The sequence below is a fragment of the Jaculus jaculus genome, chromosome 1, assembly GCF_020740685.1.
Source record: "Jaculus jaculus isolate mJacJac1 chromosome 1, mJacJac1.mat.Y.cur, whole genome shotgun sequence".
NCBI classification, from domain to species: domain Eukaryota; kingdom Metazoa; phylum Chordata; class Mammalia; order Rodentia; family Dipodidae; genus Jaculus; species Jaculus jaculus.
The window spans coordinates 131,064,099-131,136,187 of record NC_059102.1 but is presented as its reverse complement, the minus strand read 5'-3'; the positions used below and the strand labels follow the sequence as shown (position 1 = coordinate 131,136,187).

Below are 72,089 nucleotides of genomic sequence, written 5' to 3'. Positions count from 1 at the left end.
CCTCAATTTTGACAATTACTTTAGTTCTTTGATTCCTTGTTTTCATCTATGTTTTCTTTATGAATTCAAGAAATTACCAAATGATGTAACAATAGGCAGTGATATCTTCAGTCTTTTTTTTTAATTTTTTATATATTTATTTGAGAGCGATAGACACAGAGAGAAAGACAGATAGAGGGAGAGAGAGAGAATGGGCACGCCAGGGCTTCCAGCCTCTGCAAACGAACTCCAGACGCGTGTGCCCCCTTGTGCATCTGGCTAACGTGGGACCTGGGGAACTGAGCCTCGAACCGGGGTCCTTAGGCTTCACAGGCAAGCACTTAACTGCTAAGCCATCTATCCAGCCCATATCTTCAGTCTTTGCACATCAAAAATATTTTCATTTTACTTAAACTCAAACCTGACTAAAAAGCATTGCTTCTGCATCTGAACAATAAACAGAAATCTGTTGCTAGTCTGACTCCTATTCCTTTTCTTGATTTCTTCCTGGTAATTTCTTAGAATCTTTATGCCTGTCATCCATAAACATGTTTTTGGTTTGTAGAGGTAGGATCTCATTTTAGCCCAGGCTGACTTGGAACTCACTCTGTAGTCTCAGGCTGGCCTTGAGCTCACAGTGATCCTTCTACCTCTGATTCTCAAATGCTGGGATTAAAGGCATGGACCACCAAACCTGGACCATCCTTACATTTTATGAAATGTTGCTGAATTAGTTCTGTAATGGAAGAATTTAGGAGAATTTTTTTTAAATCTGAAGATGTGTCCCACTATTCAGTTCTGAGAAATTTTCTCTTATAGTCTCTTTAACTTGATAATTGGAAATTAAACCTCTTTGATTGTTTTCCTCAAGTCCTGTATTTAATTTTCTTTCTAGTATGTGTGATAGACTAATCCCATGATTTCACAGTTGATATCTTTTACTCTTCAATATTCTTGTCATATTATTTGACTTTCTAGTATTTTATTCATTCCTAAAAATCCTATTCTTGTATGGATGCAATTCTTTGAGAATCTACATTTTATATTATCTCTTATATCTCTAAAGGTTTCCTCTTGAGTCAGATATTCTTCAGTATTAGCTTCTCTGTCATGTTACAGATTTGTCATTTTTCAGTGGCTTCCTGGTGCTTCTTCAAGTCATTATGTATCAATTTCTAGTGCTACTATATTTGCCTATATGAGTTCACACCACTCTCTCAGGAATAGAAAAGCTTACTACCTGATCATACAAGGAGCTTGTCTTTATGTTACTTGTCCCAAATAAAAAAATGAAGACTCTGGGCTGGAGGGATGGCTTAGCAGTTAAGGCATTTGCCTGCAAAGCCAAAGGACCCAGGTTTGATTCCCCAGGACCCACGTTCACCAGATGCACAGTGGCTGGAGGCCCATTATCTCTCTCCCTCTTTCTCTGTCAAATAAATAAATCTATAAAAAGAAAATATACAAAAATATTAATTTATTAAAAAAATGAAGACTTTCCTCTTAGATGTGACATCCAAATAAAGAGACCCTAACTTTTTCTCATTCAAAGGAAGAATTTTCCAGTCCTTTTTTTTTTTTTTTGAGGTGGGCTCTTGTTCTATGATCTGAGTTTTAAGGTAGGGAGAAGAGCATGTGTGTGCATCCCCTTTAGTCAGCACCCCTATTCTCTGTCTTTACACTTTCCCCATACTCTCTCTCTTTTTTTTTTTTAGCCTTATACCTTTTTTTCCCTTTATTTATTTATTTATTTATTTAATTTTTTTGATGGGAGAAAAGGGTTTATTTCAGGCTTACAGATTCTATGGGGAAAAAGCTTGCTCACATCATCATATATCCATAGCAGAGGTGGAATGAACAGCTAGGGAACAAGGTGGCTCAGGTGCTGGACTCAAGATCTACCCCCGGTGGTACAACTTGTCCAGCAGGGCTCTGCAGAAGGCTTAATCTTTTTTTTTTTTTTTTTTTACTTTTTATTTGTTTATTTTTTTTATTTAATTTAATTTATTAGTTTTCTTTTCAGTAAATACAGGCAGTTTGGTACCATTATTTAGGCTCATCTGTGAGCTACCCCCTCCCATTAGACCCTCCTTGTTAATGAAAATGGGTTGTGCATTGTGGAGTTAGCCCCCAGTTATTGATATGATAAATGTCTCTGCAAATCATGACCCAACATGTGACTCTGACATTCTTTCCGCCCCCTCTTCCGCAAAATTTCCCTGAGCCATGTTGGGTTCATTTTTGGTCTGCTTCAGTGCTGAGGTGTTCATACACCCCTTCTAAATTATCTCTCTGGTGTAGGGTCTTTTCCAAGAAAGCAAACACTTTTCTCCATTGCAATTTCTTTCTGGTATTCTAAGGGTGTTTTATCCCATTGATGCATTAGTTTTTCAAAATTCACTGTAAAGGCAGCAGTGGTGGCGCATGCCTTTAATCCCAGCACTCAGGAGGCAGAGGTAGAAGGATTGCTATGAGTTTGAGGCTACCCTGAGACTACATAGTGAACTCCAGGTCAGCCTGGGCTAGAGTGAGACCATATCTCAAAAAACAAACAAAATCAAAACAAAACAAAAATTCTCTGTAATGTCACATCTGCTAATTATTCCTCTTTCTTCCCACTGGTTATTATACATTCACCTCTTAGTTATTACTTTGCTGAGTTCTCTAGAGAGATTGAGAACCAAAAACAAAAGATTAATACAATACAAAGCCAAAGAGTGGGGTATAGCTAGGATTATCTAAGATGTCTATTTCAACCATGGGCAGTCAGTCACAAAAGGAATTAGATATTCTAGTCCAATTGCTCCTCAAGATGTTAAAATAACAATTACCTTTACAACTCTTCAGTCGCTGACAGGACATTTGCATTGCATTTCCTCACAAAGACATTCATTTCGCTAGGTTGTAGATTTCTTTTAATCTGTCACATTTTCCTAAAACACATAATTCACTTGTTGGACTTAGGCTTCCCTAAATCTTCTCAGTCAAACATTTTCAGACCATCTTTAAAGGACCATGTTTATAAAGCAGAAGGTGAAAAAAATAAACTTACATTTTACAGTGTCTATTCTTTTGTCTTCATTTCTTCTTGTATCCTTCTATGTCCATAAATACATGATGCAATTACTCAGTCAACGTACAGCTACATCCAGATGTCAACATAGGTGTACAAATGAAGAGGAGGAATGGTAAGAGGAATACAGATGAATTAAGTCTCTTCAAGGGTGAAAGACAATGATCTTGAAGAAATAAGTGATAAAGACTGTTATTTATTCCTTAGTAAAATATATATATTGTGGTGGCTCATGCCTTTAATCCCAGCACTCGGGAAGCAGAGGTAGGAGGATCACCTTGAGTTGGAGACCCCCCTGGGACTACATAGTGAATTCTAGGTCAGTCTGAACTCGAGTGAGACCCTACATCAAAAACAAAACAAAATGAAAACAACAACAAAAAAGAATATAACATAATTCATTTTCTTTCAAACAAAGCAAAACTGTATGCTTAAACAATACAATGATATTATCTGATTCATATTCAATAAACATAGCACACAGCACTAGTACTGTTGTCTGCTCACTTCAAGGGCTCACTCTGTACCTTTCTGATTTTTCAGTTTCAACATAGGTCCTATCAGATCCTGAGCTCTGTGGATTCTGTTCAGGCAGTTTGGAGAGGTGGTTAATGCTGGTGCTAGGAAAGAAAGTTCATTAGGAGAACTATGGAAAGGCCCACGTAAACATCACTGAGCATCTCAAAGTCACTAAACTAAACTGAAATCTGGAAGAAAGGAAGTGGGTAGTCAATGAAAGCAAATACATAGACAGATGTCTCAGCTCCTAATCAGAGCTTCAGGGTCATCTAGGGTCAAGGAAGAGGGAAAATTAGTTAAGTCTTAACCTTGCTTAGTCTTCACCTTCCTATTTGATGAAAACAACAATGAACATAGTATCTTTACTGATTCATTAAAATAGAAATATTAGAACCTTGTTAATCTAACTTCTATTTCTAGTCTATTCTACCTCTTTTGCTGATGAATGACAAATCCAAGATGGAGAAATAAGATATTTTTTACCATATTAAAAATAGATCTTCCAGGGCTGGAGAGATGGGTTAGCGGTTAAGTGCTTGCCTGTGAAGCCTAAGGACCCCAGGCTCCATTCCCCAGGACCCACATTAGTCAGATGCACAAGGGGGCCCACGCATCTGGAGTTCATTTGCAGTGGCTGGAGGCCCTGGCACACCCACTCTCTCTCTCTCCTCTCTCTCTCCCTGCGTCACTCTCAAATAAATAAATAAAAATGAAAAAAAATAAAAAATAGATCTTCCAAACTAAATAAATTAGATCCTGTGTCTCATATTTCTGGGGCTTGAGAACCATGAAATGTGTCTCTGTATAGTCCCCAACTCTGATTCCAGAACTATGTATCTCATTGTTTATTCTCACTCAAAATATATTTTTGTTATAATTGACAATTTCTCCACCATATTTCTTCCTTTGACTATAACATCTGTGTCTCATTCTAATCCTTCTGGTCGTCTTGGTACCAATGCCATACTATAGTCTATAAAAAGAATATGCTTCAATGTTTTCTGTCCCCTGTCCACTTACTTAAGGACAAGGTATAACCTTGGCTTCATTTTTTCTCTGTATCTAACATCATACCAAGTTAGATGTCTGGATCTCCTTGCCAAGAGGTCCTCTTTTATCATTTTCCATAAAAGCCTTTCTGGGGCTGGAGAGAATGGCTTAATGGGTAAGCACTTGCCTGTGAAGCCTAAGGACCCCAGGCTCCATTCCCCAGGACCCATGTTAGCCAGATGCACAAGGGGGAGCACACGTCTGGAGTTCGTTTGCGGTGGCTGGAGACCCTGGCACACCCATTCTCTCTGTCTGTCTGTCTGTCTGTGTGTCTGTCTGTCTGTCTGTCTGTCTGTCTGTCTGTCTGTCTCTCTCTCTCTCTCCATCCTTCTCTCTCTGTGTGTCGCTCTCAAATAAATAAATAAATAAATAATTTTTTAAAGCCTTTCTGTAGGGTAGCCCATTGCAATGAAGCAGGCTCATATACATGCTCACTCTGGGACTTTACTAACCGCAGGAGGTTCCAAGTGCGTTCAAAGGAAATTGCACCTTCCGGTATCTAATGAGACTGTGATTCAGAAGCCTGCTTATTCTTTTTCTTAAGCCTAGATACCATAAAAGCAAAACTCATACAACTAAGAACAGTTGGGCCTGCAGGGAAGGTCTACCCTTGAGGGACACCATAGTCTTATATAAAACCAACAGTTAGGCAAAGAGAAGCCCAAGGGAAAGCTGATGCTCATGTCATCATCTGAAGAAGCCATTTTTTCCTAACCTATGCTTCCTATAATTATCTGTGCTAATACGAATAATTTAACTCAGCATAACGATTTGTGAGACAGCTCTGACCATTATCACATCTGCATACTACTCCATACTGCTCTCCAACAACGCTTCAGTTTCCGGCCCACTCCCAATTAGGCCATTTTGTCTGTTTTTAGAACCATTATCTTCAAATCCCTGATTTAAACAAGTCTTTGAGGACAAAAAAAGCAGGCGATGGAGCTATGTATTGAAAAATCCAGGATCTTACACAAATAGAGATTTTGTTAGTCTCATTTACAGATAAAATAGCATTGACATATGGCTTATTTATATAAATGGCATATCTTTTAAATAGCTGCAAGTTGGATACAAAGCAGTGTTTTTCCACCATTTATCTGCATGAAATAAATTCAATCAGTAGTAGAAAATCAAACTACTAGTTGGTAAGCATGGTCAAATTCCAGTGTAAACAAAGATATTTAAATAATTAATGTTCTCCAAAAACACATTTATCAAAATCCTTGGAATGGCACTTGTTTTTTGTTTTTGTTTTTTTTTTTACTGTTTAAGGAATTTTTATGAAAGCAAGAATTTTATAAACCAAATTATGTTTCCTTGCTCAGTTACCAATTCTGTTACTTAAAACAGAATTGATATTCTGAGCAATTCCACAGTAAAGAATTAAAAAAATTAAAGAAAATAATGCTTTAAATTTTTGTACTTTGCTGAAAAGTCTTTTTCCAGTGTCTATAAAACATCAATTTGTTACACCTTACTATTCTTTGTGTTTCTGTTGTTTTTAAATCAAGTAATCTATGTCTAGCATTATTTGCTAGACCTGGCGTTTGCTCGGTACATAAGGTTCAAAGTTTCCTTTCCTTTTTTTAAATTTATTTCATATTTTGCAATGCTTTTTCATAATAGTTAAATTTTTCAATGTTTAGATATTTTTTCTTCAGTAAAGCATGAGTTTCTTTTCATAGTCCCTGATCAATTTTAAACAGTTGGAACACCAGTGGCACAGTGAAACCAGAGGGTTTCTCATAGCAGCTTTCCCTCTTTAGTGAGGGACTCTGTCTCTCAATGAATGTCAGCTAATTTCACTGTCAGATGTTCTCTCAGCCCAGGATTTGAGGTAGAACTCAAAACTTCTGGATGTGATGCATTTCACCGATGTGACTCTAAATTGGGCAGTCCTAAATTTTATACTGTTTCTCCTCCCTCTAATCTACAATGTACTCTTCCTACACTTGTGATTTGCCTTTGATTTGTCCTGTAATGAACAGACGTGGATGTAGAAATAGCTGGTGGTTTCACAAGGAAAGTCACATAACCATTTACCTCTTACTAATGAAATAACACAGAACCACATATGAGCCCCTTCTTTGAAATGTCAAACATGAATTTTTTAAATATTTTTATTTTTATTTATTTATTTGAGAGAGAGAGAGATACAGAAATAGGCAGGAGGGAGAGAGAGAGAGAGAATGGGTGTGCCAGGGCCTCCAGCCCTGTAAACGACCTTCAGATGCATGTGGCCCCTTGTGCATGTGGCTTACATGGGTTCTGGGGAATAGAACCGAGGTCCTTTGGCTTTGTAAGCAAGCACCTTAACCTCTAAGCCATCTCTCCAACCCCTCAAACATGAATTTAATAAAACTTCCAACATATAGAAAATACAAAGCATAAAGAAATATGTTAAATTAAAATATGGTTGGCAAGGATTGCTAGTCAGCCAGTCTGACCAAAAACAGCAGTTATGGGTTTAGTGAGAGACTATCTCAAGGAAATAAGATTGAAAGAGTGATAGAGAGGAACATCTGAAGGGTACACTTATCTGTACACACTATATACAGCATACCACACATACTATACACACATGCAAAATAACAGTATGGTTTGTTCCTGAAAAAAGGAAAGTTAGAACTGCTATTTGCTTTTCTTCTGGGTTAGGAGGGAGGAAGAGAAGTATAGAAGGAACAGAATGACCTTTAAGACACAGTCATAAAGCTGTCCTATATGGTACTATAATCTAGAGTACATGTCATTATACATTTGTCCACATTGAAAAATATCACAAGAGTGAAGCTTAACATGATAGATTTGGGAAGGCAACATGTTATAAATGTAGGTTTATCAGCTGTAGCAAACATGCTATCTGATGAAGGGTATATGGAAATTCTCATCTTCTACTCAGCTTTGCTGGGAACCTAAAACTGTTCTAAAATATCCCCATAGGTCTTGTTGGATGAAGTTAATAAGCAATATGGCTAAGATTCCAAGTAAGATAAGAAAGAGTTCTCAGCCAAAGGCATAGAGAAGCTGAAAAGCAGGACTAGCTCAATGTCACTGGAGCCAGGAACGTGGATGAAGAGACTGTTACTAACAAACTGTCTCAAAACTTGCAAACTATAGAATAAGGATTGCAATTGTGTGGAAGTAATTGAGAGAATACAGAGATTGAACTTGAATGGCAAGATATCAGGCTTGAGGAAGTGCCCAAAAATGTGGTTGGAGTGTCTAAAAAGAAATATAGTATTCATATAATATAGCTAATGCAGAAAGCAAAGGATTCAGAGAGTACCAGACTTTGGCTAGATCAATGATATTGACAGTATCCCCAAGGCACATGCGACTCTCAATGTGCCTTCTAGAGTGTTCTCAGAAACTAGAAGTCATAGACACAAGCTCCTCATAACAATGTGCTTGACAGAAGCTTTATCTCAAATGAGTTGGAGGGATAAAACTTGTGCACAAAGGTAGCAATTGAGCACCATCAGAATTATCATTTTGATCTACAAAGAGAAAGGAAAATAGTGCTTCTGAGTACTATGAGGGTTAACCAGTGCCGCGGACTGACTCTTGGGGAGATCAGGACCGAGGGAGAACAAGGGCGAAGGCTCAGGGAGAACTCGGGATTCGGCGAGGAAATGACAGACAGACACACTCTAGGTAGAATATGCTGCTGCAATTTACTGAAGGTTTCATGAAGATTTTATACAGATTGAACAGAGAAACTTAGCAAGCCAACAAGTGATCTCAGAAATCATTAATCTAAACAATCTTGAGTATTGTTCTATTGTAAGCATACATGTAATGTTGATCAGGCAGGAACTGTACCCATTTTTTAAGAAGGGCGTCTTGTATCATTGACCACAACATTATACAAACAGAAACTAGGTGTAAGGTGAATAACAGGTTACTTATTTCTTATACCCCAAGGACTGTATAAACACCAAGGCTTACGCTTCCTTGTTAAGCGTTCCCATAAACGGAAGAGAATGCCATAGCCTCCTTTTTACTTCATAATTCACCCATCTATTACCGAATTCATCATATCCTCCCTCATAGGGGAGTGGAACTAAGTAGATTCCAGCTCTAGGAGTCCACCATCTGCCCTTGATCAAGTACTGAACATATCCCCCAGGAAGTTTCCTGGTGGGAATGCCTAAGTTTTGTAACTCCTTATCTGCAGAACTGTCATGTTTCTTATGAACACTACCGATCAACATTTCTACTTTCATATTCTCAGGCTCAGTATCGTTCTCAAACATCATAAGCTGTTTTTACTTTACACCATCTAAAAACTGTTCTAGAGTTAATTTTTTATTCCTAGTAGAGTTATACATTCTCTCCATTGCCCTAATCATAGGAGGGGCACATTCAATACTTAGATTGTTTCTTGTACTCTGATTGCGTGCATGATTACTAATAAGTGTTGAATTAGCTGTTCTTAGACAAACAGCTAGAAGAAAGCAGGAAAGAAACAGCATTGGCGCCAGCAATTAGGTCGTCGTGACTTCATGGGCAGCAGGAACCTTTACAGTAACTGACTGCCAAGGGGTCACCGGGGGCATCCCTCCGAGGAGTGCTGGCCCTCTGTCCTCAGCTCTCTTCCAGTGCAGAAGCATTTCTGCTTGCTACACAGGCGAGGTCGCCGTGGACGTAGCAAACCAGGAGGGAACTGGTTTCCCTCCCAGTTTCACAATGATATTCCAGTGTCCTGTGACCACAGCCTGTGCTGACTTTAGCAATAAGGGTTTTATCTTTTAGGGCTGGCAGGTAATCAAGTGATATGGCAATGGCCTGAATTGTTCTGGGGACCTCATGAGTAACCCTGGCCAACAGAGATGCCAAGTTCTAATTTTCAGAAAGCAGAGGCATTGTTCTTCATTATTGAAAGAGTTCATTGTCTTCCTTTTGTGTAGTGAAATAGTTTGGACTTTTCTATATTTTATTTATAAAATGCACATTGAAAATACATAAAATGAAGCTCAAATGTATCAGAGTAAGATACTCATAGTAGTTATAATTTTTATTTTATTTATGCTTTCTATTGCACACATGTGTGTATGTATGTATGTATGTATGTATATGGGTACACCAGGGCCTTTTGCTGCAAACTAAGACCTGCTGTTTGCACCACTTTTTGCATCTGGTTTATGTGGTTGGCATGGGAATTGAACATGAGCCAGTAGATTTTGCAAGAAAGTGGCTTTAAGTGCTGAGCCATCTTCCCAACCTAGATGCTCATATTATAAGAGGCCATGGAAATTGAGGCTGATGTATAGAATAGTAGAATTATGGCTATCATTTCATGTTCATTACTGGATGCATTTCTATTCATTGAGTAAAATAAGTAGTAGATTTACCAACCTTACTGTGGTGGTTTCGTTCAAGTGCCTCCCATAAATTTAGGTGTTCTGAATGCTAAGTCCCCAGCTGATGAATAGTTGGGAATTAACACTCCCTGGAGGCAGCATATTTTTGGGCATGGGCTTATGGGTATTATAGCCAGTTTCCCCTTGATAGTGTTTGGCATACTCTCTCATTGCTGTTGTCCACCTGATGTTGGCAAGGAGGTGATGTCCACCCTATGCTCATGCCATCATTTTCCCCTGCCATCATGGAGCTTCCCCTCAAGTCTGTAAGCCAAAATAAACCTCTTTTTCCCCCACAAACTGCCCTTGGTTGGGTGATTTCTGCCAGCAATGCAAACCTGACTGCAGCACCTATTACTCTAAATTGTTTTCTTTCACTTACTTGCCAACGTGTGCCAATACATTCCCATAAGAAAGTATGATTATGGTTAACTCCATTGTTCTTGATTTAGTTGATAATTTCACAGTCCTATCTTCATATTCCTTTAAAACACTAGAATTAAACTACTCAGGCTAATGATACACTTCTATCTACTTTAATAATTTTAGATAAATAACTTAATGCAGGATAATGCATGTAAACATGGAATGTTCACAGTTCTATCATAACATGACATTGAAAAGGAACAAATCTAAATTCAGTTCTGTAGACCATTCTTCTTTCTGATCTTCCCCCAAACCAACCAGGATTGAAATCTGCCCATGCCTTTCCTCATCTTCCCAATATAGCCCATATCTGGCTACTCAGGAGTCTACCCTCCCCAGTCTAAGCAGCCTGCGGAGTGCACCCTTGACATCTTTATTACGGAGGCTATAAACAAATGGGTTGGCCAAAGGTGTAATGGCAGTGTACATCACAGAAGCCACCATGTCCTGGTCCTGGGAGTTCTGAGAAGGTGGCTGGAAATAGACCCAAATGATTGTGCCATAGAGGAAGCCAACCATGGTGAGGTGGGAGCCACAGGTGGAGGCTGCTCTGCGGCGACCAGAAGCTGAAGGTAAACGTAAGATGGTGGCCCCAATTCGGGCGTAGGAAAGTACAATGAGGGCACAGGGGCCCAACATGAGAAAGCCACCCTCCAAGAATATGGCCAGCTCGTTGGAATGTGTGTCAGAACAAGAGGCTCGCAGAAGTGGCCGGTGATCACAAAAGAAGTGAGGGAGGTTAACGGTGCCCTCAGCATCTCCAACCCAACACAGGGGTAGTAGGAGACCCACATGCAACATGGTGTGCACTATGGACACCACCCAGCTCAGGGCCAGTAAGCAGGCACATAGTTGATGATTCATCACCAAAGCATAGTGCAGAGGGTCACAGATGGCCACATAGCGATCCAGAGCCATGACAGCAATGACAAGTGTGTCTGTGACTCCAAATGCATAGAAGAAAAAGAACTGGGTTAAGCACCGAGCAGCAGGGATGGCTGGGTAATCAGAGGTCAGATGGACCAACAACTGGGGCAGGGTGACTGTGGAGAGCCCCAAGTCTATGGTGGAGAGTCCACGAAGCAGGTAATACATAGGTGAGTGGAGCCTAGAGTCCCAGGAGATGAGCAAAATCAGAGTCACATTCCCCAGTATGGTGGCCAGGTAAATAGTCAGGAACAGGAGAAAGAGGAGACTGTGGGGGGTGCTAGCTCTGGAGAATCCAAGGAGCAAGAAGACTGGATAGTGTGAAGCATTAGAGGCACAGCTCATGATGAGAGACTATTAGCCTGTCTCAAAGATATGTTAAATCAAAATGCAAGTCATAGGACAGAGGTTAGAGATTATATCATTTCTTTTTTTTTTTTAATAGAAAACTGAAATTTTTATTCTACATGATATAAATCAGTATGCATATATTTGGTACATAATTACTTAGATTTACCTCAGGTGAAAAAAGGGTTTTGAATCTCAGTTCCTTGTATGAAACCTACTGGAACCAGTAATCATGTGCATGTACAACTGTAAGCATACGATTTATACCTAGGAATCAGAACAGCTAGATGAGCTCTGACTGCTTCTTTACAATTGCACCCTTAGATCATAGGACACCAAGAGACAATTTTGAAAAGAAACCACAGCCTCCACAACACAAGGAAAACAGAAGACCGTGTCCATAATTGTGACGCAGTAAGTCTAAAAGCTTTCATTCCGAGGCGCCTTCATCAAAGGTAACGTGATGCTCTGCTTCATCCACATGGAGATCTTCATCTCCGATGGTTCTTAAACACAAGATACAATTTGCAGGAACTTCCACCTGTTTCCTACTTCAAGACACTAATAAAAAGGTACTCTGCTGGCAAGTGTGTGGGTGAAAAACAAAAGGATGTGAATATAAAATGGTTACCAACTCTATCCTCACCCACTTACAACTTTAGATGTTGAGATCTAATAGGTGTCTTGTGCCTAACCATCATGAATAGAGCTCAACCTTCTATTGCAATCCTCAGTGCCATCTCTTCATTTCTTCTTCTGTGAACGTAAGAGGTTACTTTGTCCAACTTCAGCCATTTGCTTTTCCCAACACTGTATCTCATTAGCATAATGAATTCTGTCATCATTAGAAAGTTGAACATATACTTGTTTTTGAGAGGAAGGCAGAATTTTCCACATTTCATATACAGACCTCATCTTTTCCTGCAATGTTTCACCAGAAGCTTCTTGGAATTATTCAGACATATAAATGTTATAAGCTGAGCTAGCTCTTTTTGGTTTCCCAAGCATTGGTAATTCTCTCTTTTTTGTTAGCACATTCTTTTTTAAACATTTTTGGAGGATTTCTGACTTGGAGTTAGTGCTTTGTTACATCTGTCCAGCTCCTCCTTGGATACCACCAGACTACCTTATAAGCAGCTTCATAGACTTTTTTTTTCTGACTCAGGAAGTTCCTTCCATCTCCTCCCAATTTCTCTAACTATGTCTAATTTTTTTTTTTGCTTCTGAGTTCTGAGCTCTACATTTGGATAGCTGGTCTTGAAAAAATCGAATGTATTTAGTCATAGGCTTCTTTGGACAGTTATCAATGATGGATAAAAACCATTTTGGACCATTGATAAAAACTGCTCATAAAATAAGAAAACAGCCCGTTTGCCAATGTTTACACACACACACACACACACACACACACACACTCGCGCGCGCGCGCCATCCAAGATATCACCCTAGCTTATAGCTTCATCCTGAATGTAAATAACTTTCACCTCCAGGGTTATTTTTCCTCCCTGCAGACAAGCGAGTGGGGGGCTCCCACCGGGATGAACAGGGCCGCCCAGGGCAGGAGGGCTCCGCAGGGGCCGCGCGAGGCCCGCAGCTCACTCCTACCTGAGCGGGAGCAGACCTCCGCAGCCCGCCCAGCGCCCTCAGCGCCCCCCACGGCAGCGCCATGGCGCAGGAGCCCGCCGGATTATATCATTTCTATTTAATGTAGTTATGGCATTCAAGGTTCCTAAAAACCTAGATTAAACTATACATGTTTCTTCATCTAGGTCACTGCTTTAAATTTTATGGCTGTTTCTCCCCTTGTGTCTTCCTTTTCACCCACTATGGAAGCTCACTCCATCTAATTCACAAACCTCTAAGTCCCTTCCACAGAGTATTTTCAAGCTAACTATTATTTACTTTCTACCAATAGTAAGCATCATGAATTAATTACCTATATTGATTGCCTTCAGCTCCTTATCTTCCATTTACACTTCACTCCACTGTCATCCTCGTGGTTTTATTTTTTTTTTTCTCTCTCTCTGAACCTGTGCAGAACATAATTTATCATTAAGACACATAAGCAGTAAAGAAATGGTTCTCCCTGAGTGGTCAGCTTTTAGAAAAAAGTTATTTTAGATTGTCCTTATGTTATTTGGTTTCTCTTTTTATTCACTGTGCTTGATAATAGTTTTATCATTATTATCTGTCCGGTGTACAAACACCTAATTGAATTCCCTTATTTCTCCACATCTCTGACTCTTCTGTTTTCCCTTATATACATGGTTTTCTTTTAGCCACTTATTTAAGTTTTTGCCTCTCTAACTAAAACTAACTTCCACACCCTTAGTACTGATGTCTCTACTGATCTTCCATGGCAGGTCTTCCATGCTGATGCCAGAGTAAAACTTTTGACATGTTTAAATAGGCGAGGGTTCAGAATCAAATCCAAGAAATTCATCTGTCTTACCTGCAACTTTTATGGTTAGTACTTAATCTCTCCTCACAGGACTTTTTAGCCACCTACTTAGTATTTTTAAAGTATACATTTTTATCATTAATTTCTAAACATTATGGGTTCTCACATCCCTACATATCATTACAAGTCATTTTGAGTTCAGCATCCTGAAGTATGTGGTACTAAATATTACACAAACACACATGATGCAGATATACATTTGGAAGAAATATAATGGCAATCCTTTTAAATTTGTAACTGAACTTTCTTGTGGGTATAGAACATGGTGTGGTGTGTGGATGCGCATGCCCTTGTGCGTGCATGCATGCAGAGGCCAGAGGGCAATGCTGAATGTCCTCTCATCTCTCATCCATGTTTTTCCTTGACACCTCAGTCTTAAGGTATAGGAGCTGTCTGTCACTGAGTCCAAATGAGTCTCTGGTGTCTGCCTCCCCACCCACCCCCAACTAGGGTTACAGACATGTGTGACCACACCCAGATTTTTATGTGGCTTCTGGGGAGTCAAACTTTGCAATCTTCTGCCTGAGCAACACTCATGCTTAAGTGGCAAGTGCTCTTAATTATAAGGAGTCATCTCTCCTTATAACTGAAAGTGAGAATGTAAAGGAAGGATATCGATGCAGCTCAGCAGTAGAGCACTTGCCAAGCATACATGAGACGCTGGGTTCAATTCCCAGTACCATCAAAAAAAGAATATAAAGAAAATACAAGAATACAAAACCCAATATCTAGACTATGCTTGAAAGTGGTGGGGTGATAATTGGTTGATGGCAAGAGACACAATATTAATATTCAAAGTTTAAAGCATGAATCCTAGTATTCCATGTGTTATCTTAACATTCCATGTGTACTACATAGTTCCACAATGCTGGGATGAGCATCCAATCACACACAGTTGTATGAGAGGAAGGGATTTGTTTCAAGCTTACAGATCCAGGTAAATTTCTGTCAATGGCAGAAGAAGATGGCTCCCATTCACAAATCCAAGCAGAGAGAGAAACCAGCAGCAGCCAGCAAATTCCAAAACACAGCAATCAGCAGGGACCCCACCAGAACTCACACTGTTCTCCACAACTCTGGGCTGGAATTCAGATCTACTCTCAGTGACACCTTAAGGCTGGACTCCAGAATCTGCCCCCAGTGACACCTCCTCAGCCAGGTGGCTGGAGATCTAAATTACAAGTTTAATTTTAACACCTGAGTCAGTGAGAACATACATTCAAATGATCACACCATGTGATATGAGAAGAGAGCTTAGACCTATGTGATGCAGGGGATAGAAAACACCATATAAACTCAAGATGTTCAAAAGACAAAACCCCCAGGGAAGTACATAAAGGGTTAAGGAGATGGCTCAGTGAATAAAAGCCTTATTTATCAAGCCTAAGTACCTGAGTTGGATCTCCAGACCCTATGTAAAAGTCCAGAAGCTATGGCAGCAAGATGGGAGGTGGAAATAGGAGAATTTCCCAGAACTTCCTGTAAGTACAATAAATAACACCAGCAGAGTGAGATCCAGAGAAACCCTGCCTCCAATGAGGTGGAAGGGTAAAGACCAACCCAAAAGATGCCCTCTAATCTCCACATCATGCCATGGCACATGTGCACCCATTCTCACACACTTGCACACACACACACACACACACACACACAAAGAACAGTATCAGTATAGATAGATGACAAAGATATAGACAATATGGATAATAAAGATATTTCCACTGGCTATGAAGGATCAAGTGGGAACTCAGGCCTTTCAGACTATACTACAAGTATGGGAAAACATTCCCCATAGGAATGCCATTGTGGATCTGTACCATGCATCAGATTGGACAATACTAACTTACAAATAATGTTGAACCCTCAAACTAAGATATTCACATAAAAATCATTCTTAAAATAACATAAAAGCATTGGGACACCTAATTGAAGCAAATCTAATCCTTCTTCTCAAGGCTTACAGACTCAAGGCTCTATGAAAAGCCCACAGATAATAAGCCATCAGAACCTGTGCAGAATATAATGCATCATTGAGACACACAAGCAATAAAGGAATTGATCTTCCCAAGTGGTTAGCTTTTAGAGGGAATTGCTTTAAATTTTTCTTCTCTTACTTGGTTTCAGACTAAAACTTGTAATTCAGAAAAATATATATAGGGTTGGAGAGATGGCTTAGCAGTTAAGGCTCTTGCCTGCGAAGCCTAAGGACTCATGTTTGTCTCTCCAGATCCCATGTAAGCCAGAAACACAAAGGTGAGGCAAGTGAAAAGTCATATATGCCCACTAGGTGCTGAAAATGTCTGGAGTTCAATTGTAGTGTCTGAGGCCCTGGTATGCCAGTTCTCCTTTTCTCTCTCTCTTTTTGAGGTAGGATTTGGCTCTAGCCCACGCTGACCTGGAATTCACTCTGTAGTCTCAGGGTGGCCTTCAACTCATGGCAATCCTCCTACCTCTGCCTCCCAAGTGCTGGGACTAAAGGTGTATGCCACCATATCCAGCTTTCTTTAAAATTTAAAAAATTAAAAAATATATAATATATAAATTATATTATATGTAATTATGTATATAATTTGTGATCCTATTAGAAATATATAGAATATAAAATCTATTCATTTTGAAGACAATTATATATTAAAAATAGTAGGACTAACTGCCCATTATTATCTTTAAAGTAATTAGTGACTCTAAAAAATAAACATTATAACAATGAAAATACAATAGAAATAAAATAAAACATATTTGAAAAACAACCTGTTATGGTTTGAATATAAAAATGTCCTCTGCAGGCTCTGCTTGTTGAATGCTTGGTACTCAGCCCCTGGTGCTATTTTAGGAGATTCTGGGAACTTGAGAAGATGAGGTCTACTTAGGGGAAGCAGTTCCCTGCAAACAGGCCTTTGAAGATTACCTGTGGTCCTTGTTTGCATCCCTCTCTGCTTCCTAGTCACCATGAAGCAAAGAATCTCCCCTGCCAAAGATTGCTTGCCATGCTGGTCTGCCCAAGTGTGTGGGGCTGAGCAACCATGAACTGAAACCTCTGAAACCAAGACTAGTATAGAATTACAAAGAAAATATCAGAAGTGGTAACATATGTCTATAATCCCAGCATTTTGGAAACACAGGCAGGAAAACTGAGAGTTTAAGTCCATCTTGGGTTACATATCAAGATTCTAGTTCATCAAAAGAGAGAGAGAGAGAGAGAGAGAGAGAGAAACAGAGATGGAAACAAGAAGATTCACTATGCAGGAAGTAAGTCTAAGAAAAAACTGGATATCCAAAGACAATAATGGAATTGGGCCTTTACTTTACAGTACACTACACTATAACACACACACGTGAACCCAAATGGACTAACGACCAACATATAAGACCTGAAGCCAAAAAAGAAAACAGGAGGAATATTCCAGACATTGGCCATAGCAATGATTTTGTGCTTATCACACCAAAATTTCAGACAACAAAACAAAAATAAACAAATGGGGCATCATACTAAAGAGCTTCTGAACAACAATGGAAAATACAGCTTATAGATTAGGAGAAAATGCTTATTAGCTGTATATCTAACAAGTGGTCACACTCAAAAATATAGAACTGTGGCTGGAGAGATAGCATAGCAGGTAAGGCACTTGGCTGCAAAGCTAAAGGATCCAGGCTTGATTGCCCAGGACCCACATAAGCCAGATGCACAAGGTGGCGCGTGCATCTGGAGTTTGTTTGCAGTGGCTGGAGGTCCTGTGTACCCATTCTCTCTTTCTCTCTCCCTGCCTCTCTCTCTCTCTCTCTCTTTCTCACTCACTCAAATAAATAAATAAAAATAAAAATACTTAAAGCCAGGCATGGCGGTGCAAACCTTTATTCCCTGCACTTGGAAGGCAGAGGTAGGAGGATCACCGTGAGCTGGAGGCCACCCTGAGACTACTGAATTTCAAGTAAGCCTGCGCTAGAGCAAGACCCTACCTCAAAAACAAAAACCACAAAAAAAAAAAAAAAATAGAAGTGCACATACCATAGGAAAAAAGGTATCTGGCAAAAAAGTGGGTAAGTTCTCACCTTTGTGTAGAAAAGCCTCTCTTTGAAGACAGCTGTAACTACTGAGCAGACGCAAAATTCATCCAAGTGGTGAGACTAAGTGACTCTGGAGTGCTCAATGCTAAACATCACCCTTTCCAAGGTTCAGGGAACATTTCAGAAGAGGGGTCAGAAAAGATTTAAAAGCCAATGGATTGGGAAGACTTATAGAATGTATATGGCCCTTGCATTCATGACCTCACATTAATTGCTGTAACCTGCACAAAATCCACTTAATACTGAGTCCATCAACATTCAGTCACAGATAGTGGAGGAGGGTATGAGGCACCAACCCTTCCCTGAGGAGTTATAAACAGTTAATGGTAGTAGTGGGAGACATTTTATGTAGTGGCTTAGCTGCTATTAAGATCCATGTTTTTTGGTAAATAATCCCTACCCATGCCCATGTAGGCAATACTAATTAAAATCAGAGGGTCAAATTCACACACAAAAAGAAAAAAAGAGACCTCAAAATAGAAGAGGAACTGGTTGGAAAGAAAGGGTTAAGCAGATGTGGAATGAGGAGGGGATCAAGAGGAAGTTATGGGAGCTGGAGAGACAGCTCCTGATTAAAAGCAATGCTCACAAAGCCTACCAACTTAGTTAGATTTCCCAGTACCCATGTAAAACCAGACACACACCAAGTGGCACATGTATCTGCAGTTCATTTGCAGGGGCAGGAGGCCCTGGTGCACCTATATTTTCTCTCTGTCTCTCTCTTTCTCTCTCTCTCAAATAAATAAAATATTCTTGAAAAGAAAATGTAATGGGGGGGTATTATATTAAAATAAATTATAGATAAGTATAAACATTGTCAAAAAAATTTACATGGAAATGGCCAATGAAGATCATAGTATGATAGAATGCCACGTCTGTTAAGATTGTTATCAAAAAGGGAAGTGATAACAAATTGGGACATGAGTGTGGAGAAAAGGGAACTTCTTTTTTTTTTTTTTTTTTTTTTGGTTTTGGTTTTTCTAAGGTAGGGTCTCACTCTAGCTCAGGCTGACCTGGAATTCACTATGTATTCTCAGGGTGGCCTCGAACTCTCGGCAATCCTCCTACCTCTGCCTCCCGAGTGCTGGGATTAAAGGCATGCGCCACCACGCCTGGCAGAGAAAAGGGAACTTCTGCACACTGTTGTGGGAATGTGAATTGATGCAGCCATTACAGAAAACAATATAAAATTTGCCAAAAAAAAAAAAAATTCTTGGTTACCTGCAAGAGCTAAAAGGCAAGACCCTATAGCTGAAGACACCACAGCCTGCAGCCACAGGATATCAGGTAGTCATGGTGGAATTGAGAGGGAATTCAGTTCCCTCCTCCACCACCACTAGCCCACAAAGTGCTATAAAGTGCTGTGATTGATGCTGGAGAACAATCATTGCCAACAGAGTGAATAAGCAGGAGATCCTTCCAGACAGGAAATCAACAAGCTCAGCAAGAAGCACACACTTGTGCAATAGCAGCACACAAATCATGTGGGTAATCAACTGCTCAAGGATTGGACATGATATCCACTCATTGGGGAAGAATTCATATCTGGCTCTGGGAACCAAGCTGGATTCCCTAGGTCAGGAAACCAATAGACTCCAGAAAAACCTCCACTGCTCTTTAACTAAGAAGAGTTGGCATGCACATCAATAAGGCTTTCTGATAACTAGACTTATTCCCTTTTATTCAAAATATTCTCACTTTTGGGTGGAGAATATGTTCCATGTTATAGATGATGAAGAACACTGGGGAGAAACATGATACATCAATATACCAAAAATAGTGGGGGGTAGAGAGATGGCTTAGCGGTTGGAGCACTTTTCTGCAAAGCCAAAAGACCCAAGTTCAATTCCCCAGGACCCATATAAGCAAGACGCACATGGAGGCACATGCATCTGGAGTTCATTTGCAGTGGCTAGAAGCCTTGGAGCACCCATTCTCTCTCTATTCTTTCTCAAACAAATAAAAATCGTTTATACATATATATAGTCAACTATCTATTTTGACACGGGGCACCTCTGCCTCATCTGTCCAGACCCAGAAGTTGCTGCAGAGGAAGCTGTGACAGAAGTACTGCTCTCACTGCTAGCCTGAAAACCGTTTCCAGGGTGGTGGTAACACACACTGTGGTCACTCAAACCTAAAAAAAAAAAAAGCAAAACAGAGACCCAGAGGCTATAGAAAACTCAACTCTAAGTCATGCCCACAAAGGCTCAGGGAAGGGTGCAGAAAGATTCTATAGCCTCAGGGTAGGAGATAATAGTCTGCGCTGCCATATCTCCTCCCCCTCACAGAGACTGATGCTACTTGGACCCCAGAATAAATACCAAAAATCCTACTGAGGAAGACCCTCAGCAGAACTACAAAGGGTGAGAGGGCAATATAAGAGCACAACCTTTGAGGCCGGGCGCACCCTTAATCCCAGCACTTGGGAAGCAGACATAGAAGGATCACCATGAGTTCAGTCCATCCTGAGACTACATAGTCAATTCCAGGTCAGCCTGGGCTAGAGCAAGACCCTACCTCAAAACACCAAAAAATTAAAAATAAAAAAGTAAAAGAATAACCTTTTATAAAAAGACAAAATAAAATAAATAAGTAAAAATTGAAAATGGATGCAGTAATCCTTCTTGCAGGTACTGAAAGAATAAGCATATTTCAGAGTCATCGGTGCTGTCATATTCATTGCAGCATTATTCACAAGAGCCAGGATATGGAAAACAAAAACACCCATGTCTTTCAACAAACAATTAGATACAGAAATTATGGACTATTATCCAATCTTAACAAGAAATAACTTAGTTTTGCCAGACGTGGGGGTGTACTCCTTTAAACCCGGCACTCAGGAGGCAGAGGTAGTAGGATCACTGTGAATTCAAGGCCAGCCTGAGACTACATACATAGTGAACTCCAGGTCAGCCTGGACTAGAGCAAGACCTTACCTTGAAAAACTAAATTTAAAAAAACTAACTTAGTTTTGATGGCAACCCATAGGAACATATAGGATATTCTGCTAAGTGGAATAAGCCCAGGCAGAAATAAAAATACAATATGATCTCATATATGTTTGAGATCTTTTAAAAAATAAAATTCAAACACACAGATATGGCAAAATGGTGATTACTAGGGGTGGAGTAGGGAAGAAAATGGGAAGATAAGGATACAAAGTTTAGTCATGTGGCAAGAAAATGTCTGGAGGCCTAATATATAGGATGAGGATTTTATTCATCATATATATGGGATAGTAGCCATTCACTGGAAGTGTATTTCAGTTATTCTTACCACAAAATAAGTATAATTGTGTCATATTTGTATATCAAAAGATCAAGTTGTACACCTTAAATATATACACATTTTTGAAGTTCAAGAAGAATAATATTGTGGAACAATAGAGGACAGACATTGTTGAAGAGACACATGAAGTTTGCTAGATTAAGTGAACAAAACAAATTCTCAAATTAAAAAATCAGTACAACTCAAGACAATTTTTTAAAATCTCATGCACAGATACTTCTTTGGGAAATTATTGACTAGTAAACACAAAAGAGAATGCATTAAAAGCAGCCAGCAAGTAAGGATCATCTATGAGAAAAGATAGAATGATGCCAATAAAACATTCATTGACAAAAAAAGAGACAATAAAACATTCATTGACAAAAAAAGAGACTCCAGAAATAAAGAAGTAATATACTCAATGTGCTCTGAGAAAAATAATAACTACATGGAGCTGGAGAGATGGCTCAGGTGTTAAGTGTGCTTCCTGAGAAAGCGTGCGAGCCTGAGAGTGTCCTGAGAGCACCTGAGGTCAAATCTCCATGTAAAACAGATGACTTTAGCCACGCATGCCTGTTCTGTGCTGGCCACCATAGGTGAGCATCTGCCTCCCATACCTCAGACCGCTACCCTCTACCACGGGCAAGTGTAAGGGGCACCACATCACACCACATTCACACACCACATTGTACATGTATACACACACACACCACCACCACCACCACCACCACCAAACTCACATGTCATATCCGTTTAATCTATCCAGAAAATAAAAACATTTTCACACATATTTTCCCCTTTCTGTGGAATATCTTCACATTTTCTCAGGGCCAATACTTCTGCCACACAAGCATCTGTGAAAAGCAACTCATGTCACAGTAGGGCTTCATTTTTTTAAATTTATCTGAGAGCAATAGACAGAGAGAGAAAGAGACAGAGAGAGAGAGAGAGACTGAATGAGCATGCCAGGGCCTCCAGCCATTGCGAACGAACTCCAGACACATGTGCCACCTTGTGCATCTAGCGTATGTGGGTCCTGGGGAATCTAGCCTTGAACAAGGGTCCTTAGGCTTCACAGACAAGCACTTAACCACTAAGCCATCTCTCCAGCCCTTTTTAAAACATTTTTTTTGTTTTTATTTTTATTTATCTGAGAGTGACAGACGGAGAGAGAAAGAGGCAGAAAAAGAGAGAGAGAAAGAATAGGTGAGGGCTTCATTCTTACTTGAACCCTTATCAAGACCCTGCATTTTATTAGAACACTTTTTACTTTTCTGTTTGTTTTTAACTAGCAAATTTGTTATCTTGTGGTAGTAGTTAGCCACTTGACTATGTATGTTAATGTGTATACATATTAACACATATGTATGTCTCTAGACATACATGCACGGATATGTAAATATATGTGACTATCCATCATTTCCTAATACCTAGAACAGATCTGAGCAATGAGTGGGTGTTCTTAATATTTTTAAATCCATGAAAGAATTTGTCTGCTAAAGGGCAGTATTCTAAATGGTTAGTATAAAGATTTTATTGTCAATTCTGGTCTTCCAGTCTGACTGAAAATGAAGCTCCAGGTTCGGTGAGAGCCTCCATCTCAAGAAAGCAAGCAGAAGAGTGATGGAGGAAGGCACCTGATGAACATGCATGCATGGAGCATGCACATCTGCACATGTGTGCATACACTACACACGTCACACCACACCGCACAACAAATTACACTACTGCATGTATACACACACACACACACACACACACACACACACACACACACACACACAGGTTTTACAATTAGATCTATCTGTAGTTCAACTTCATGTCTCCTCCATAAGATTTCTTCTCAGCTCCCTGATCTTAGGCAACTTGTGCTTTTTTATGTATTAAGTTGTGATGAAATGGTATCCAGTTCATGAAGGAAAGAAGATTAAGAAGAAAAATCTCCTATTAAGACAGTTTTCTGAAAAGAAAGAATGTATGACTGCTTTGAAAAAAATATCTCATTTTTAGGCACACACACACAAAATCAAACCAGTCAAATATCCAAAACTTTCATTCTGAGACAATTTAAGCCTTGCTTCCCCAGTAAGACATTGTATTTTTAGTAGTTTTATTTCTAATAGTTATCTTTATTCCTTATAAAATTAAGCATAGGACTGGAGAAATGGCTTAGCAATCATGGCATTGGTCTGTGAAGCCTAAGGACCTAGGTTTGATTGCCCAGGACCCATGTAAGTCAGATACACAAGGGGGCACATGTGTCTGGAGTTCATATGTAGTGGCTTGAGGTCCTGGTGTGCCCATTCTCTCTCTCTATCTTGTCTCTTTATCTCTCATAAACAAATAAATAAATAAAATATAAAATTAAGCATAAATTTCTAGCTTGAAATGACACCAACCTCACTTAATCACATACTTAGCACCAAGATCTCCAAGTCACTACATCATTGGAGAATGCAAAATTAGAAAGTATGAATCATAGAACTAGTCAAGTCAGGAATGTCCTGCTAACTCAATTTTCAAGAATGCTACAGAAAAAGAAAGATGTCATACCCTTCAGATCCTAGCCATTGAGCCTACCTAGTATGCTGTGTTATGAAACTTCCCTGGATTCTTTCCTTAATCCCAGTATTCACACATTTTTAACTGTCAGATCTACTGCTCTGTCTTGTAAGTACTATAGTGAGCTTATGGTGATAGCTCTTAGTTTGGGCTTACTTTGGGAACCTAAAGTCAGGACAAATTTTACATAGGGAAAATAGAATAGAAGGGAGAAATCTCCAACAAGAGTGTAAGAGACAGAGATGGAAGGCTCATAACTAGTTATATTTTTCCAGCCTTGGGAGCTTATAATTAATTAGCCATAATGCTTGGTTCATGTTGCACTCTCTTCATTGATACAAGGATCACTTACTTGCTTGTTTGCTCCCTTGGGTTTAAAGAAAATATTGTAATTATCTGGACACATGCCTAGAATCCCATCATTAGCACTTAGGAAACTAAGGCAGGAGGATTATGAATTTGAGACCAGCCTAGGATACATGAGGACAGCCTGTCTCAAAAAAAAAATCCATTAAATAGGGCTGGAGAGATGGCTCAGCAGGTAAATGTGCTTACTTTCAAAGCCTGATAACTTGTGTTTGAATCCCCAGAATCTACATAAAGCCAGTCTGTTTTGTCAAGGGGCCTAAGTATACCCATTTCTCTCTTTCCCCTCTCTCCTTCCAAATAAATAAATTTTAAAATCCATTAAAGTTTAAACACATATTAATTTACTTCCCCATACAAAAACTGAGAATAATGATGATCATTGATATCTACTTATATGACCTTCTCCCTTGCCCCCTGTAACTCTCTGCCCAAGGTAGCCAACTTTCAGCATCTACAAGCATATATTAACAAAAGCCACAAAATATGTTCAGATGGGATATCAATCCATGGTTTTGATACATGTACAAATATTGCAAGAATATTAAGTTTGACATGTTCAATTTCTAAAAGATTAAGCAGTTTCAACCATGAGCCATCTAGAAATGGACTTAATTTTAGATCTCACTACAGCATTGCTTATATTCACTGAGATTACTAGGGGGTTCTGTGCTACTTCATCTATTTTCTACTGCCAACCCTTTCTACTCATATGCCACAATGTGTGCATTCTTCCTGTGTGATATGCATGTGGGTTGTTCACTGATCTCTGCTATATCAAGGATAGACAGACCCAGACTATGTAAGCTCACATTTTTGTGCTCCAAACAATTAGAATTCTCACAAGGGCACATTCTTGACTTTCTGAGTCTTAGATTCCTCAGCCCTAAAATGGATATGGAAACTACTTTCACACAGTTATTGGAAATATTACACACAATGTTAATTAAGTCCAAAATTTCTAATTCACATGTAAAAAAAACCTTTTGACCATGTCTATAGTTTCCATATAATTTATCCAATTTTGTTTCTTGATTTATCAATGGACAAGCCTCGACATATGCAATTATTTGTCACAGTGGTAGTACTGGCTAACAAGTTTGCAACTCTTGCTATATGCAAAATGCTACAGAGCACTCTGCATGTGTGGTCTTTGTTAATTCTGAAATTCTATTCTGATTTTACAGGTGGGAAAAGTGAAGTGTTGAGAAAGCATGATACCACTCACCACTGGGCACTCAATAGCAGAACAGGAATTTTTTTTAAATATTTTTTGTTCATTTTTTACAGAACAGGAATTTTAACATAGAGAATGACATATTTTGCTACTGTTTCCCTCAAACCCTCACTGTTTTTTTTTTTCACAATAAAGCACCATCTTCCACCTTCTTGACATTTGCTTCCTTCTAATGTTGATAATGGTCAGAACTGGTGATTCTCCACCTTGCTATAGTCATCTCTTTTCTACATGTTTTGCTCACTTCTGTCATTCACTTCACCTGGGCTCTCCCCCAGAGCAAGCCAGAAGAGTATGTCTAGATCCCCATTGATTAAGTTAATACTGATTGTTCATAAGTTTAAATCGCCATGCCTAGCCAACCTTACTGCTACAGTAAAGGACAGAAGAGTTCATAGTTCCATGGAAACCACAATAACTAATGAAGCTGAGTATTTGTAGAGGGCTAATAATGCACAAGAAGGACCCAGGGAGATAACAGGGATTGGAGGAAAGCAAGAGACAGAAGGACAATCAAAACAAAAACCAGGAAAGGGGGTAGAGGTGTATGGAGAAAAGGAGGAGGAAGAGGCCAGGTTACAGTAGGACAAATGAGATTAGAAGTTTAGAAAAGTAACTGTCTTTTTAATATATTGTATTTGTCTGATAGAAAGAGGAAGATCGGGAGAATGGGTGCATCATGGCTTCTAGCCTTGCAAACAAACTCTGGATGCATGCTCCCCCTTGTGCATCTGGCTTATGTGTGTCCTGAGGAATCAAACCTGGGTCCTTAGGCTTTGCAGGCAAATGCCTTAATTATTAAGCTATTTCCCCAGCCTCATAACTGTCATTTTAAATAGTGTTTGGAAACTGAAATCTATGCTTCTCAAAATGTATAAGAAGAGCCGGGCGTGGTGGCGCACGCCTTTAATCCCAGCACTCGGGAGGCAGAGGTAGGAGGATTGCCATAAGTTCAAGGCCACCCTGAGATGACAGAGTTAATTCCAGGTCAGCCTGGACCAGAGTGAGACCCTACCTTGAAAAACCAAAAAAAAAAAAAGTATAAGAAGATAGAGGGTGAAAGGAATTAGTGAGAATTTAGAGAGTTATTCTGAATATCCAAATTTGTATAAGTTTCCCAGAAAATAAATTGAATTAGATTAGGGCAGCATATATAGTCATATGATCTAGAAACCACTTTTATATATTCATTTACCAATTAATTCATCTATCTTACCACTACTGTCTCCTAACTTGTGAGAGGACATTAGAACTAACCAACAGAGATCCTTCCATAGAGAAGGTATGGCATGAAGAGGAAAAAGAAACCCCCAAATGTAATACGAAATGTTATAAATATAAGCAAAGATGCTGCAGGGGCTTATGTGGAGCTGATCACATTTCAGCCTTAGATGATCTTAGAACATGAAAAGATTGCTATACACGTTTTAAAAAAAAATCAAGAAGTGACGTAACAAAGCACTTCTGAAGGAAACCAAAACTTTGCTCCACTTTACTTAAAGAGCAGCTGGGTTCTGGATGGATGATGATAAGTGTATTGTAACTTTGTATGTATGTGCACATGAACATACATTGTTGATTAGACATAATCAACATACAAGTGATAAACTTCAAGAAGAATAATCATTGAAAGGCAAATAATTGGGGAGTTTTTAAAAACTTTCTGAAGTGTCATATTTTTTTTTAAAAACTTGTGTGACTCTAAGAAATGGCTAGATGTCATGGTGAAATTGAGAAATAGAAATTAAGACAAAATAAAGAATGAGCAAACAAGAACAGGAAACAAAGAATGCAAAGTGGTAGAGGGGTGGGAATTGAAATGCAGGATGTAAAGAATGCAGACTGAATGGATGAACTACAAGAGCATAAGGACTCCTGGATGCAGAGAGCAGAATGGTGGACTTCAGAGACAGATGGTCAGGGAGACAAGGAAATGCTAGTCAGCACAAACCAAATGCTTTTAAACAGGAGGAATAATTTCAAGGGATCTATGATATAACATTATAGCTAAATTAATAACCTTGTGCTGTGTTCTTGAAAATAATAGGGTATATTTTCTGTTTTTACCACCAAAATAAATATGTGAGAAAATGCATATGCTAATTAGATTGATTAATGCATTCCAATATTTAGATGTTTATATACCTAATACTGTGTATAATAAATACATATGACTCTTATTTATCAATTTAACAAAAAATTTTTTTTTTGGTTTTTTGAGGTAAGGTCTCACTCTAGCCCAGGCTGACCTGGAATTCACTATGGAGTCTCAGGGTGGCCTCGAACTCACAGCGATCCTCCTACCTCTGCCTCCTGAGTGCTGGGATTAAAGGCATGCACCACCACCCCGGCACAAAAATTTTAAATAAAGAAATTTCATGAAAAATATTTTGAAATGAAAAGAGGCATATGTAGGATTAAGGATCCTAAAAATGATTAAGGAAGAAATATTAATAATAAATAATGGGCTGGAGAGATGTCTTAGTGGTTAAGCCACTTGCCTGCAAAACCAAAGGACCCAGGTTCAATTCCCCAGGACCCACATAAGCCAGATGCACAAGGGGGCACACACATCTGGATTTTGTTTTCAGTGGCTGGAGGTCCTGGTGTGCCCATTCTCTCTCCCTCTCGCTCTCCTTGCCTATTTCTCTCTCACACAAATAAATAAATAAAAATAAAATATTTTTAATTATAAATAATAATAAATAATCTTCAGGGATCAAAGAAGCCTGATGTATAAGTGAGAATGTAAGAATGTGGAAAGGGAAGAAGGATTTTGGAAGATACAAATAAAAGACAATTGAAGGCAGACATGAGAAATGTGACACAATGGAGATAGAAGCAAAGAGGGGTGGCAAACAGGGGAAAAGGGCAAGGTTATGAGGATGTAAAGGAGAAAAGATGCTGCTAAGCATGGATGAATACAGAGTAACCAACAGGTTATTGACAAAGATAGGAGCTGGGTGGAGACACACGGTGAAGAGTGAAGGCTCTTTCCCCATTCACACATTCACATTCACCTGGCTGGAAAGCAATTCTCCAAGTGTGGGTTTCATTTCTCTGTGGTTCTATCCTTCACTTGTGCCACAGGGATCTGGCCATGGTGCTGAAATACAGGCAGACCAGTGGAGAGCAGGTCTCAAAAAGCCAGTGAAACCAGGTGAGATTTAGAGGTTGTGAAGCCCAAGAGATCTTCCCCTAGAGCCACTAGGGGACATCTGGCATAATGTCTACCAACTCATAAGTAAAGATGCACATACTCTTGGGAGAAGGTTAAAGGTACCTCAAGTTACTTCTAGTGATACTGCGCCATTGATTTTTATAGGACAGAGGATTAGTCAGTCCATGCCCAGGCACACACTCATGTATAATTATCCTACTAAGTGACACAGTGTTACTATATTGATTTCCTATGATATAATACTCCAAGTGTGTTATGGTCCAAAGTAAGGATTTTGGATCCATGTAATCATTCTGGAATACAATATCTATAAATTCTGTGAACTCTGAGTTCTAGACAGTTTATCTATAAAGTACAAGTGGCATCTGATTGTAAGTACATGCTATGATAAATAGACTCTTATATATAAGGTATTTAGTGTAGGGCATGAAATATAGTAATGGGTTCAGACAATAAATGTTTGTGGTATTGTCACTGGTAGAATAAATATAAATATTATCCAACTGAAATGAATTTGGGATTTTTAAATGCAGCTAAAGAGCACCACATGTGGCTCATTTTCTGTATTAGACTCCCTGATTCTGTATAGAAGAGACTGTAATGAATTCACCTCTGAATCTAGTGTGTAGCTCAAAACAATCATTCAGGAAAGAGTAGGTATGTAAATGGCCAGTGCCTGATAATCTTTCAGTAGTCATTACCTAATACAATAAAATGTCTTATTTTGTCAATCATTCTCTAACACTGTTTACCTAGAATAAATATAGATCTGTAAGATTAATGACATTTTCTCTTTATTTCCTATGTTTTCACAATCAATTACATAATTTATTCTCTGATTTCTGTATTAGGCTAAATATCCATAACTCCTAAAAGTAGAAATTTCTGTATTATTAATGGTTTGATAACATTAAAATAAACTTCCACACACTTATAAAGTCCTTTAATCAAATATGACCATTTATTTATATATATATATATATTTTTCAACACAGGGTCTCATTCTAGCCCAGACTGACCTGTAACTCACTCTGTAATCCCAGGCTGGCCTCAAACTCAATGTAATTCTCCTATTTCTGCCTCCCAAGTGCTTGGATCCAAGGCATGTTCCACTGTACCCAGCTAGCATTCACTTTTTAAAGCATTGAAACTTTGATACAACATTAAGAAAATAATTTAGTATAGAAATTAACTCACTAACTTTCCTTTTCTTACCCAACTAGTTTATTAACAAAGAAAAAGTGTTAACTTGTTTGTACATTCCAGTTAAAAGAAAAAGGGAAAGAACTATAGACACTTGTATTTGATGTGAGTTTATTTATTTATTTATTTATTTATTTTTGAAGTAGGGTCTCTAGCCCTAGTACTCTAGCCTAAGCTAACCTGAAATTCACTATGCAGTGCAAGGCTGGCTTGAACTCATAGCAATCATCCTACCTCTGCATCTCGAGTGCTGGGATTAAAGGCATGTGTAGGGGAATGCTGTCATTTGAAACAAGGGAAAATCTGGATATTATGGTAGGTGAAAGGCACTAAGAAAAGACAGTACTGCATAATATCAATCTAAAATAATTGAACTCATAGAAGTAGAAAATAGAAAGTAACTACCACAGGTTGTGGGTGTGGGATGGTTGGAAAAAGGAAATATTCTAATCAAAGAGTATGAAGCTAGAGTTAGATGGGAGGAATAAATTTAGGGTAAGAGGTTATGGTTATAAGATAATGGAATATTGTACACATCTTATATGATTGAAGTTAAAATAATGTTTTGAGAACCCAAGAAATCCACCTTCAATAGCTACAATAAAAAGAAGAGCAGACTGGAGAGATGGCTCAGCAGTTAAAGGTACTTGCTTGCAAAGCCTGATGGCCAGGGTTTTATTTCCCAGTACCCACATAAAGCTAGATGCACAGTGTGGAGTTTGGTTGTGAAGACAAGAGGCTCTGGAACACACATTCTCTCTTTCTCTCTCTCCCTTTTCCCCCCATCAAGCCTTGCAAATAAATAATAAATTAAAACTTTTTTTGGTTTTTTGAGGTAGGATCTTAATCTAGTTCAGGCTGACCTGGAATTCACTATGTAGTGTTAGTACAATCCTCTTACCTCTGCCTCCCGAGTGCTGGAATTAAAGGCATATACCAACACATCTAGCTAAAACATTTATTTTTAAAAAGAAGGAGACAATGTTGGACTTCTGTTTAAGATGGCGGCGTAGGTACCACGCCAAACCAGCCTAGGGGGATAAAAGACCAAAAAAAACTCAGCAAAATATACACTTTTACTAAAAAGTGAGGTGTATAGGAAATTGAAATGGAGGGGAGAGGTAGGACAGATCCAGAGCATCCAGAGCCTGCACAGGCCAGCAAAAGCAGCCCGGCAGGTCCGCCGACTGCAGCAGCAGTGGCAGCAGCAGCGAACAAGAAAGCCACCAGGCTCATTTCAGCCACAGAAAAAGCCAGGTGAGGGGAGTTTCCACTCACACCAGAGCTCTCCGCAAACTCTAGGATGTGAAGGGAGAGCGGCAGTGAACAACGGAGGAGCAAATCACAAGCTAAAAGAACATGTGGAACAGTGAGAGAACTAGAGCAGCATCGGCTCCCTCCCCTCCCCCACAGCCTGAGCTACCAGCTCCAGCGAACAGAGCAGCGTCCCGGGACCTGGCCATAACAACTTGAACTGACAGTGGGACCCAAGCAGGAGCAGAGTCTGGCAGCAACAGCAGGGGCTCTGGCACTGGCAACAGTGGCCCCAGCAGCGGCCGATCCAGCAGCAGCAGCTTCAGCATCAGCAGCAGCAGTTCCAGCAGTGGCAGCTTCAGAGGCAGCAGTGGCAGATCCAGCAGTGGCAGCGACAGCAGCAGCAGCTGCAGCTGCAGCTTTAGCAGCAGAGGTGACGATCCAGCAGCAGCAGCTTCAACAGCAGCAGTAGCAGTTCCAACAGGGGGGTGCCGATCTGCAGGGCCACAGTTGCCAGGCTCAGTTTGCCCCACAGGAAAAGCCAATGCTCAGCTCCAGAAATCAGAACAGTGGCCCAAAGACCCAGCCAGCAACTTGACTGAGACAAAAATCATTCAAAAAGGTAAATGGGATTGCACCAGGGAAGGATCTCACTTGGTCACAAGCTGACTTGGATCCCTCAACAGACCAGAAATCTTAACCTCTTTCTTGATAGAGGATCTGGTTGTTATAATACCCACTCTTACATACATATTCGGTGCTGTTTTTGATTGAATGTGTACAGTGTTTAGTTAAATTTTAGAATCTACCTGTATTTTGTTCCACTCAGCCTACTTGAATACTCCCATAGCAAGCAAACTCAACCCCTAGGTAAACCTTTGTAGATGCTCTGAGAGTCTTAAATGCCATACCTAACACCTTAAGCTCCTACCCTGAAGATATATAACATCAGATTAATTGATATAGCTAAGAATACCAAGATAGCTACAAAAGCCAAGCATTAACATAATCCAAGATGCAAAAATATATACATTATAACACAAGAAACACTAAAAACAAGACAATATAAATCCACATAAAAGTATTAATACATCAGAAATGACCTCCAGTGAGAACGAGCTAGAGGAAAAGCCTGAGAAAGATTTCAAAAGAATGATTGTAAATATGTTCAAAGAAGTCAAAGAACAAATCAAAGGAGTGAAAGAGGAAATCAAAGGAATCAAAGAAGATGCAGGACACCAATTTAATGAAATAAAGAAGGCAATACAAGACATAAATAAGAAAATAGAAATAATAAAGAAAAACCAGTCAGAATTACTAGCAATGAAGAACACCGTTAATGAGATTAAAAACTCTGTAGAAAATCTCACCAGTAGAATGGATGGAGAGGACAGAATACCTAAGCTAGAAGACCAGGTGGCAGACCTAATAAAGTCCAACAAAGAGAAAGACAAACTTATAGAAAAGTATGAATGGGAATTTCAAGATATTCGGAACACTATGAAAAGATCAAATATAAGAATTCAGGGCATACTAGAAGGAGAAGAATCTCACTCCAAAGGCATAGTAGGCATCTTCAACAAAATCATAGAAGAAAACTTACCCGAAATTGGGAAACAGGTGCCAATGCAGATACAGGAAGCCTTTAGAACCCCAGCAAGACAAAACCTGGAAAGAACCTCTCCTCGCTATATTATAATCAAACTACCAAACACACAATCCAAAGAAAAAATATTGAAAGCAGTTATAGAGAAAAATCAAGTTACCTACAAAGGCAGCCCATCAAGATTTCAGCAAATTATTCAACACAAACTTTAAAAGCCAGAAGGGCTTGGACTGATGTATTCAATGTTCTGAAAGATAACAACTGTCAACCAAGGTTACTTTATCCTGCAAAGCTATCCATTCAAATAGACAGAGAAATAAGGACATTCCATGACAAAAGCAGGTTAAAGGAGTATTTGAAGACAAAACCAGCTCTACAGAAAATACTTGAAAGAATCCTCCATGCTGAGGAAAGGAAAAGCACACATATAAGGAACCTGGAAAAAACAAGCAATACTCAAATACTAGTTAGCACAAGACAGCAAAGGTAGAACCAGAACCACACACACACACAAAAAAAGAGCAAACATAAATACACACCTTTCAATAATATCTCTTAATATCAACAGCGTCAATGCCCCAATCAAAGACATAGGTTTGCAGACCGGGTTAAAAAGCAGGATCCTACAATTTGTTGTCTCCAAGAAACTCACATTTCTACAAAGGATAGGCATTGTCTTAGTGTGAAAGGTTGGAAAACGGTGTTTCAAGCAAATGGGCCTAGAATGCAAGCAGGGGTTGCTATCCTAATATCTGACAAGATAGACTTCAGTCCAAAGTTAGTCAAGGAAGGTCACTTTACATTGATTAAGGGCACACTCCAACAGGAGGACATTACAATCCTAAACATATATGCACCTAACATGGGGGCTCGAATATCTAAAATAATACTGAGCAACAAAAATAAGGCCAATGGTATCACCATACCTGATTTTAACCTATACTACAGAGCCATAGTAACAAAAACAGCATGGTACTGGCACAAAAACAGACATGTAGATCAGTGGAACAGAATAGAGGACCCAGATGTAAGTGCAGGTAGCTATAGCCACCTGATATTTGATGAAAATGCCAAAAATACTCATTTGAGAAAAGACAGCCTCTTCAGCAAATGTTGTTGGGAAAACTGGATATATATCTGTAGAAGGATGAAAATAGATTCTTATCTCTCTCCATGCACAAGAATTACATCCAAATTGATTACAGACCTTAACATCAGACCTGAAACTCTGAAACTGCTGGAGGAAAAAGTAGGGGAACCCTTCAACATATTGGTCTTGGCAAAGACTTTCTGAATACAACCTCAATTTCTGAGGCAATTAAACCACAGATTAATCACTGGGATCTCATGAAATTACAAAGATTTTGCACTGCAAAGGACACAGTGAAGAAAGCAAAGAGGCAACCTACAGAATGGAAAAAATTCTTCGCCAGCTATATATCTGATAGAGGATTAATATCTAGGATATACAAAGAACTCAAAAAGTTAAATAATGAGTCAAACATGCCAATCAAAAAATGGGCTATGGTGCTAAATAGAGCATTCTCAAAGGAAGAAATACAAATGGCATATAAGCATCTAAAAAAATGTTCTACGTCACTAGTCATCAGGGAAATGCAGATTAAAACTACATTGAGATTCCATCTCACTCCTGTCAGATTGGCTACAATCATGAAAACAAATGATCATAAATGCTGGCGGGGATGTGGAAAAAGAGGAACTCTTCAACACTGATGGTGGGAATGCAATCTGGTCCAGCCATTGTGGAAATCAGTGTGGGGGTTCCTAAAACAGCTAAAGATTGATCTACCATATGATCCAGCTATAGCATTCCTAGGCATATATCCTAAGGAATCATCTCATTTCCTTAGAAGTACATGCGCAACCATGTTTATTGCTGCTCAATTTATAATAGCTGGAAGATGGAGCCAGCCTAGATGTCCCTCAACTGATGAGTGGATAATGAAGATATGGCACATTTATACAATGGAGTTCTACTCAACAATAAAGAAAAATGAAGTTATTAAATTTGCATAACAATGGATGGATCTGGAAAGGATTATACTAAGTGAGGTAACCCAGGCCCAGAAAGTCAAGCACCACATGTTCTCCCTCATATGTTGATCCAAGCTACATATGATTGGGCTTCAGCATGAGAAGGAAAATACTTAGTAGCAGAGGCCAGTAAGTTACAAAGGAGATATAAAGTGACGAGAAAGGAAGGGAGGAGGGTACTTAATAGGTTGGTATTGTATATATGTAAGTAGAATGATTGAGATGGGGAGGTAATATGATGGAGAATGGAATTTCATAGGGGAAAGTGTGGGGGGGGTTGTTACCATGGGATATTCTTTATGATCATGGAAATTGTTAATAAAAATTGTGAACAGATAAAACATAAAATAAAATATTTTTTTAAAAAAGAAACAAACTGGGCTGGAGAGATGGCTTAGCGGTTAAGCGCTTGCCTGTGAAGCCTAAGGATCCCGGTTCGAGGCTCGTTTCCCCAGGTCCCACATTAGCCAGATGCACAAGGGGGCACACGCGTCTGGAGTTTGTTTGCAGAGGCTGGAAGCCCTGGCACGCCCATTCTCTCTCTCTTCCTCTATCTGTCTTTCTCTCTGCATCTATCGCTCTCAAATAAATAAATAAATAATTTATAAAAAAAAAAAAAGAAACAAACTGGCCTAGAGAAGGGGTAACATCACAAATGGCATATATGGGAATGGGGGCATGGAGAGATCCTTTCTTTCTCCTACTTAAGCTTAAGGGATCCAGATTGTTGGCTTCCCCACTATATAGCCTCCACCTCAGCTGTTCTGGTGGAATTTTAGCCTGTGAACAAGGCTGGTCCCCCTTACCTTATGCAGCCTGCTTATTTGTGCTGGGCTTCCCAGACATTCCCTTCTGCGTTCAAGCTGGAAAATGTGTCCTCTGGCATCCCCAGGGTCGGTCCCTCCAGCATCCTCACACCTTCCTACTGCATGGGCTCTGATATTTGTAGCTATTCCACAAACAGGAGAGAGGTGAGCTGTCTGGGAGTTCAAAGGCCACACAGTTCCCAAGGGACACAAAGACTGTTGCTCTGTGTGTATATCAGAATAGTCTTGTGATTTTGATACACCTCCGATGGTCTAAGTCTTTCTCCTTGTCAAAATCATATATATATATATATATATATATATATATATATATATATATATATATATATATGTGAAATATGGTCTGGCTGTAGGTCAGGCTAACCTGGAATTCACTATGTAGTCTCAGGGTGGTCTCAAACTCAGGTGATCCTCCTACTTCACCACACCTGGTTTTAAAGCCATTTTATTACTTCTCAATCTTTACTCTGTGCCAAATGGACGGATGCAGCAAGATGACTTTCTTGGTGTGGTTCTCCTGAAATGAACCAAACCAGGACACAAGTTCAGTTGATCTGCACATCTTCTCCCTGTATCCAGTGAACAGATGGAAATCAGGGGTCACAGGCTGAGGCACTTACTTTATGTTACCTGAGTATAGATGGTGGATGTAGGGTCAAAATCTAGATCTTTCTGACTGAAGTTGGCAACTAGATTAGGCTTAGTATATAGCCAGTGTGGCTCTCAGGTTCCTTACATCCAACTTTGTCATTTTGGGACTTTAAAAACAAGTTTTTTGTTTTTGATCGTCACATCTATAGCCTGAAAGATGAATGTAAAGATTTCTTTTTTAATTGTAAACTGGTATTAACATTGTTATGGCTGTTGCTGGAAAAGTATGAGCACACAAATTCCATCTTGGTCTTCAGCCCAAATCCTGGCAGGCTTCATCTTGATCTTTCTAGAACAAGGGTAGATACTGAGAGTAACATTGAAGAGCTTCATTTAGGGATTTTGTGTGTGTGTTGGGGGGGTTTCTGCTCATACTGCGTTTGTCAAAAAAAATTAAATGTGACAAGAAATTAAAAAAAGAAAAAGAAGGGGCTGGAGAGATGGCTTAGCAGTTAAGCGCTTGCCTGTGAAGCCTAAGGACCCTGGTTCGAGGCTCGGTTCCCCAGGTTCCACGTTAGCCAGATGCACAAGGGGGCGCACGCATCTGGAGTTCATTTGCAGAGGCTGGAAGCCCTGGCGTGCCCATTCAGTCTCTCTCTCTTCCTCTATCTGTCTTTCTCTCTGTGTCTGTAGCTCTCAAATAAATAAATAAAATAAAATAAAATAAAAAAATTTAAAAAAGAAAAAGAAAAAGAAGGAGACAGTGTTGATCAGCAGGGTACCCAATCCGCATGCAGGCAACAGTTTGTTGTAGTGGAAAACACTATAATCAGAGATACTGAAAGCACATCTAATCACACCTCCCTCAGGAAAGCCTATTCCTTTTCATAGTCTCGGACATGCATCTATAAATCAGGACTAATAAAACTTTTCTCACCTATAACTGTCCTTCTCTTTTGTTATTTACATGAAATTTTAAATGAAGTCTGATATTTTAACATTGCATTCTCTATGCCCATCAGGTCCTGTACACATAGTTGATGATCAGTTTAAAAAATACATAAATGAATGAGTCTTTTGGTCCAGAGTTTTGAAGTGGGTAGAGTTTTAGGTAAACGAGAGTTATTTTTCCTTACTGTCTAAGAGTATTCAGAATTTGAGTGGGTTATCAATAAAAATTCTCCTAAACAAGAATAAAGTTCTCTAGAAATACCCAAGAAAAATACTACAAAGTTGGAGAAACATGTTTTATCCACAGAAAGCCTTATGATAGATGCTTAAAATCATAAGGGTTTTGAGACACATTAGAAATTCAATCTCAAGTTTTTACATATTACCACAGAGAACCTCAGTTCTGGATTGTTGAGAGTATTAATAGCAACTCTTATATGGTATTTTCTACATTCCAGTCCTTGTTCTAAGCATTGTATGGAAACTTCCAATACTAGCAATGTTAAAGGCAGGAGGTATTATTTGTTAGGCATGGTGGAACACCTTCAGAAGGCTGAAGCAGAAGGATAATGAGTTCAAGGCCAGCCTTGCCTATCTAGTGAGTTATATAGAAAAGCCTGATATATACGTGTGTGTGTGTGTGTGTGTGTGTGTGTGTGTGTGTGTGTGTGTGTGTAGTGTGTAGTGGTAAGTATTTGAGCTTGGATCACAATCTTAAGCCCTGTTGGTGTTTTGAGGTATGCTTTCACTCTGCATCCCAGGCTGCCCTAAACTATGTAGACCAAGTGGGCCTTGAACTCATGGCATTCCACTTGCCTCTGTTCCTCAAGTGCTGGGATTGCCACTACACTTAGCTAGTAACACTGAAATTTTACTTGAAACTTACTATAGAACTTAAAAGTCTTCATCACACAGAAACACAAACACATATAAAATACTATATGTGCTAATAGACACATTAATTTGATTTTTTTTAAAAAAAATATATGTATATAAAATAGTTACATCACACACATTAAAGTTATATATTTTTAGCTTGTTTTGTTTTGTTTTGTTTTTTAAGGAGAGCCTCAGTATAACTTAGGCTGACCTGGAATTCACAATGTAGTCTCAAAATGGCCTTGAACTTATAGCAGTCCTCCTACATCTGCTTCCTGAGTGCTGGGACTAAAGGTGTGCACCATGCCCAACTCTATTTTTAACTTTTTATTGAGAACCTCTGTAGGAACACATAATGCATCCTGATCATAATCCCCTTCCCACCCTTTTTCCTTTCCCTTCCCTATTCCCCTTCCACTGAACCCCTTCTTTCTAACTAGCCCCTCTTCTATTTTGATGTCATCATTTTTTTAAATATTTATTTGAGAGAGAGGGAGAGGCAGACAGAGAGAGAGAGAGACAGAATTGGTGCTCCAGGGCCTCCAGCCACTGCAAACAAACTCCAGACACATGTACCACCTTGTACATTTGGTTTACTTGGGCTTTGGGGAATTGAACCTGGGTCCTTTGGCTTTTCAGCCAAACACCTTAACTGCTAAGCCATCTCTCCAGCCCTGAAGTCATCATCATTGTTATTATTATTTTGCCTCTCCAGCCATAAGATTTTGATTAGGCTTTCAGTACCAGGCATAAATGTAGTATACCTCAAATCCAATCAGAAAGGAGTTGGTTTTCCCCATAACAGATATGTCATCATTGCACAAGTTGGCACATTTTGCCTGGATGGCCATGTAGCTTTCAGGGTGCATTGCTGGTTAAGACCATTGATGACCCTTTCCAGCATCCTGCATATAGAATGGCTACTGCTTTTTATGTGTTGATTTTGTATCCTGCCACATTGCTAAAGGAATTAATCAGCTTTAGAAGTTTTGAGGTGTAGAGTTTTGGGTCACTTATGTATAAGATCATGTCATCTGCAAATAGGGCTAATTTGACTTCTTCCTTTCCAGTTTATATTCCTTTTATTTCTTTCTACTGTCGTATTGCTTGGGCTAGTACTATGTAGAAGAGCAGTGATGAGAGTGGGCACCCATATCTTGTTCCCAATCTCAATGGAAACTCCTTGAGTCCCCATTAAATATTACTTGGACTTTAGGTACTTTATGTATAGATTTTATTGTGTTGAGATATAAACTCTCCTTGCCTACTCTATTCAGAATTTTGATCATGAAGTGATGTATTTTGTCAAAGGCCTCTGCATCCACTGAAAAATTATCATGCGGATCTTGTGATTAAGTTTATTTATGTGATATATTACATTGGCAGATTTCTGCATGTTGTAGTTGCATCCTTGGGATGAATCCTGCTTGGTCAAGGTGGATAATAATTTTGATTTGTTATTGGATTTGGTTTGCAAGGATTCTGTTGAGGATTTTGACTCTAAGTTTGTGGTGGCTTGAAGAGATGGCTCCCAATATATTCAGTTTATTTGTTATAGTTTGCATCTGCAGCCACCTGGTTGGAGGCAGTGTCACTGGGTGGATCTTAAGGTGTGGTGGTGGGTTTAAGATTTCAATCTAAAGATATGTGCAGTGTGCCTAGCTGGAGTTCCTGAAGTGTGCTGTGCTCTGTAGCTTTTTAGCTTGTACTTCTCTGTCTCTGCTTGGTCCAATGAAAGCAGGCCAGCTTCTTCTGCCATTATGGAACTTCCCCGGGATCTGTAAGCTTCAATAAATATCCCTTCCTCCATAACTGTGCCTGGTCTGGAAGTTCATCTCAGCGAACCCGAAGCTGTCTGTTACAGAACTTGGTACCAAGGAGCGGGCTGAGACGAATCTGACTATGTGGTGGATGTTATCTTTTGGAACCTTTGTTTTGGAGGAACAGGCATGGACTTGGTTCTTGCAACTGAAAATGTCTTCTGGAGTGGTAAGCCTAGTTTTATGGACTATTCTGATGAGAGTCTGATAATGCTAACTGCAAACAGCATTGAACTTCAAGGCTTGGCTTATGAGGTTTCTAAGGGGAAGGAAAGACTTCAGAGAACTTTGTTGGAACTGGGCTCCTGGCATAAGGGCTGGCTTGTCCTGCTGCTCAGGCCCAGAGAGTTTGATCAAGTTAAATTTGTAATGGTCTGATGTGTTTGGCTAAAGATCTTGGACTGAGAGATTTAAGATTTTAAGATGGAAAACCTCAAGCAAGTTAAAATTACAGTCAGTCTCATATTGCTGGCAGAAATCACCTGACTAAGAGCAGCTTTTGGGAAGAAAAGGTTTATTTTGGATTCTAGGCTCGAGGGGAAGCTCCATGATGGCAGGTGAAAATGATGGCCTGAGCAGAGGGTGGACATCACTCCCTGGCCAACATAAGGTGAACAATAGCAACAGGAGAGTGTGCCAAACACTGGCAAGGGAAAACTGGCTGTAATGTCCATAAGCCCACCCCAACAATACACTGTCTCCAAAAGGCATTAATTCCCAAATCTCCATCAGCTGGGAACCTAGCATTCAGAGCACCCAAGTTTATGGGGAACATGTGAATCAAACCACCACAGATACATACAGTGAGTTAAGCAGATGTTGCAGCACACCAGGAGGCTCAAGGAGAGGTATGTGAGGTCAGTTGGGAAATAAAAGCATTGGTATTTCCTCTGGATCCTTGGAGATAATTCTGCACACATTTAATTTGTTTTCTAGCCCCTCCTCACCACTATCACACACTAGAGACACAATTTCAGGAGATACTCCCAGGATTCAAGCAAAGGCTATGACTATCTATAGCATGTGGGTGATGATAAGAACCTCAGAAGGAAGCATTTATATTCATAAGCAGTAGATTTTCTACAATTAGTAGCTTTTCTGCATGCTGCTTATTGATACAGATTTGACTGATAATTTCATGGACCAGAAATGTGGGGATTGTAGTGAACATAGGAGACCAGACATTCATTGTCTTTTCCAGGTAAGAAATAAATTTTGAGAATGTTTGGTGAGAAGGTGGAGATATCTATACTCTAAAGTTATACCTTCCTTTATATCAGTATACTTCTTAGCCAATATTCCCCGATCTCAGGATACTTCTTTTTGTTTGTTTGTTTGTTTTTGGTTTTTTTTGAAGAAGGGTCTCACTCTTAGCTCAAGCTGACCTGGAATGCACTATTTAGTCTCAGGGTGGCCTAGAACTCATGGCGATCCTCCCAAGTGATGGGATTAAAGGCATGTGCTACCACACCTGGCAGGCCACAGATTTTAAGCTGGAGATGAGGGAAATGTGGGAAAGAATTTTCCCATGCAAGTTTGCTTCCTCCTCTTCACTTTTTCTTCCCCCATCTTTCTTATGCCTTCAGCTGTTTACATTCTACTTAGTGTGGCTTAGGTAACTCTCCTTTTTCTGTTGTAAATTATGCAGTAAGAAACAGCATGAATAAAAAGAAAATTTATGGCTAGAGAGGTGGCTTAGACCCTTGTTGGAGGCTTGATTCCCCAGTACCCACATAAGCCTGATGCACCAGGTGGTGCATGCAATCTGGAGTTTGTTTGCAGTAGCTGGAGGCCCTTGTGTGCCCATTGTCTATCTGCCTCTTTCTCTTTGTATCTCTGTCAAATAAATAAATAAAAAGAAAAAGAAATATTTTTTAAAAGAAAATTTATTTGTGTGAGCCAGGGTATAGCTCAGTGGAAGAGCACCTAGCTAGCATGTGTAAGGACCTAAATTTGATTTCAAGAGGAAGGAGGAAAAAAGGAATAAAGGAAGTAACTAGAGAGAAAATAAAAGGGAAGGCAGGAGAGATGTATGGAGAGAGAGGGGGGAAAGAAGAAAGAGAGACTCCAACAAAAAGAAAACACATGTTTGTTCTTTAAGCTATCCTGTGTATGGCATTTTGCTAGAGCTTTCCAAACTAAGGTATGTTCCAAAGATTTCAAAAGAAGTGATTCTGCCCTGATTTTTCCATACTGAGAAAGAAAAGAAAGGCAGAAGATGGCGGCGTAGGTACCATGCCAAAGCAGCCTATGGGGGAAGAAGACCAAAAACACTCAGCAAAATACACACTTTTACTAAAAAGTGAAGTGTATAGGAAATTGAAGCGGCAGGGGAGAAGTAGAAGAGATCCAGAGCATCCAGAGCCCACACAGGCCAGCAAAAGCGGCCCCAGCAGGTCTGCCAACGACAGCAGTGGCGGCACACCAAAAAGCCATCAGGCTCTGCTCCAGCCGCAGGAAAAGCCAGGTGTGGGGAGTTTCCACTCACACCGCAGCTCTCTGCAACTCAGGAAACGTGAAGGGAGAGTGGCAGGGAGCAATGGAGGAGCAGACCACGAGGTAGAACACGTGGAGCAGTGAGAGAACGAGAGCAGCTGTGGCTCCCTTCCCTCCCCGACCACTTGAGCCCAGCTCCAGAGAACAGAGCAGCAGTCCCGGGACCGGCCACACCAACTTGAGCAAACAGTGGGACCCAAACAGGAGCAGAGTCCAGCAGCAACATCAGGGGTTATGGCACCAGTAACAGTGGCCCCATTAGCAGCAGATCCAGTAGCAGCAGCAGCAGCAGACCCAGAAGCAGCAGCTTCAGAGGCAGCAGCATTAGATACAGCAGCAGCAGCCACAGTGGCAGCAGTGACGGTGGACCCAGCAGCAGCAGCTTCAGCAGCAGCATGGCTCCAGCATTGGCAGCTACAGCAGCAGCAGCAGAGGCAGCAGCAGAGGTGGACCCAGCAACAGCAGCTTCAGCAGAAGCTTTAGCAACAGCAGTTCCAGCAGTGGGTGTGCTGATCTGCAGGGCCACAGTTGCCAGGCTCAGTTTTCCCTGAAGGAAAACCCAGTGCCCAGATCCAGAAATCAGAACAGCAGCCCAACAACCCAGGCAGAAACTTGACTGAGACCAAAATCATCCAAGGTAACTGGGATTGCACCAGGGAAGGGTCTCACTTGGTCAAAGCTGACTTGGATCCCTCAATAGACCAGATATCTTAACCTCTTTGTTGATAGAGGATCTGGTTGTTATAATAACTACGCTGGCATACATACTTGGGGCTGTTTTTGATTGAATGTGTACAGTGTTTAGTTAACTTTTAGAATATGCCTGTATTTTATTCCACTCAGCCTACTTGAATACTCCCATAACAGGGAAACTCAACCACTAGGAACACCTTTGTAGATACTCTGAGAGTCTTAAGAGCCACACCTAACACCTTAAGCTCCTACCCTGAAAATATATAACATCAAATCAATTGATACAGGTAAGAATACCCAGCTAGCTAGAAAAATCCAAGTATTAACTTAATCCAAGATGCAAAAATATATATATTATAACACAAGAAACACTAAAAAGCAATATGATATAAATCCACCTAAAAGTATTAATTCATCAGAAATGACCTCCAGTGAGAACGAGTTAGAGGAAATGCCTGAGAAAGATTTCAAAAGAATAATTGTAAATATGTTCAAAGAGGTCAAAGAACAAATCAAAGGAATCAAAGAAGAAATCAAAGAGGAAATCAAAGGAATCAAAGAAGACACAGGACACCAATTTAATGAAATAAAGAAGGCAATACAAGACATAAATAAGGAAATACAAATAATAAAGAAAAACCAGTCAGAATTACTAGCAATGAAGAACACAGTTAATGAAATTAAAAAAACTCTGTAGAAAATCTCACCAGTAGAATGGATGAAGGAGAAGACAGAATATCTAAGCTAGAAGACCAGGTGGCAGATCTAATACAGTCCAACAAAGAAAGACAAACTTATAGAAAAGTATGAATGGGAATTTCAAGATATTTGGGGCACTATGAAAAGATCAAATATAAGAATTCAGGGCATAGTAGAAGGAGAAGAATTCCACTCCAAAGGCATAGTGGCATCTTCAACAAAATCATAGAAGAAAATTTCCCCCAAATTGGGAAAGAGGTGCCAGTACAGATACAGGAAGCCTTTAGAACCCCAGCCAGACAAAACCTGGAAAGAATCTCTCCTTGCCATATTATAATCAAACTTCCAAACACACAAACCAAAGAAAAAATATTAAAAGCAGTTAGAGGGAAAAATCAAGTTACCTACAAAGGCAAGCCCATCAGGATTACAGCAGATTATTCAACACAAACTTTAAGAGCCAGAAGGGCTTGGAGTGATGTATTCCAACTTCTGAAAGATAACAACTGTCAACCAAGGTTACTTTATCCTGCAAAGCTATCCATCCAAATAGACGGAGAAATAAGGACATTCCATGACAAAAGCAGGTTAAAGGAGTTTTTGAAGACAAAGCCAGCTCTACAGAAAATACTTGATTGAATCCTACATGCTAAAGAAAAGGAAAAGCACACATATAAGGAACCTAGAAAAAACAAGCAATACTCAAATACTACTTAACACAAGAGAGCACAGGTAGAACAGAAACCACACGCACACACAAAAATGGCAAACATAAATACACACCTTACAATAATATCTCTTAATATCAACAGCGTCAATGCCCCAACCAAAAGACATAGGTTTGCAGACTGGGTTAAAAAGCAGGATCCTACAATTTGTTGTCTCCAAGAAACTCACCTTTCTATAAAGGATAGACATTATCTTAGGGTGAAAGGTTGGAAAATGGTGTTTCAAGAAAATGGACCTAGAAATCAAGCAGGGTTTGCTATCCTAATACCTGACAGGGTAGACTTTAGTCCAATGTTAGTCAAGAGAGATAAGGAAGGTCACTTTACATTGATTAAGGGCTCACTCCAACAGGAGGACACTACAATCCTAAACATATATGCACCTAACATGGGGGCTCCAAAATTCATCAAACAAACACTATTAGAACTAAGGTCACAGATAACACCAAACACAGTGGTGGTGGGTGACTTTAACACCCTACTCTCATCAATTGACAGGTCATCCAGGGAAAAAATAAACAGAGAGGCATCTGGACTAAATGAGGTCATAGAAGGAATGGACCTAACAGATATATACAGGACATTTCATCCAAAGGCTGCAGAATATACATTCTTTTTAGCAGCACATGGAACATTCTCTAAAATAGACCATATATTAGGACACAAAGCAAATCTTAACAAATTCAGGAAAATTGAAATAATTCCTTGCATTCTATCTGACCACGATGGAATTAAACTACAAATCAGTAGCAAGAAAGGCTAAAGAGCATACACAAAATCATGGAAACTAAACAATACACTACTAAATGATGAATGGGTCAATGAAGAAATCAAGAAGGAAATCAAAAAATTTATGGAGTCATACGATAATGAGAACACAACATATCAAAATCTCTGGAACACAATGAAGGCAGTTCTAAGAGGTAAATTTATAGCCTTAAGTGTCTATATTAAGAAATTAGAGGGCTGGAGAGATGGCTTAATGGTTAAGCGCTTGCCTGTGAAGCCTAAGGACCCCGGTTCGAGGCTCGGTTCCCCAGGTTCCACGTTAGCCAGATGCACAAGGGGGCGCACGCGTCTGGAGTTCGTTTGCAGAGGCTGGAAGCCCTGGCGCGCCCATTCTCTCTCTCCCTCTATCTGTCTTTCTCTCTGTGTCTGTCGCTCTCAAATAAATTAAAAAAAAATAAAAAATAAATAAATTAGAAAGGTCACAAGTAAACGACCTAATGTTTTACCTTAAAGCCTTGGAAAAAGAAGAACAAGGCAAACCAAAAATCAGTAGACAGGAAGAAGTAATAAAGATCAGGGAAGAAATTAATGAAATAGAAACAAAAAAAAAAACCAATCCAAAAAAAATGAAACAAAGAGTTGGTTCTTTCAAAGGATAAACAAGATTGATAAACCCTTAGCAAATCTGACCAAAAGAAAGAAAGAAGAGACACAAATTAATAAAATTAGAAATGAAAACGGTAGCATCACATCAGATTTCAGAGAAATTCAAAAAATCATAGGACATACCATAAAAGCATATACTCCACAAAGCATGAAAATATGAAAGAAATGGATGATTTCCTTGATTTATATGACCTACCTAAATTAAATCAAGATGAGGTTAATTGCTTAAATAGACCTATAACAAACATGGAGATCCGAACAGTTATCAATAATCTCCCAACTAAAAAGAGCCCAGGCCCAGATGGATTCACTGCTGAATTTTATCAGACCTTCAAGGAAGAGCTAACACCATGGCTTCTTAAGCTTTTCCAGGAAATAGAAAAAGAAGGAATTCTACCAAATTCCTTCTATGAAGACAGCATCACCCTGATACCAAAACCAGGCAAAGATAGAACAAAAAAAGAAAATTATAGACCAATCTCCCTCATGAACATAGATGCAAAAATTCACAACAAAATATTGGCAAACAGAGTACAAGAATATATCAGAAAGATCATTCACCCTGACCAAGTAGGCTTTATCCCAGAGATGCATGGATGGTTCAATATATGCAAATCTATAAATGTAATACATTATATAAATGGGTTGAAGGACAAAAATCACATGAAAATCTCATTAGATGCAGAGAAAGCATTCAACAAAATCCAACATCTCTTCATGATAAAAGTCCTACAGAGACTGGGAATAGAAGGAACATATCTCAATATAATAAAAGCTATTTATGACAAGCCTATAGCCAACATATTACTAAATGGGGAAAAACTGGAAGCTTTTCCACTAAAATCAGGAACAAGACAAGGATATCTACTGTCCCAAATTTTATTTAATTTTATTTATTTATTTATTTAATAAATTTTATTTATTTATTTATAGTTCTGGAAGTCTTAGCCATAGCAATAAGGCAAGAGACACACATAAAAGGGATACAAATTGGAAAGGAAGAGATCAAGTTATCATTATTTGCAGATGACATGATTCTATACATAAAGGACCCTAAAGACTCTACTAGCAAACTGTTAGAGCTGATAAAAACCTACAGCCATGTATCAGGATACAAAATAAATACACAGAAATCAGTAGCCTTCATATTTGCTAACAACAAACACACAGAGGATGAAATCAGAGAATCACTCCCATTCACAATTGCATCAAAAAATAAATAAATAAAGTACCTTGCAATAAACCTAACCAAAGAAGTAAAGAATCTCTACAATGAGAACTTTAAAACTCTCAAGCGAGAAATTGCAGAAGACACTAGAAAGTGGAGAAACATCCCTTGTTACTGGATTGGAAGAATCAATATTGTGAAAATGGCAATCTTACGTAAAGCAATCTACACATTTAATGCAATCCCTATCAAAATTCCAAAGGCATTCTTCATGGAAATAGAAAAAACAATCCAAAACTTCATTTGGAATCACAAAAAACCTCGAATATCTAAAGTAATACTGAACAACAAAAATAAGGCTGATGGTATCACCATACCTGATTTTAACCTATACTACAGAGCCATATTAACAAAAACAGCGTGGTACTCGCACAAAAACAGACATGTAGATCAATGGAACAGAATAGAGGACCCAGATAAGTCCAGTTAGCTATAGCCATCTGATATTCGATAAAAATGCCAAAAATACTCATTGGAGAAAAGACAGCCTCTTCAGCAAATGGTGTTGGAAAAACTGGATATATATCTATAGAAGGATGAAACTAGACTCTTCTCTCTCGCCTTGCACAAGAATTAAGTCCAAATGGATTAAAGACCTTAACATCAGACCTGAAACTCTGAAACTGCTAGATGAAAAAGTAGGGGAAACTCTTCAACATATCGATCTTGGCAAAGACTTTCTGAATACAACCCCAATTGCTCAGGCAATAAAACCACAGATTAATCACTGGGACCTCATGAAATTACAAAGATTTTGCACTGCAAAGGACACAGTGAAAAAAGCAAAAAGGCAACCTATAGAATGGGAAAAAATCTTCACCAGCTATATATCTGATAGAGGATTAATATCTAGGATATACAAAGAACTCAAAAAATTAAATAATAAGGAATCAAACAAGCCAATCAAAAAATGGGCTATGGAGCTAAATAGAGCATTCTCAAAGGAAGAAATACAAATGGCATATAAGCATCTAATAGTGTTCTACGTCACTAGTCATCAGGGAAATGCAGATTAAAACTACATTGAGATTCCATCTCACTCCTGTCAGATTGGCCACCATCAGGAAAACAAATGATCAGAAATGTTGGTGGGGATGTGGAAAAAGAGGAACCCTTCTACACTGCTGGTGGGAATGCAATCTGGTCTAGCCATTGTGGAAATCAGCGTGGAGGTTCCTAAAACAGCTAAAGATTGATCTACCATATGACCCAGCTATAGCACTTCTAGGCATATATATGAAGGACTCATCTCATTTCCTTAGAAGTACGTGCTCAACCATGTTTATTGCTGCTCAATTTATAATAGCTGGGAAATGGAACCAGCCTAGTTGTCCCTCAACTGATGAGTGGATAATGAAAATGTGGCACATTTATACAATGGAGTACTCCTCAGCGGTAAAGAAAAATGAAGTTATGAAATTTGCAGAAAAATGGATGGACCTGGAAAGGATTATACTAAGTGAGGTAACCCAGGCCCAGAAAGCCAAGTGCCACATGTTCTCTCTCATATGTGGATCCTAGCTACAGAAGATTGGGCTTCTGTGTGAGACAGAAAATACTTAGTAGCAGAGGCCAGTAAGTTAAAAAGGAGATATAAAGGGAAAAGAAAGGAAGGGAGGGGCTGGAGAGATGGCTTAGCGGTTAAGCACTTGCCTGTGAAGCCTAAGGACCCCGGTTCGAGGCTCGGTTCCCCAGGTCCCACGTTAGCCAGATGCACAAGGGGGCGCACGCGTCTGGAGTTCGTTTGCAGAGGCTGGAAGCCCTGGCGTGCCCATTCTCTCTCTCCCTCTATCTGTCTTTCTCTCTGTGTCTGTCGCTCTCAAATAAATAAATTAATTGATTAATTAAAAAAAAAAGAAAGGAAGGGAGGAGGGTACTTAATAGGTTGATATTGTATATATGTAAGTACAATGATTGAGTTGGGGAGGTAATATGATGGAGAATGGAATTTCAAAGGGGAAAGTGGGGGGGGATGGAATTACCATGGGATTTTTTTTTTAATTTTTTTTTTAATTTATTTGAGAGAGACAGACATAGAGAGAAAGACAGATAGAGGGAGAGAGAGAGAGAATGGGCGCTCCAGGGTTTCCAGCCATTGCATACGAACTCCAGACGTGTGCGCCCCCTTGTGCATCTGGCTAACCTGGGACCTGGGGAACCGAGCCTCGAACTGGGGTCCTTAGACTTCACAGGCAAGCGCTTAACTGCTAAGCCATCTCTCCAGCCCACCATGGGATATTTTTTTATAATCATGGGAAATGTTAATCAAAATTTAAAAATAAAAAAGATAAAGGCAGAGTAAATCATCTATAATAACTACTCAATATGATATTAAGATTTGAAGATGCATGTTATAAATGGAGGTGTCAATAAAAAGCTTTAAAAGTATCTTATTGGACTATGGGTTTAGCTGTAGGCATCCACAAGCCTGTAGTGTATTCAACCCAATAAGACTATGTGAATTCATTCTCTTGGGACTCTCCTCCCGACCTGGGGACCAAAAGCTGCTCTTTGCCCTCTTTTTAATCATATACCTGGTCACCCTTACAGGAAATCCGCTCATCATTTTGGCTATCTAGTCTTATCCTCAACTCAAAAATCCTATGTATTTATTCCTGAGTATTTTGTCCTTTGCTGATATTTGCTACACAACTGTCATCTTCCCAAGGATGCTGATGAACTTCTCAGAGAAGAAAACCATTTCCTATTCTGAGTGTCTAACACAGATGTATTTCATTCTAGTCTTTGGAAATATTGATAGTAATATCCTGACAGCCATGGCCATAGATCATATGTAGCCATTCTTAGCCCTTTACATTATGTTACTGTAATGAGCTGCTGACTTTGTATGTCACTGCTGGCCTTCTCCATTGCTTTCTCCTACCTGCACTCCCTCCTACATGTCCTCCTCGTGAATAGACTCACTTTTTGTGCATCAAATGTTATCCATCACTTTTTCTATGATGTCAACCCTGTTCTGAACCTTTCCTGCTCTTCCACCTCTGTCAATGACGCTGTGGCCATGACAGAAGGTATGGCTTCTATGATGGCTCCATTTGTCTGTATTGTCATCTCATACCTAAGAATCTTCACGACTGTCCTCAAGATTCCCTCAGCTGCTGGAAAATGCAAAGCCTTCTCCACCTACAGCTCCCATATCACTGTGGTGACTCTATTTTATGGGAGTATTAGCTATGTCCATTTCCAGCCCTTATCCAGCTATACTGTCAAAAATCACATAGCAACAATCAAGTACACTGTATTGACATCAGTGTTGAGCCCAGTTATCTACAGTTTAAGAAACAAAGATATTAAATGGGACTTAGAGAAACTAATAAGTAGGATGAAGTATAAATTTGATAGATTTTCTTTAACGAAAGCTAATGAAGCCCATGGCTGTTGATTACAAAGTGGTAGGTATGTGTGCATGCATGTGCATGTTTGTATGCACCTGGTGTAAATTGGCTATGAAGGATTGTTTTCTCACCAATCACAGCTATACCTTGCAATTTTTCATCCTGTGGCCTCAGTCACTCTATTATTGGACAGTTAGACTAACTTGCATCAATTATACACTCATAAAATAATATCTCTCCATTCTGAAAATGCATCCCCTTTATTCATTCCATATTTATTTGGAGCTTCATTTTTCTATCACTTTATAAATTCAGCCTTGTTTTGTCATATCCCTACTGTATTTTTAATCTGTAGATTTTTTTTAATAAAGGAAAACTTATTCCACATAATCAGAAATGTCTCCTATTAGGGTCCAATGGGAGGGGGTAGATCACAGATGAGCCTAAACAATGGTACCAAACTGCCTGTATTTACTGAAAACTAATAAATTAAATTAAAAAAAAAAAGAAATGTCTCCTATTGCCATGGGTATGGACTAGTAAGGACCTGTAGATGATGATGCCTGATATAAAAGAGGCTCTGGATTTAGATAATGAGTACTATGCCATAGTAAAAGTCAGACAATGTGTTTTACACAGTATATTACATTGGTTCGCTTTCTCTTTCTTGGTGTTTATATTTAATAGATGGAGCTATCAAAGATAAATTAGTTTCATACTCTGTTTTAGTCAAGGAGAAGATAGATGATCTTAAAGTGCTGTATTATAGGATAAGGTTTTGGTGATTTGTTATATAAATTGGTAACTATAGATAATAATAATACACTGGGGTCTTTTTTTGTTTGTTTGTTTTTTCAAGGTAGGTTCTCACTCTAGCCCAGGCTGACCTGGAATTCACTATGGAGTCTCAGGGTGGCCTTGAACTCGCAGCAGTCCTCCTACCTCTGCCTCCTGAGTGCTGGGATTAAAGGAGTGCACCACCACGCCCGGCTACACTGTGTTTATTAAACAGCTAAAAGGATAGATTTTAAATATTCTCAGCACAAAAATGGTATTTTATAGTTATGTAATTAGCCTGATTTTTATTATTTAACAATGTATTTGTATCAAAACAATGCATTATAGTCTATAAACGTATGTGATTATTGTCAAAAAATAAAATTGAATTAAAAAGAATTTTTAAATCCCATTCATTTTCCACAATAATACATATTGTTTTCACCAAGGACATATTGCTCAATTTCCTTTATTACATGTATGGGAAGTTAATTATACTTTCCATGCCAACTTTCATCAACTAATAAGGAGTCCTAGATTGTTATATTAGGGAAACTCAGAACCCTTTGTTTGAAATGAAGGAAGAAGAGTTAAGGAGAAGTTACTATAGTTGCCATGGGCATAGGAGCAAGGAGCACTGGTGAATGCAATAAGTGAAGTTTTACTGTAATCACAACCTTTGTGACTTCACTTTATATACATAACTTCTTCTACAGTATAGTTGTACTGTTAACTTTGAACTTTCATTCTACCTAATTATAACCTCTTTGTGATGTTTTTATCAGCCTAATCCAACAAAGTCTTAGTGAATTCTATTCTAATTTAGCCCTGTTCACCCATTTAACAGCTTTCATGGCTTTCCTTGCTCTCCTTACATCCTGTCTTGAAACACAGACTTATGTGACTTCCCCTCGGGTACCTATAGGCAGAGTAGTCTTTTGCTGCTAACATCATTTGTCTTAGGCTGTGCTAGAATCTGTGGCCTACATCTGCCCTTGTTTCTTTCATAGAGGATGACTCCCTGTCATCTGGTCCTTGCCATTCACATTCACCTAACTTGAATGAGCCTCTCTAGACCATCGAGAAACCTTTGGGCTACCTTCAGGATAATATTTGGGAAAATATCCAGTCCTCTACTATCTACTAATATAATGACACTATTTCCTATCACTCTTTCAAATCTCATAAGCACAAGGAGCACCAGTGTGGCCCTCATTGTCTGAATAGAACTCACATCCAATCTATTCTCATGCCCATGGATTTAAAGAGCCTTACCAAATAACCCTCAGCATTATTTAAGTTTGTTCATTTGGTTTGATTTCTCTTTTCAACTTTTCCCTATGGATTCATAGTGCCAATTCTTAAAAGATAAGAATTTGACCTCTTTCTTCACATAGAAAGATAGGTGTATGGGCAGGTAGATAGATGATAGATAGATAGATAGATAGATAGATAGATAGATAGATAGATAGATAGACAGACAGTTAGAGGATAGATACAGACTGAATTGTGTCTCTCCAAAATTTATCTGTTAAAGTCCAAACCTCTCATATGTATTTAAGGACAAGGTATTTGAGTAAGATTAAGATGTAGTCATTAAGGTGCACTCTAATCCAATATTACCAGTATCTTAGTAAGAAGGGTCTAGGACACAAACACATACAGAGGGACAACCATGTAAAGTGAAGATTGAAGACACAGGGAGAAGATGGTCATCTATGACAGTGAAAAAAGCTTCAGAAGAAATGAAATCAGACAGACTTGAAACCTTCAGATTGTAGAAAAATATGTTTCTGTTGTTTAAGTCACTCCATTTGTAATGGTTTATTATGGCAGTCCTAGAAAATTGATGCAACATCTTGGTCAACCCTGTTGTCTAGAACTAACAAGTAAGTGGTACTGTCTCAAAAGCTTATCTACAATATTTGCTTATTATATATCTTCCATTCTAGTTATACAAAATAGCTTCCAAAACCTGTAAGTCCTTGATTAAAGGATCTAAGAGAATATAATTTTAAGAACTTTGCCATAACATCTAGCTCACCCAGAAGCACAACTTACAACTCAAACAATGAGAGATAGATACACAGAAGTCAATATTAGACTTGAAAAACAAGAATCCTGATTTACCCTCAAGTAGATGAAGAATGACTGTGCCCTCAGATCTTATGGAGATACCTTTGCCATCAGCTCCATGAGCTGTACAGTAAATATGTAGCTTAATTAAATATATAGATGCATTTGAGGGCATGTTTATTCTTACAGTGTTGAATTTTCACACAAATGAACATAAAGTGTTCCCCTAAATATTTAGGTCTTTCTTGGTATATTGTAGTATGCATGGTGTGATGTGAAGTATAATGTATGGATGTGTGAGTACAGATGTGTGCACTCTTTGTGCACATGTGTAGAGGTGAGAGGAGAATATGTACCCTCATTTCACTCATCCACCTGTTTCATTGAAATCACCTGTATAGTAAAATGTCGTCTGTCAGATGCGATTGTACTTCCAACCAGAATGAAAAAAGAGATGGGTTGTTCTTATATGGGAAAGTCAAGCTTGATTAAATCCATAGGCTCTGACATCTAAAGTGTCTAGACGTCACTGGAGGAATTCCCATTGAGATCAGGAACAAGACAGGGATGTCCTCTCTCACCTCTGCTTTTCAATATAGTTCTGGAAGTCCTAGCCCAAGCAATAAGGCAGGAGAAGGAAATAAAAGGGATACAATTTGGAAAGGAAGAAGTTAAGTTAGCTCTATTCGCTGATGACATGATTGTATATGTAAGAGACCCGAGAGACTCCATCCCAAAACTCCTGAAGGTGATTAACTCCTATAGCAAAGTAGCAGGATACAAAATCAACGCACAAAAATCAGAAGCATTTCTATATGCAAATGACAAAGACACAGAAAAAGAAATAAAGGACATAGTCCCATTTTCAATAGCAAAAAATAAAATAAAATACCTTGGAATAACGTTAACCAAGGAAGTAAAAGATCTATACAACGAAAATATAAAAACTCTCAAAAAAGAAATTGAGGAGGACTTGAAACGATGGAAAGACCTCCCATGCTCCTGGATAGGCAGAATTAACATTGTGAAGATGACAATCCTACCAAAGGCAATATATAGATTTAACGCAATTCCAATTAAAATCCCTACAATGTTCTTCACAGACATAGAAAAAATGATCTCAAATTTCATATGGAAAGGCAGAAGGCCTCGCATATCCAAACATATCCTCAGCAAAAGAAATACCTCTGGTGGCATCACCATACCTGATATAAAGTTATACTACAAAGCCATAGTAATAAAAACAGCATGGTACTGGCATAAAAACAGGAGTATAGACCAATGGAATAGACTTGAGGACCCGGATTTTGGGCCAAGCAACTATAGCTACTTGATATTCGACAAAGGCCCAAACAATATAGACTGGAAAAAAGATAGCATCTTCAACAAATGGTGCTGGACAAACTGGATAACCACATGCAGGAAACTAAAACTTGATCCACACATTTCACCATGCACAACACTCAAATCCAAATGGATCAAAGACCTCAACATAAGACCAGAAACTCGAAAACTACTGGAAGAAAATTTAGGAAGTACTTTCCATGATATAGGAATGGAAAAAGACTTCCTGAATAAAACCCCAGTGGCTCAAGTTCTTAAACAGTCACTCAACCATTGGGATCATATGAAGCTGAAGAGTTTCTTTACAGATAAGCATATAATAAACAAAGCCAATAGATTACCCACAGAGTGGGAGAAAATATTTGCAGGTTATCCAACTGATAGAGGCCTTATCTCTAGAATTTACAAAGAACTCAAAAGTCTAAACAATAAGAAGACAAATACCCCACTCACAAAATGGGGCACAGAGTTAAACAGGCAATTCACAGAGGAAGAGATACAAATGGCAAACACACACCTAAGAAAATGTTCATCATCCCTAATCATCAGAGAAATGCAAATTAAAACAACTATGAGATTCCACCTTACCCCAATAAGGATAGCCAACATCAAAAGGTCAAATGAAAATAAATGCTGGCGAGGATGTGGAGAAGCAGGGACACTCATTCACTGTTGGTGGGAATGCAGGATGGTACAACCACTTTGGAAAGCAATATGGAGACTCCTGAAAAAGCTGACTATAGAAATACCAACAGACCCAGTTATACCATTACTGGGCATGTACCCTAAAACCTTCAAACCAAAAGCCAGAGAGATTTGCTCAACCATGTTTGTAGCAGCTCAATTCGTAATAGCTAAAAGCTGGAATCAACCCAGATGTCCATCATTAGAAGAATGGATAACAAAGATGTGGTATATCTACACAATGGAATTCTATACAGCAGTAAGAAAAAACGACATAAAGAAATTTGAGGAAAAATGGTTGAACCTGGAACAGATCATTCTCAGCGAACTTACCCAATCACAGAAAAAAAATCGACACATAGTCTCACTCATCTGCAACACCTAACCTGAATTTGCCCAAGATGCCTTACATACCCAGCAAGCACCTCATGGACTAGACAATAAGATGGATGGGTGGGCGGGGAGGGAATCAAAGGGTGGAAAATAGTAATCCGGACCCAAACGGCAATGGTACCATAAAATTCTACTTCCTAAAAGACAGACCAAATGACTGAACCTTCACTAGTCCCTTACAGGAAACACCTGAACCACAAGACACTGGAGAGGGTAGGATCAAGACTGACCTAAATCTCCTACATCTTCCTTCCCTCCCTCTCCCCCTCTCTCCTCTATCTCTCTCCTCTCTAACTCTGGTATATTAGTTATCTTTTTCCTCAATTTCTTAGTGGACACTGACCTGTAACCCCCACTTCCAGCTTGGGCCTACAATCCACAATGAGCTTTTGATCAGAGAAACCTACAAGGTTTCCCAAAACAATGACAGACTTCTGTCAGAGTAATTGATGACCCACCAAAGGCCAGTGGTAAGACCCTATTGCTGAAGACTCCATACGCAGCTGGCACGTAAAATGGAATGACATGGCTGGAAGCCAGGAGAGAGTCAGTCCCCAGACAGTCAGCGTGTCTAGTGCCAGAAGGCGCTACATAGGCGACTGGGGGAAGTGACCAAGATCTGTCCAAGCAACACATTGTTTAACCTAAGTAGCAACAATTAACTGGATGTGATACCCACACAAGTGCAATAGTGGTACACAGCCATGGTGAGGAATCAATTGCTCTTGATTTGGCTAACTGATCCACTCAGTGGTACTAGACCCTTAGCTGGAGCTGGGAAACAAGTCAGAACCATACCCAAACACAAGCCCACTCTACAATATCAAGCTACCATCAATCACGGGGTATAAGAGGGCCTACACCTATCAAACTGTCTATCAAAAAAGTAAGTGTTATCTCAATTTTCTGGGTGCTAACTTATTCTCCGTTGGAGAATCTGCTTCTCTTTTCCAGATAGATGCAGATCCTAAGAAGAGAGCTGCCCCAACATACCTCAGAAGGGGCCCAACTGAAACTAAGGACAACTGGCGAAATAAGCAAGGGTGATGTTTTCCTGTGAACTGGATACCAGCACAAAGGGGAAGGAGATCAATGCAGAGAAAAATCAACTCCTACCAAATCAGAGAGCCAGAGCCTCAGCGGCCCCCAACACCTCAGCACTGAAGCAGACCAAAAATGAACCCAACATGGCTCAGGGAAATCTTGCGGAAGAGGGGGCGGAAAGAATGTCAGAGTTACATGTTGGGTCATGATTTTCAGAGACATTTATCATACTAATAACTGGGGGCTAACTCCACAATGCACGACCCATTTTCAATAATAAGGAGGGTCTAATGGGAGGGGGTAGATCACAGATGAGCCTAAATAATGGTACCAAACTGCCTGTATTTACTGAAAAGAAAACTAATAAATTAAATTAAAAAAAAAAAAAATAAAATAAAATAAAATAAAGTGTCTAGACGTCAGCATTGACTAGCTCTGTGATCTTGGACAAATTACTGAGTTTAACCCCCCAGTCCTATATTTTGCCTTGGGGATTTTATTTGTTTTTTGAATAGTGTTTTACTTACATTTATAACTTAATTATTTTTGAAAATGTTTTGAGAATCTGGCAAGATTGGTTAAATGTGCTTGCTTGCAATTGAGATTAACTATCATACCTAGTAAGCATTCTGAGTTTGTTTCCCAGCATTGCATAAACCAGATATGGTTGTACATGTCAGTTAGCCCAGAACTTAGGGAGTAGCATAAAAAGTTTGATGTCAAAAAAAGTGGATTATGTACAGAAAATCCTCTACCAGTTCATTTTAAATATTCTGTCAATATTGTTGACACTGTTGATAGTTACTTATTTGTTAGCTGCATAATAGGGCTCAACCTGGTACAGTGGAAGACTTGAACATCTGAAAAAGATAAACTAGAATCACTTCATCCAGAGCATGAGTTTAGTTCAAAGTTATTTAAACATGGCAGCCCATTGTACTTTCCAGATTTATTTATAACAGAATTCAGCACCCAAAGTCTGGAAGACAATAAAATATTTGTTGTCAAGTTACTGTTGTTCACTAGCAGTATTTTCCTCAGCCATTTTGTGGAAACAGGTATCCATGTCTTAGGAACTCTTATCTTGGAGAGGAATCCAAATTTTTTGTTTGTTTTTAGTTTCCTGCCTATAATAGCTGCTTTTTAATTTTTTCATCTCCTAATGAACTAGCATATACTAACTCCACATAATTTTCATAAGTTTAAAGATGTCAACTGATGTACATGAAGCTATCAGAGCAGAGGAAGGTAACTACCATGACTAAGTCTAAGATGGTGGTGTTGGGATCCACTGCAGCCAAGATTACACTGAGGCTGCCTGAATGGGCTTAATTCCCAATCCCCCAGTCATCAAAGACAAAACCTTGACTTCTGGACTCCATTTAATTAGACCATGAGGAGAGTGGCTAATTAGCATCAAAGAAAAGGCACCTAGAGATCCATGGGTGAGTTCTCCCCAGAGCCTCATTTAAAAAGCTGAGGTTGAACCTGTCGTTCAGGGGAAGCGTCTGTAGGGATGATGGCTCAGAAACTTTTCTGACACAATGTCATGAATGAAGCGCCTTGGGTTTCCTTCTGGGCTGCTCTCAAAGGACCATAGGCTGGTTTAGTTTTAGAAAGGGAAAGACACAAGTAGGAGTCTTTGCCTCCTCCCATTGCCAGTCTTCCAGGGCAGCTTTGGAAGGAGCTGCTAAGTAACCAGTTTCACAGAGAACAGTTAAACGGTTCTTTTCTTTTGTATTCCTTGAGGAATATTTCACGACTTGTTCTTGAGGCGTACAAGCCAATTCCCCATTGCTTTTCAACTTCTAATTAAAAACTTTTGTAATAGTACCTACTTAAAAACTGATCCTCAGTCTCCTCTGCACAGTTGGAATCAGCTGGGGAGCTGGAGAGTGGGGAGGAAGTCTGGTATCTAGACTTAACAAGGCCATTGCACGCATGAACTCACACCAGATGTGGTTATTTGCACATTATGGGGCCTCAACATTGTGTCATAGATAGGGGAGGGGCTAAGGAGGCCACTCCTCTCCCTAATGAGTTAAAAACAGTTAAAAGGTTCTGGGGAGGTAGAATTTCTCTTTTGTGTTATAGCCACTTGGTTAGTGATGAGATAAAGCAGCACATTAAGACTGAGGGGACAAGGGAAGGTAATGTGGGCACAGATGATCAAAATGTAATATGTAGTATGAAAATGTCAAAACATAAAAATGAAGTTTTTTTAAAGTTTAAAGATTAAAATCCAGAAAAATAAAAAATTTTAAAAAACATGATATCCATGTCGCACCCCAGGCCAATCAAATCAGACTCCTTGAGGATATAACCCAGGCATCAGAACTTTTAAAGCTCTCAGGGGATTCCAATAAGCAGCCAAAGTTAAGACCAGTCCCTGACCTCATTCAAGGAGCCTAGTTGGCTTGGAAAATTTGTTACCGCTACTGTTGTGATTGATTTTAGGAGTCTGCAAATTAATGACCTCTTCTCCTAGTTCCTAGTTGTTTTTTGTTTGGTTGGTTGGTTGATTTTGGTGTGTGTGTGTGTGTGTGTGTGTGTGTGTGTGTGTGTGTGTTTGGGGTGGGGGTTAGAGGTAAGGTCTCACTGTAGCCCAGGCTGTCATGGATTTCACTATGTAGTCTCAGGGTGACCTCAAACTCATGGTGATCCTCCTACCTCTACTTCCTGAGTACTGGGATTAAGGGCATATGTTACCAAGCCCAGCTAACCCCAGTTGTGGTATTTTTTTGTTGTTGTGTTTTTTTTTTAATTTTTATTTATTTATTTATTTGAGAGCGACAGACACAGAGAGAAAGACAGATAGAGGGAGAGAGAGAATGGGCGCGCCAAGGCTTCCAGCCTCTGCAAACGAACTCCAGACACGTGCGCCCCCTTGTGCATCTGGCTAACGTGGGACCTGGGGAACCGAGCCTCGAACCAGGGTCCTTAGGCTTCACAGGCAAGCGCTTAACTGCTAAGCCATCTCTCCAGCCCCCCAGTTGTGTTTTTAATCTATCATTAGTTTGGGCTTGGCTTGTGTGTGGTAGCATTCATACATTCATTTATTTTTAAGGTTTTAGAGTGTCAAGATTGTATGTTGAGAGAAGACATAACGAAAATACTATGGTAAAACATTTTAATTCCATTTTTCTGTTTCTGGTCTTCCATATTTCTATTTTCCATTTTTTATTACCTAAGTCCACAGATAACACAATCATAAAGGTATAAGTTATAAAACTCAAACAGAACTCATAGATACTGAAAATCTCTTTGAGCCCTACCACAAACCCATTATGTATTTTAAAAGTATCTATACATGTACAAATGTAAATATTAACCGTTTTGAAATAAACCACAGTACATAAATATTTTCTGACTTGAATTCTCATCTAACAAGATACCTTGGAGATAATTCCAAGTCACTACAATCTGCACTGCTATTCTTAACTACTTCATAGTATTTAGTAATATTTTACAGTATGAAGTGACAAGTTATTTAAACAATTTTTTATAATTGAACTATGCATTTTATACATTTAAAAGTGAAATTTGCTAGGTACTATCAAATTGTCCTCCCTGAAAAAGCTGTGTGCAACCTTATGATAATTGAAAATGTATATTACCCACCTCCTCATACAATAACATCTATAACACATTTATATTGATTAACATCTTCCACATTTCTCCGTGTACTAGACAAAAACATTTAATTATTATTTTTATTTGATTATCATTTTATATATTAATAGGCCATTCCTTTTTTGCTGTTGTTTTTTTGAGACAGGGTCTCACTGTATCCCAGGCGGACCTGGAATTCACTCTGTAGTCTCAGGGTGGCTTCAAACTCATAGTAAACCTCCTACTTCAGGCTCCCAGTGCTGGGATTTAGGGCGTGTACCACCACACCTGGCTCTATTTATTAGCCATTTCTATTTATTCCACTATGAATTCCCTGTTTTTATTATTTTCCTGATTTTCCTATTGAAGTGTGGCAGACAAACCCCACTGAAAGACTCTGCCCCAGTATAGATGAGTTATAGTGCTCCTTAGCAGGAAAGGCAGATTAGAGAATCATTTGTGCTTGTTCTGTGGTCTTAGTCCAGAAATGACACATATCACTCAAACAGGCCGTTCTTTGGATAAATATGGTCATGTATTCACACCAAACTTCAGGAGGTGGGAAATTTAAACTTTATATAAAAAGTTTAATAAACACCATTTATCACAGCCACAATTTTGTATATGTTTTATAGTCTTACAGATTTATTAGATAGACATTTAAGTTGAAGCCACCTTCTGGTCAGTGTGTATATGTGTGTGTGTATGCATGTGTGTGTAGTGTGCATCTGTGGATGCATGTTTGCCAGAGGAAAAACCTAAGTATTAACCTTAGGAATGCTATCCATTTTTTAGACAGGGTTTCTCAGTGACCTGGAGCTCACCAATTAGGCTAGATCACCTAGTCAGAGGGCCCCAGGGATCCTCCTGCCTCATCTTGCCCACTGTTGGAATTACAGGCATGCACTGCCACACTTGGACTTTTATATGTGCATTGGAGGTTGAACTTGGGTCCTCGTGCTTTCGAGCCAAACATTCTTCCCACTGAGCTAGCTCCCCAACCCCGTTCTAGTCATTTTGAATACAGCTTATGTGAAAATTTGTGTACAAGTATTTGTTTAACACCTGGTACTAGTTCTTTGGGGTATATACCTGTGAGTAGAATGCTGAGCCATGTTTTGATTCTACAGTGATTCTTTTGAGGAACCACTAATTAGCTGCATAATGTTACACTCCTACTAGTCATGTGTAAGGAATACATTCCTCAAAGTTTTCACCAGGATTTGTTAGCCTCAAGACTAATACTATCAAACCTAGGCATTGTACTGGGATACAAAGTAAGGTTATGTGTCTCCAGAGCCTCTACATCAGAAATAGCTGAACTCACCAATCTCCTCATTTTTAATTTCTTTAAACAAAAGTAAAAATGGGGCTGTGGAGATGGTGCAGTGGTCAAAAGTGCTTACTGTGCAAGCCTGACGACCAAGATTCAGGTCCCCAAACTTCACATAAAGTCAGATTAGTAGTGCACGTGTCTGTAATCTTAACATGTCTATGGCAATGAGAAGTTGAGCCATAATAATCCAAAAGCTGTAGACCATCTGGCATTCATGGCATCAAACAATAAGAGAGACACTCTCAAGCAAAGAAAGAAGGAAGGACCAACGCCCCAAACTTGTTCTCTGGCCTTCACATGTGTATATATGAGAGTGTGCATGCGTGTGCACACACACACATGCACACCATACACATATACATACACACACAAACCAAAAATAAATAAGTAAAAATGAAGGCTCATCTAGAAGCAGACACACCTAAGGATACGGAAGTAAGGGCAATATAATGAAGAAAAGATAAGCTTCTCAACAGATGATACTGGAACCACATGATATTCAGCATGCAGCCAGAAAACTTAATTCAAAGGTAATCATAGACCAGAATGGAAAATAATTAACACTGAGATGTTGCCTAAGTGACTTGCCATCCACTTTCTCAAATCTAAATGTAGAAAATTATAAATGGTCCCTTCTTTATTGTATCACTTTGTGATCATGTTGTAAACTTTGGAACTGAGAAAAAAATTAACTCAAATGGATAAAACTCATATGAAAGCTCTTAGAAAGACAAATGGGCCTACAAGGCTCAAGGGACATTGGGGAGGAAGAGGTCGGAATATTATAAGAGCCACAGGGTAGTAAGGAATACCCTAAAGCATTGTGTGTCCCTGCCCCCACCCCAGACTGACTGATGCATTCATGACCCCACGGTGAATACCAGTAATCCCACTGAGGAGGGTCCTGGGTGGAATGGGGCAGAGGAGAAGGGGTATAAAAGGATAACACTAAGAAGAGGAGAATGTGACCAACATGTGATTTGTTCAGGTAATAAAGTTCATAAAAATAAACAAAACTAGAAAAATAAATAGGCCTAAATTTTTGTGAAGTTGGATTACAGCATGGCTTTGCTTCTTTCTTTCCTTTGTTGTTACTTAACTACTATAAGGTCAGGGATAACCCTGACCTCTTAAACATGATAGCAGTTGTACAAGCAACAAAAGAAATAATAAAGTGACTATATCAGGACTCAAAACATTTGTGGGCTTTGTTATTATTTGGGGTTTTTTTTTGTATGTATGCTAGGGATTGAAACCAGGGCTCCACATATGCTAAGCATGTGTTCTACCACTGAGTTATACTCTAAATATATTTGTGCAAATAGTATTGAGAAAATAAAAAGATAATCCACAGAATGGGGGGAAATATTTATAGATCATTTATCTTATAAAGATCTATTATCTAGAATGCATTGAGTCCTTACAACTACATATATAATATATAATATGTTTTATATATATATATATATATATATATATATATATATATATATATATAATGTGTAATATATTTTAGAAAGACAACCTAGTTTAAAAAATGGGAGGAGGGCTGGACAGATGGCTTAGTAGTTAAGGCACTTGCCTCTGAAGCCTGAAGACTCATTTTTGATCTCTCTTCAGATCCCATGTAAGCCAAGCCAGATGCACAAAGGTGACACAAGCACAAGGTCGCACATGCGCACTAGGTGATGCAAGTATTCGGGGTTCTATTGTAGTGACTGAGGGCCTGGCATGCCAATTCTGTTTTCTATCTATCTATCTTATCTATCTATCTATCTATCATCTATCTATCTATCATCTATCTCTATCTCCCTGTCTAAAAAAATGGGAGGACTTGAATAAGCATTTCTCCTAAATAGCCAATGAGCATTTGAAAAGATACCCTGTGTCATTAGTAATCAAGTGAAAACAAAGTCAAAGCCACAGTGAAATACTGCATGTACCTACCAGGATAGCTACAGCCAAAGAGAGAGAGTAGGTGTTGGTGGGAGACTGAGAAATTAGAACCTTCACACAGTTAATACAAATGTAAGATAAGAACAGTACTTTAGACAGTCTGGCTGACAAAGATGGTATGCTTTCATGTGTATGAAGTGCCCTATAAAGAAAAACCTCTGAAGAAAGAAAGTATAGGGGCTGAAAAGGTAGCTCAGCAGCTAAAGGCTTTTGCTTGAAAAGCTTGCTGGCCTGAGTTCAATCCCCAAGCCGGACACAAATAGTGGTGCAAATATTTGGCATTTGTTTGCAACAGCTAGAGGCTCTTACATGCCCATGCACACACACACACACACACACACACACACACACACACACACACAAATCAATAATTGTTTTGAAAGACAACCCCCAGGTATGGTAGAGCACGCTTTTAACCCATGTGCTTGGGAGGCAGAGGTAGGAGGATCACCAGGAGTTCAAAGCCACCCTGAGACTATATAGTGAATTCCAGGTCAGCCTGAGCTATAGTGAGGCTCTACCTTGAAAATCCAAAAAGAAAGAAAGAAAGAAAGAAAGAAAGAAAGAAAGAAAGAAAGAAAGAAAGAAAGAAAGAAAGAAAGAAAGAAAGAAAGAAAGGTGGAAATAAATTAGATTAGTGATCATCCAGGTATGGTACAGTATGGGGGGAAAATGAGGAGTAACTACTAATGAGTAGAAAGTTTATTTGGGGATGATGCCAATGTTCTAATTTATTGTGATGATGGATGTACAACTGTGAATCTGCCTAAGCCATTTTGTTGAATACTTTGAGTTAAATTATGATGGATGAATTCTATCTTAATCAAGATATTCTTTAAAAAGAAAAAAGCTATAAAGCTCCTAAAATATAATCTAATATATAATTATATTAATTCCTAAAATATAATATAAAACATAGATGACCTTGAGTACAAGATAAATTTTTTTTCCCCCCGAGGTAGCGTTTCACTCTAGCCCAGGCTAACCTGGAATTCACTATGTAATCTCAGGGTGGCTTCAAACTCTGCCTCCCAAGTGTTGGAATTAAAGGCATGTGCCACCATGCCCAGCTCAAGATAACATTTTTAGAAACAACCCCAAATGTAACTTTGCTTTACTTTACATGCAAATCCATGAATGTAATGTTTGTCAAGCTAGAATTCATTAAAATTAAATTTTTACTCAGCAATAAGCCAGAAGTAGTGATACATAGCCTTAAACCTAGCACTCGGGAGGCTATCAAAGGAAGATCATGAGTTTAAGGTTGGCCTCAGCTATATATGAGGCATTGTCTCAAACACACACACAAACATACAGAAGAAAATCTTAGCAATAAGAATATAAATGGGGGCTGGAGAGAATGATTAGTGGTTAGGGCCCTTGCCAAAGGACCCAAGTTTAATTTCCCATTATCCATATAAAGCCAGATGCACAAGGTGGTGTGTGGAGTTTATTTGCAGTGACCAGAGGCCCTGGTGCATCCATTCTCTCCTCTCTCTCTCTTCCCACCTCCCTCTCAAGTAAATAAATAAGATACATTTCATAAGAGAAAATACATGCCCAGATTGAAACATTGACAAAAACCCTAAATATACACCTCACCAAAGATAGCTAGATGACAATAAGCATATAAAAAATGTTCCATGGGCTGGAGAAATGGCTTAGTGGTTAAACGCTTGCCTGTGAAGCCTAAGGACCCCAGTTTGAGGCTCATTCCCCAGGACCCACGTTAGCCAGATGCACAAGGGGGCACATGTGTCTGGAGTTCCTTTGCAGTGGCTGGAAGCCCTGGCACGCCCATTCTCTCCCCGCCTCCCCCCCCCCTCTCTGCCTCTTTCTCTCTGTCACTCTCAAATACATAAATAAAAATGAATAAAGAAAATTTTAAAAAATGTTCCATAAAGGTCACTAGGAAATGCAAATTAAAACAATGATCAATCACCAAGCAGTTACTAGAATAGCCCAAATTATAACATTGCCAACATCAAATGCTAACAAACATGGAAAACAAGAAGGATCCTCATTTGTTATCATGTGAAAAATGTAAAATCAGTAATTTATATAGCAATTTCTCACAAAACAGAAATTCTCCTAATATGTAACTTAGTAATTATATTCCTTGGTTGCAAGAAGTTGAAAAGTCAGGTCCATACAAAAAGACATACAGTTATTTGCAGCAGATTTATTTATAGATGTCAAAACTTGGAGGCAAGCTGGTTGTGGTGGCACATTCATGCCTTTAATCCCAGCAATAGGGAGGCAGAGGTAGCAGGCCACCCCGAGGCTACATAGTAGATTTCAGGTTAACCTGGACTAGAGTAAGACCCTACCTCAAAACAACAACAGCAACAACAACAACAAAAAAAAAAAAAAACTTAGAGGCAACCAAGTTGCCCTTCAACAGGTAAAGGTATAATCCAGTACTAAAAAATAAATGAGCTAGCAAGGCAAGAAAAGTTGTGAAGGGAGCAACAATGCATGTTACAAAATAAAAGAGGCAACCTGAAATTCAGCCATACAGTATAATTCCAATTGTGCAAGATTTGAGAAGAGGCAAAACTACACAGTGAAAAGATCAATAATTATTAGAGATTGTGGTAGAAAGGAAGAGATGCACGGAATACTTTTTTGCATGTGTATAGTATGTGTAGTATGTAATATGTGTATCGTGGTATGTGTCTATATATGTATGCTGGAGTGGGGAATATATTGGAAATCTGTATTTTCTGGTATTTTAAAATATTTATTTTATTTTATTTGCAAGCAGAGAGAGAATCAAAGAAAGAGAGAGAGAGAGAATGGGCACACCAATGCTTCTAGCTATTGCAAACAAACTCCAGACTTATGTGCCACTTTGTCTGTCTGGCTTTACATGGGCATTAGGGAAGCGAACCCTGGTCATTACGCTTTGCAGGTATGTGCCTTTACTTCTGAGCTGTCTCTCCAGCTCCCTGGTCATTTTTTTCTGTGAATTGTCTCAAAATTTATGATCTATTTGAAAAATAATGAGAAAAAAATAAAACACCTAAAAGTTGTGATTGCTGTGTCATTTATAGATAAGGACAATGTGCATAAGCATGGCTAAATAGCTGTCCATATCCACCAAGTTAGTTGTTGAGGAATCTGCAATTCTAAATATCTATCTGACAAAAACAAAATATTTAAAAAAGGTGAACAAAAATTGAGCCTCAAAAGATTAAGTGATGGCTTAGTGGTTAAGGTGCTTGCTTATGAAGCCTAAGGACCTAGGTTTGATTCCCCAGGACCCATGTAAGAGAGATGAATAAGGCGGCACATGCATCTGGAGTTAATTTGCAGTAGCTAGAGGCCCTGGCATGCCCACTCTCTCTCTCTCTCTCTCTCTCTCTGTGTGTGTGTTCCTGCCTCTCTCAAATAAATAAATAAAATTTTAAAGATTAAAATACTATAAAAGGCTATGCAGCTTGTACCACCCCGAGTCAGCATAAGAATCTAGTCAGCTGGTGCCAGAACTTGTGAGTTTACCCCTTTCCCATAACACCACACCTGCCCCTGGATAGTGCCCTCCACCCAGAGTCTCAACGATGTCAGAGGCCTAAACCTAAACACAGACATACACATGGACATGACTGCCCACAAAGCACATGCATGTGCATAAGCACACCACCACCCTGTGATGCACAATGCCAACTCACTTCCCTGGTGTGAGTGGCTACACCCTGGAGCCTAGGTTCCCCATAGTGATGCTCTTCTCTCATGGGAAGACAATAGGACAATTCTCTTAGGGCTCCTGTATGCAGACAGGACAGGCCCCTGGGTCTCCCTTTCTCTCATCAGTTCCCGACTTAGGTAGAAAGAGTACATTTTGGAGGCTAGGTCGGCACTTTAGGAGGCCTCCTTCAGAGATTCAGAGCCTATCTTTGCCACCTGGTATGTCCCAGAGCTTGGTCAGAACCCTGAATATTTTCTGTCATCTCCACGGGTAGGTAAGCTGATGGGACTTCAGTAACCACTACTGTAGTGTCAACATCATCAGACAGTCTTCTTCCCTTTTCCTAATGCTGTCCTCCTCCTCCTCCTCTCTTTCAGTCTGTCTCTGTCTGAGTGTATGGATGTTTCTGTCTGTATGTCTGTCTAAATAGGTAGATTAGATGATAATGATTGACAGATAGGTGATAGATAGACAGATGATAGATAGATGAAGATAGAGATATACCCCTCTTTGCCTTTGGATCAATTATCAGACATTTAAAGCACTTACCTTGTGCAAGACATGGTCCTAGGTACCGCTTTCAGCCCCTACAGAGTGCACAGCATATCCTAGAATGAGAGACCCACCAAATGGTCTTCTCTGGGAAACTGGATGAGCAGACGAACAAGTGACAGGGACAGTGAGCACAATGCAGTGGTTGAGAGCACACACTTAGGACCTGAGCTCACCTTAGCTCTCTGTACCTCAATTTTGTTATCCACAAAATGAGGTATCATGAAGAGGTGAAATGTTTCAACATATGTCAAGTTCTTATAACAGTGCCCAAAACATTTTAAAAATTGTGTAAGTTACTGTTGTTTTTCTGTAATTCAGAATATTCATGGGAAGAGTGTAATGAAATGGGTGTCTTTAGGTATGGCATAGCCAGTTCAGGAGAAGAAGAGGAAAGACTATTTTTACAGAAATATTATTCTAAGTCCCTCCAATCAGATTGATACAAATGTACATTAAGACAGAAAATAATAGTTGTTTGGGAAAAAATCTCAAGGGTATATTTTTAAAATATTCTTGTTTATTTATTTGCAAGCAGAGAGAGAAGAGAGACAGAGAGAATGGGTGCACTGGGGCCTCCAGCTACCATAAATGAACTCCAGGTGCATGCTCCACTTTGTGCATCTGGCTTTGCATGGGTACTGGGGAATTGGGCCCAGGTTATTAGGCTTTACAGGCAAGCACCTTTACTGCTGAGCTATCTCTCCAGCCCTACAAAGGTATGTTTTCATTGTCCTGTTTCCTAGAATTTAGAACTATATCTATAAAACTCATCTTAAACTTTCTAGCATTACTATTATAGATGTAAAACAAACTGCTCATCACAGAATTGAAAAAGAAACCTACCCCTGACTTGCAGCCCTATCCTCATTGGAACAGCCCTAGAGACAACCTAGTATAAGGACTTCTAATCATTATCAGAAATTGTTATGAGGTAATAATTAATATTTAATATTATTTTGCCTTGAAACACTGAGGACCAGACAGGTAAGGGTATAAAAACATAGGAGGCAGTGGTGCCCCCAGTAGACAAGATATTCAAGCAATTAGATAATCATTCAGAAGTTTGAAGATAGGGAAGATGCCATCTTGGAGCAATGATGGGATGATCTGACCTACAGATTCACATTTCATCCATGCATAGTATATCACGGTTAATTTAGGAAGTATCACATTTCTAACATTCAATTTAATCTGGACACTTTCTAAATTTTCAAATCAACTGGGCAGCTGTTCTCTTTATGAAATGAAGTAAACAAGGATCACATCAATTAAATACTTTGTTAAGGTTGCTCAGCAACAGAGTCAAACCCAGAATCAAGTTCATATGGCTCCAAGTCAAGGAGATTCTCTACAATGCCAGCTCAATGGTAGAGCACTTTCTTATTACCTAGGATGCATGAAGGGCTGGGTTCCTTGCCCAGCTCCAGGGTGGGAGAGCTAGAAAAGAGAGAAGGGGAGAGCCAGAATATAGAGTAATTTTCAGATGTGGTCTTCAATTATTTTAATTCAAACCAACTGTCTAAATTGATTTTAAAGAAGGAGACCGAGTGAATAGTACTATCACAATGGAAATACTTGCCTGAAATGAGGGCTAGAGGCTGATTCTCTGCACCTCAGTTTTCCATGTCCCATGAAAGACACTGTGGGCACCCCATGGTTGCTGGAATTTTCATAGATTTGCTAAATTTCTGAAGGTTTTTTTTTTTTCTTTTTAGCTTTTCCTCATATTTTAGGAAGGAGGGTTTAACCAGTAATAAGGAGTAAGACCAGCATGTTCATGGTATCTGGAGAAACTTAAATAAGAATGTCAAGGGCTAGGAAGATTGCTCAGCACTTGTTTGCAAAGCTGGCTGGCCTGGATTCACTCCTCCAGTACCTATATAAAGGCAGATGCACAAAATGACACATGTGTCTGGAGTTCACTTGCAGTGGCAAAAGGCCCTAGCACACTCATTCTCTCCCTCTCTCTCCCTCTCTTCCTCTCTCCCTCTCTCTATCTCTCCCACCCACCCACCAGCACACACACACACACACACACACACACACATGCATGCACATGCACAGACATGCACACATAAATAAATAAATAAGATTTTTAAAAAGAATATTAGATTAGAATTAATGGACTATGATGAAAATAGAGCAATACACCAGAACTATGATCCTTGTTTAATTCATTTCATAAAGACAATAACAGCTGGCCAGTGGATGATTTGAAAATTTAAGAAGTGCCCAAATTAAATTGAATGCTAGAAATGAGATACTTCCTAAATAGAGAAATACACCAGAACTATCAGATGACAAAAAATATACGAGGGCAAACTTCAGCTCATTCTGAGGAACAGCATTCTAAGTGGGAGCTGCGCACAGGCAAGGAGCCTCTCCAGATGTGAGCTTCCTGATTCTGGAATGGCAAAAGGTTAAGGCCAATGGTCCAAGGATCAAAGCTCAATGAAAAGTCAAATGAAATTTCCACAAATCCCCTGAGTCATGGTAGGTATGTTTTAAGTCTACCTCAGTGTTGAGCTCTCAGCAGCTTCTGGACTTCTGCTTTGGTATATTTTGAATCTCCTCAGTGTCTGTCTCCATCACCCTGACTCGGGTTGTCAGACTTGCCATGGAAGCAGCGCTCTTGCTCATCTCATCAGTTCCTCTGTGGTTTCACCTGAACCCCAGATTATGTGCAAGAGGTTCTATAAGGATTTTAATGGTCAAAAGTTCTAACTAAATATTCCATATTTCATAATCTATTCATGTAGAAGTGCACTTCCTCTGCAAGCATGAGGACCTGAAGGGACTAAAACTACCTATGTTCAAATCTCCAAAAAGCTAGGAAACCCAGTCCAGCAGTGGAGCAGAGACATTGAAATCTTCAGAGCTCCACAATCCAGAATCAATAAAAGGAGTCCGGCTGAAAACAAGACTAGGTGGAAGAGAGACGGAGCACTTCACAGGACATTCCGCTCTGGCCTCCACAAGCTAGCAACCCCCCACCATAGGTGAGTATATGGGGCACTTCAAGGGCACACACATGTGCAAACACCACACACACACCCCACAGCACTTTACATCCGTGTGCATGTGTGTACACATATTTATATGTGTGTGTGTAGATATATGTGCATATATATATACACACACATACCCACATGCAAACCACACACATACACAAACACACACACACACACACACTTGTAAAAAATGGGAATCATGCACATAAAAAAGGGAATAGGGCTGGAGAGATTGCTCAGTGGTTGAGGAATTTACTTGCAAAGCCTAATGACCTGGGGTTCAATTCCCCAGTACCCACTTAAAGCCAGATGTACAAGGTGGTACATGCATTTGGCATTCATTTGTAGCAGCTAGAAGCCCTAGTGGACCCCTTCTTTCTCCTTCTCTTTCCTTTTCTCTATCTTTCTCCTTGCAAATAAGTAATTTTTTTAAATGAGAATAATAATAATTCTGTTTCTTATGATTTGTAGGAAAATATAATAAAAGATGTGCAAAACACATAGTTCAGTCAGTAGCATAAAGTGCAGGATAATAAGTGTTGAGTGCCGGAGCTCACTGGCAGAGTCAAACAGTACCTAAGGGGGGAGTGAGGACTAAGAAAACAGATGAGAGACAAAAGATGAACTCAGTGAATACTGAAGCCCCAACTTTATTTAGTTCATCTATTTTATACTTTTTCTGAGAGCACAAGAATGCAAGCAGAACATGCTAACATTTACACAGGATCTCTTAAGAAAGCCACATCCTCCTACATTGGTCAAAGAACAGTCAAATCTTAGCCTCCAGCTCAAAATGTTACTTCTTTCTCAATTCCCAGAACCTCAGCTGATATCTAATCTCATGCTTGGCAAAACATCCTGCTTGTCTCTGGCCCACTGTATTAGTGTACACAGGCCATAAACAAATGTCCAGGCAAATGGCTCCCAACAGTTGAGAGACATTTGTCAGCTTATTTTCTCTAGAGATGGCATGATATTTAATAATAAGAGTATGTTGGGCTG

At 39.3% G+C, this 72,089-nt stretch overlaps 1 protein-coding gene and 1 pseudogene across 1 annotated transcript; one reads left to right on the top strand and one right to left on the bottom strand.

The window, feature by feature from the left end:
* Positions 1–10,731: 10,731 nt before the first annotated feature.
* LOC101609590 (olfactory receptor 1B1) lies at positions 10,732–11,685 on the bottom strand. Its single transcript, XM_004662775.2, has one exon. It carries the CDS (start codon positions 11,683–11,685, stop codon positions 10,732–10,734), a length of 954 nt encoding a protein of 317 aa, XP_004662832.2.
* A 37,924-nt stretch (positions 11,686–49,609) lies between these two features.
* On the top strand, positions 49,610–50,655 carry LOC101611894 (annotated as a pseudogene).
* The last annotated feature ends 21,434 nt before the right edge of the window (positions 50,656–72,089 follow it).

Bases quoted from the DNA above. Each gene is read 5' to 3' on its own strand.
- LOC101609590 (XM_004662775.2), bottom strand. From the start codon at position 11,685: ATGAGCTGTGCCTCTAATGCTTCACACTATCCAGTCTTCTTGCTCCTT.